General features: G+C 41.5%; 4 protein-coding genes across 9 annotated transcripts in view; 3 read left to right on the top strand and 1 right to left on the bottom strand.

Annotated features, from left to right (window-relative positions):
- LOC112221938 (calcium-independent phospholipase A2-gamma) overlaps nt 1-8,519 on the top strand; it is a 12,147-nt gene extending 3,628 nt beyond the window's left edge. Inside the window, exons 2-9 of one of the 2 annotated variants that reach the window (XM_024384398.2) lie at nt 715-2,387; nt 2,605-2,754; nt 5,543-5,700; nt 5,827-5,921; nt 6,042-6,213; nt 6,343-6,400; nt 6,497-6,691; nt 6,978-8,519. In XM_024384398.2, the coding sequence (XP_024240166.1) occupies nt 816-2,387; nt 2,605-2,754; nt 5,543-5,700; nt 5,827-5,921; nt 6,042-6,213; nt 6,343-6,400; nt 6,497-6,691; nt 6,978-7,436 (2,859 nt within the window). In that variant the 5' untranslated portion in view covers nt 715-815 and the 3' untranslated portion in view covers nt 7,437-8,519. The remainder of the gene's footprint in view (nt 1-714; nt 2,388-2,604; nt 2,755-5,542; nt 5,701-5,826; nt 5,922-6,041; nt 6,214-6,342; nt 6,401-6,496; nt 6,692-6,977) is intronic. The other variant, XM_024384399.2, reaches the window with a different exon arrangement.
- A 3,126-nt stretch (nt 8,520-11,645) lies between these two features.
- LOC112221937 (neurofascin) lies at nt 11,646-34,891 on the top strand. Of its 4 annotated transcripts, XM_024384392.2 has the most exons (27): nt 11,649-12,014; nt 12,536-12,670; nt 15,055-15,160; nt 15,280-15,470; nt 15,759-15,881; nt 16,422-16,640; nt 17,163-17,274; nt 18,036-18,220; nt 19,001-19,132; nt 19,344-19,487; nt 19,617-19,728; nt 19,815-19,978; nt 20,081-20,228; nt 20,442-20,566; nt 21,828-21,929; nt 22,094-22,291; nt 22,445-22,515; nt 22,762-22,984; nt 23,119-23,234; nt 23,448-23,658; nt 29,841-29,963; nt 30,072-30,245; nt 30,359-30,490; nt 30,719-30,788; nt 34,110-34,121; nt 34,404-34,442; nt 34,543-34,891. In XM_024384392.2, the coding sequence occupies exons 2-27, from the start codon at nt 12,595-12,597 to the stop codon at nt 34,598-34,600; spliced, it is 3,366 nt and encodes a 1,121-aa protein (XP_024240160.1). In that variant the 5' UTR covers nt 11,649-12,014; nt 12,536-12,594; the 3' UTR covers nt 34,601-34,891. The 4 variants fall into 4 exon arrangements, with proteins under 4 accessions (XP_024240165.1, XP_024240163.1, XP_024240160.1 ...); XM_024384394.2 differs by lacking the exon at nt 16,422-16,640; XM_024384395.2 differs by lacking the exons at nt 30,359-30,490; nt 30,719-30,788; nt 34,110-34,121; nt 34,404-34,442; nt 34,543-34,891 and having other exon boundaries at nt 11,647-12,014; nt 29,857-29,963; nt 30,072-30,210.
- Nucleotides 34,892-42,937: 8,046 nt separating this feature from the next.
- On the top strand, nt 42,938-47,046 carry LOC112221935 (acidic mammalian chitinase). 2 transcript variants are annotated; one of them, XM_024384391.2, is made up of 12 exons: nt 42,938-42,978; nt 43,191-43,263; nt 43,894-43,923; nt 44,172-44,376; nt 44,519-44,575; nt 44,732-44,897; nt 45,091-45,215; nt 45,360-45,489; nt 45,618-45,800; nt 46,057-46,173; nt 46,354-46,486; nt 46,598-47,046. In XM_024384391.2, the coding sequence occupies exons 2-12, from the start codon at nt 43,239-43,241 to the stop codon at nt 46,891-46,893; spliced, it is 1,467 nt and encodes a 488-aa protein (XP_024240159.2). In that variant the 5' UTR covers nt 42,938-42,978; nt 43,191-43,238; the 3' UTR covers nt 46,894-47,046. The 2 variants fall into 2 exon arrangements, with proteins under 2 accessions (XP_024240159.2, XP_024240158.2); XM_024384390.2 differs by lacking the exons at nt 42,938-42,978; nt 43,191-43,263 and having other exon boundaries at nt 43,851-43,923.
- Nucleotides 47,047-52,188: 5,142 nt separating this feature from the next.
- Nucleotides 52,189-67,259, bottom strand: LOC112221933 (N-fatty-acyl-amino acid synthase/hydrolase PM20D1.2-like). Its single transcript, XM_024384389.2, has 13 exons — nt 66,944-67,259; nt 66,740-66,826; nt 56,792-57,027; nt 56,017-56,103; nt 55,802-55,935; nt 55,498-55,617; nt 54,939-55,014; nt 54,722-54,783; nt 54,520-54,598; nt 54,173-54,244; nt 53,787-53,952; nt 53,519-53,618; nt 52,189-53,158 (listed from the first exon to the last, which is right to left on the bottom strand). The coding sequence occupies exons 1-13, from the start codon at nt 67,161-67,163 to the stop codon at nt 53,029-53,031; spliced, it is 1,569 nt and encodes a 522-aa protein (XP_024240157.1). The 5' UTR covers nt 67,164-67,259; the 3' UTR covers nt 52,189-53,028.
- Between the last annotated feature and the right edge of the window lie 4,009 nt (nt 67,260-71,268).

Raw genomic sequence — 71,268 nt, 5'->3', positions numbered from 1 at the left:
GTACAAATGATACATTTGTGACATCAATATTTTTTAAATACAAAAATGAATCAATGCAGTAATGTGAGATTGTATGTAAAATATTTACATTGACATTTTAGTGATTTAGCAGATGCTCTTATCAAGAGCAAGTTAGTCAGTGCATTAATCTTAAAATAGTTAGGTGAGACAATCACATATCAAAAGGAAATTTACATGATACAAACATTTTGCAACAACACTCATTTTAATACATCTAAAATCTATAAATTAAGAATCTTTAAGAATCTGAGAACAGTAATATTTTACACACACACAAAAATACTGAAATATAGATTTGTGTAACGAAACTCTTCAAATATATCTGTCAGATTGGAATAGTATAGAATATTGTGTCCTCTATTCATTATATTTCTATCTTCAACATGCAGTTCCACATTCAGCCCTGCCATTAGTTGAAGGCAAACAATCCAACAGTTTCAGAAAAGCAATCACTTCCTGAGATCTGTATTCAAATCATTTTTTTAAAAGTAGTTGCTTTCTGAGATCTGTATTCAAATAGTTTACAGAAGTAGTACTTTTTGGGGATCTGTTATTCAAATAGTTGTAGTTACCTCAAAAGTAATTATTTGTTCCCCTGGGAAAATAGTTTCTTTCCAGAAAGCATAGTTAAAACTAGAGTTATCCCAGTTTTGGTGGAAGCACCTGCTTACCTCTCCCTCTTGTATTTTACAGGGACCAAATGATTCTGATATCTAGGCCTAAGCCAATACAGGCCCAGCTCCTAGCCCACTGTTGGTTGTCTTTGTCCCCAGCCAACTACATCCAAGCTAAAGATGGGTCGGTTCCTCAACATAAACCTGTGTGTGAATCACCTGGGAGGGAGGACATTAAGACTGTTCTGCAAGCTCAGGTACCTCATAACTATCCTTAGAACCTTCCCTCACCTGGCCAAGACACCCCTAGCCTTGGACTTCCGTAGCTGCTCCTTGCCTTCCTCTCCCCTGCCTCCCAGCTTTGCCAGGAAAGGAGCCCCCAAGAGCTTGAGGTTGAAACACATGAGCTTGACCGCTGAGTACCTCCTTGAGGGTGGTACCAGAGGGGTGAGATACTCCCAGGTGGCCCGTGTCTACTCAACCTCTAGTAGGGATGTGTTGAAGGCTGAGGCCCCCATCGGAGTCCTTCATGAGGACAGCCTTCAGGAGGACAGCCAGACATCCTTTCAGTTGAGCATGCTTTGTCTGGGTGATTCTTTTAATCGCCTCTCCAGACACATCAATATTTACTTCAAGAGAAAGGATGTGACCCAGCTGTCCTCTGTTGCTGGGAATGTGGGGTTTGTTGTCACAACTCAGGAGAGTCTGGGAAGCAGGCCACAGAGGCGTAGTCAAAGTAACAGGGCAGCCAGGGAGGACAGTGAGACAACAACACAGCAGCCTTTTGAAAATGAAAACGATCTTGAGACGTCAGACAGCCAGACAGAGACAAGCTCCGCCCCCCAGCGATATGGTGGACTGCAGTTATTTCACATCAGTTCCATTGCCTCCAGGTTTGGGGAAAGTTACAGTTATGTTGCTCATCACATAAACTCATCACATGAACACCTAAAGTCAGTGTTCACCAAAAGTTCGGCACAGGACGTCCTAGGTTCGACTCTGGAGGATCTGGCTTCAAGCAGAGTGTCGACCGGGAGGATGAGGAGGAGGAAAACACAAAAAATCAGTTACATTGAAAGTGTAAAGGAAACTGAAACGGCTCATTTAAAGACTAGTGCAGCTGTAGCTCAGACCACAGCCATTCAGAAACCAGCCATTGAACGTGCTGATATCTCCAACAACTGGGAGGGAGAGGCAGAGGGCTACCTTCACTTTGCCCAGCACGTCAACAGATACTTTGGAGCCAAAACCGTTACAGACGAAACTGAACTACCACCACCTCAAACAGAACATCTGGTTGCGGACCACATGCCAAACAGCAGGACGTATCAACAGCAGTGTTCTAAATCTTCTTCCTCCAGACATGAACAATCAGCCACAGAGCTAAAGCAGGAAGATCCACCCATCCGTCCCAAATCTCTTTTCCACATCAGTAACATCACAACCAGTTTTGGTGAGAACTATGCATACATGGCTAATTACGTCAACAGCTATTTCAAGGGCAGCTATGATGCCGTGGAGGAGGAGGAGTTAGAAAGAGGTCCCATTGAGGAATGCAGGGGAGAATGGGAGATGGAGTATGGATCCGTTAGGGTCCCGAAACCACAGCCTGCTGTATCCTTCATGGAGTGCCTTCTCAATCCCAGTAGTGCCATCCCCAGCCTCCTGGGGGGGTATCTGGGGGGCTCCTGGGCTCAGAGCAACCAGGCCCATCCTGCCTCTATGCTCAGTGAGGCCACACTTAGAAGATTGGTGAGTCACCTTCAACACAACCAGGAAATGCTAATTATCTGTGTGCTTGCTTCTGCTTTTAGATGAATTTACATCAACCAGGTTAACATGAACATGTTTTTTCTATTGTAGAACCAGATACTGAAATATTGATATTACCACATTTTACCTGATTGAATTTAAAACTAACAGAGAGCATATCCTCCTTTAGCTCTCAATGTGATCATTCCTTCCTCAGGTGATGGGCAGGAGACAGGCAGAGGAGATGACCCGTGCTTTGGTGTCCAGTCTACAACAGGCCTTCTCTCCTGAGGCCATCACCGAAGTTGTCGATGAGCTCAACACACACCTTATCCGACACCCAGGATGCAAAGCAGTGGTCTGGCAGGTTTGTACCTCATTTAATGTCTTTACAAGACTAGGTACATTAAGAGTTTGCTGATCATTAGGCTGATCATTAGGCTGTGGAGAAGCTGATCATTAGGCTGTGGAGAGGCTGATCATTAGGCTGTGGAGAGGCTGATCATTAGGCTGCGGAGAGAATGATCGTTAGGCCGTGGAGAGGCTGATCGTTAGACCGTGGAGAGGCTGATCGTTAGGCCGTGGAGAGACTGATCGTTAGGTCGTGGAGAGACTGATCGTTAGGCCGTGGAGAGGCTGATCGTTAGGCCGTGGAGAGACTGATCGTTAGACCGTGGAGAGGCTGATCGTTAGGCCGTGGAGAGACTGATCGTTAGGCCGTGGAGAGACTGATCGTTAGGCCGTGGAGAGACTGATCGTTAGACCGTGGAGAGGCTGATCGTTAGGCCGTGGAGAGACTGATCGTTAGGCTGTGGAGAGACTGATCGTTAGACCGTGGAGAGGCTGATCGTTAGGCCGTGGAGAGGCTGATCGTTAGGCCGTGGAGAGACTGATCATTAGGCGGTGGAGAGGCTGATCATTAGGCTGTGGAGAGGCTGATCATTAGGCTGTGGAGAGACTGATCATTAGGCTGTGGAGAGACTGATCATTAGGCTGTGGAGAGACTGATCATTAGGCTGTGGAGAGGCTGATCATTAGGCTGTGGAGAGGCTGATCATTAGGCGGTGGAGAGGCTGATCATTAGGCTGTGGAGAGACTGATCATTAGGCTGTGGAGAGGCTGATCATTAGGCTGTGGAGAGGCTGATCATTAGGCTGTGGAGAGGCTGATCATTAGGCTGTGGAGAGACTGATCATTAGGCTGTGGAGAGGCTGATCATTAGGCTGTGGAGAGGCTGATCATTAGGCTGTGGAGAGGCTGATCATTAGGCTGTGGAGAGGCTGATCATTAGGCTGTGGAGAGGCTGATCATTAGGCTGTGGAGAGGCTGATCATTAGGCTGTGGAGAGGCTGATCATTAGGCTGTGGATATGCTGATCATTAGGCTGTGGAGAGGCTGATCATTAGGCTGTGGAGAGGCTGATCATTAGGCTGTGGAGAGGCTGATCATTAGGCTGTGGAGAGGCTGATCATTAGGCTGTGGATATGCTGATCATTAGGCTGTGGAGAGGCTGATCATTAGGCTGTGGAGAGGCTGATCATTAGGCTGTGGAGAGGCTGATCATTAGGCTATGGACAGACTGATCTTTAGGCTATGGACAGACTGATCTTTAGGCTACGGACAGACTGATCTTTAGGCTACGGACAGACTGATCTTAAGGCTGTGGACAGACTGATCTTTAGGCTATGGACAGACTGATCTTTAGGCTGTAGACAGACTGATCTTTAGGCTACGGACAGACTGATCTTTAGGCTACGGACAGACTGATCTTTAGGCTACGGACAGACTGATCTTAAGGCTGTGGACAGACTGATCTTTAGGCTGTGGACAGACTGATCTTTAGGCTATGGACAGACTGATCTTTAGGCTATGGACAGACTGATCTTTAGGCTGTGGACAGACTGATCTTTAGGCTGTGGACAGACTGATCTTTAGGCTATGGACAGACTGATCTTTAGGCTACGGACAGACTGATCTTTAGGCTGTGGACAGACTGATCTTTAGGCTATGGACAGACTGATCTTTAGGCTGTGGACAGACTGATCTTTAGGCTGTGGACAGACTGATCTTTAGGCTATGGACAGACTGATCTTTAGGCTATGGACAGACTGATCTTTAGGCTACGGACAGACTGATCTTAAGACATTAGGGCCGGCTATGAAGAGGTTGCCTGCATGTTCTTCTATTTTCTAATGGTTGTCAATTTCATCTTCATATCCTGTATCACAACTGCCTCTATCTCCCCTTTAAAACTTTCCTCGCCAATTTATGTTATAGACTACATTGACTAAGCATCATCCTATAATGTAGACAATTTTTTTTAAATCCTACAGAACGGATATTTAATACTTTTAAAAAAACGTTTTTGGGAAAGGACTATTGTTATTTGCTTATGTGTCTGATTGAGATGCTGTCCGTTGATTGATGGATTCTTTTAGGTCGGTGGGTTGGTGTGCGTGTATGAGTTCACAAATTCTTTATGTCCATTCAGAAATGTTCCTAAAATAGGCCTTCATCTCTTTAATCAGGAAAAAAACCTGTCTTGTTGCAGTGGTGACATTTGTGCGAAGAATAACAGCAGGTGGCAGTTTTGCGTTTCCTTTCTTATTAAATGTTGTGCAACTGAATGGAACGTAGCCAAGCTCCTTTCATGATTCATCGAACTGTATCGGATGCATAGCCTATATCTTAATATTTTCAATAGCATATTATTTTTCCAGTAGTATATGATTTTCCGCTCATTACTGTGTCCTCTCTAGCCACTTTGAACAACATTTTGCCACAGAGAATGACCGCAGCAGCATTGGTGACGTTATACGAATTGTTCGGAGAAGTGGATGGAAAAAGGCATCAAGACTTGGTGTGAATGGCTTAGTGGCTTTAGTGCGTCAAAATCGGAATCTGGATTTTCTTTCTCAGAATTCCTCTCCAATCTGACATTGTATACGAGACGAATATTTAGACCTAATAATAACTTGAAAACGAATAATGAAATGCTACTGATAATAACATAGTGTAATGGTAATAGTGAAGTTGCAGAGACAAGCCACGTGACAAGTCAAGAAGATTATAGATGATGATGTCTATGTTGTGATTTTTATCAGTCATGTACTACTTTAATCATCTCTAATCAAATAATATGCCTTTCATTCCAGGAGAAAGCTGCTGTTCAGCTCTTAAGACAGCGGCGTAGCCATAGAGAAGACCAGGAACTTCAGTGTGTCATTAGGGAAACCTTGGCTCTGATTGGCTATGTGGATCCAGTCAAAGGTCGTGGAATCCGAGTGCTCTCAATCGATGGTGGTGGCACAAGGTACTGATCCTTCTCCTCATGGTTAACCTACTGAAGTATTACAATGAACTGTAACTGTTATAAAGGCGTACAAGCACATTTTTCTCTTGAATCACCTTTTCTGTTTTCTCCCCTGTCTCTTTTCAGAGGGGTGGTGCCACTGCAGGTCCTCAAGCAGCTGGAAGCGGAAACAGGCAAGCAGGTTCACCAGCTGTTTGACTACATCTGTGGAGTGAGCACAGGTAAGACAAACCCTGACTCACCTACACATTGAGGACTCAACACCTGAGCTTGAATCATTTAACCGTTGTCATGCAACTCATTTGTCCTTTCCTTTCATTTGTCCTTCTTTTGTGTGTCAGGGGCAGTGTTGGCCTTCATGCTTGGCCTGGCCCGTTTCTCTCTAGAGGAGTGTGCAGATATGTACCGTCGTTTTGGCTCGGATGTGTTCCGTCAGAACCCCTTGGTGGGGACAGTGAAGATGGGCTGGAGTCACTCTTACTACAGCACCGAGACCTGGGAGATGATACTGAGGTATGCCAGTTTTTACTGTTCAGTCAACCGTGCTTGAATCATAATGAAGAATTCCTGAATTCTTAAAATGTCAAACCATGGTTCTGCTCTCATCTGTGTACTGTTTGTATTTCATTGGACCTTCTACAGAGAGAAGATGGGCGACCAAGTTCTGATTAAAACAGCCAGGGATGAGTTGAGCCCCAAGGTAATGTCACTATTCACTCTGCCCTTTTTTGTGTTACCTATTCTTACATTTATATGGTGAAAATTGACCATGGTGTTTTTCTAAATGGTTGTTCAGGTGTCAGCGGTGAGCGCCGTGGTGAACTGGGGGACGAGTCCCAAGGCCTTTATCTTCAGGAACTACAACCACAGCCCAGGCCGTCTCAGCCGCTACGCAGGGGGGTCTGGGTACCAGATGTGGCAGGCGGTGAGAGCGTCGTCCGCTGCCCCGGGATACTTCCAGGAATTCCCCTTACACAGTGACATCCATCAGGTAAGACTTTATTGGCTTCTTCTCTCTGTTTCTGATAACCTATGCTGACTGAGACTGTGGTTCTATAGAGGTGAAATCAGCTATAAAAGCACTGCACAGATCAAGCTAATGCCCATACACTTTCTGTTGTTTGAGAGGGGTGTGGAATTCAGGACCCTTGATAGGAAAGATATGTGCAAAACTGTAATGTTTTTTCATTCAGAGTGAGATGCCCCATGTACAATGAAATTCACTGCATACCATGCATACCAACAAATCCTGACTCAAAATGCATGTCCCTTTGAAGGATGGTGGCCTCATTCTAAACAACCCTTGTGCCCTCGCCGTCCACGAGAGCCGTCTCCTGTGGCCCAACCAGCCTTACCAGTGTGTCCTGTCGCTCGGCACCGGTCGCTATGACAATGCTAAGCGGAGCCCGGGCACCTCCACCAGCCTGCGTGCCAAGATCAACCACCTGATCTGCAGTGCCACCGACACCGAGGGGGTCCACACCCTCCTGGACGACTTGTTGGCCCCAAACGTCTACTTCAGGTTCAACCCCATGCTGAGTGCCGAGGTATCCCTGGATGAGAGCAGCGTCAGGGCCATGGAGCAGCTGCAGGCTGACACCCAGGTCTACCTGGACAGGAACAAGCCCAAGATGGCCAGGCTGTGTAAGGTGCTGGGGCAGGAGCGCACTGCGCTGAGCCACACCAAGGACTGGGTCAGTGAGAGAGCCTGGGAGATGCAGCAGAGCTGGGTTTGAGGGTCCTAGGTCACAGGTCACAGGTCACAGGTCACAGGTTAGGTTTTATTACTCAGTGCCTGTAGTTTTACCCTGTTTTTATTTTTAAAACGTTTTAGCAAACTGAGGATGCACTCCTTTATGGAATATTGTTAAGTGTATTTGCACTTCCAGACCTGGGTTCTAATACTATTTAGGGTATTTCAATTACTTTTAAAGACATGTGGAAGTAAGTATTTCATTTTTTGTAAAAACAAATTTAAGACAAGTAGTTGAATATTGGAATTTATTTGGAAATACACTTGGAAAGTATTTGAAAATACTCAAATACACTCCCATTCATTTAACTGAGGTATTTGAAAATACTTTCAAGCAGAAGGCTATTTATATGGAATAATTTGAAAAATAATTCCAATAGAAGTAGTTGATTCCGGCCACGTTATTTGAAAATACTCAAATACACAGAAAATAAGTATTTAAATCACATGTATTTGAACCCAGGTCTAGCACTGACCGTATATTGAAGATGTTTGCACTGAGGGAATTCGTGTAGCTGCTAGTGATATGTGTTATCTCATATTATTACAACATTTTTGTTCATGTTAAACCTATTTATATATTTTTAAAAACACATTATTATTGTAAAATGTTATGCTGTGTTTTGTAAGATGCTTCAGCCTCTTAAAAGCTCTGAAGTGTACAGCAAACTTGTCCCTCACATAATTGTGAAATATCTCATGATGTGCTCAGCTGAGGCCTTTACATTCAAGTAGTAACATATCTATCTTCTCAGACCCAGTAATTCCCCACCCAGATTTGGATTGGTGATGTAACAATTGAGCAATTAAAAAGCAGCTTGTGGTATTGACTTTGTACTGCTGGAGTTTGAGGGGTTAATGGCAGCCTGCCTGCGTCTAGAGGCTGTACCCACCCTGGTCAGTCACTATAAATGACACACTTTGTTTGGGACAGAAATGCTTTGTTAAGAGAGAGAATGAGTGTGCATGTGCCAGCCAGAGAGAAGACACAAGTTCAGTAACCCCCAGCCTTTCACTCAACAAAAGCACAGATAACAAAATAAATTAAATTACTTTAGACATCAAATCATCTTCGATCTATGCCATATGATAGTCCTCTTCCCCATTTGACTCATTGTTGTATGAAGAAATGACATGTTATGAAGACATTTTGCCTCTTTTTCAGCTGATGGTGACAGCTGATCTGTCACAATGGATGGAGATGACGTTATGTTTGTTGTATCCACATTACACAAAGTACATCAGATGGTGCCCATTTGACAAGTTGTGGGACCAGAACAGAGTTTGACCTGATTTTAACCTCTGAAGTCCTCATGAAATATTGACACGTGTCCTGCATGTAGTTGGAAAGAATGCCCGTTTTTCCTGATAACACACATTAGACCATAGAAGATCAGAGTCCACTGAGAAACCGATGGAGGAAAAGGGCTGTTCAATGTAAGAATTAAATCTGTCAAAAAGGAAAGAGAGATGACAGGAAATACCGCAGGTAACTTTGTTTTATTTCCTTGAATTTCATCTGATTCTTTTGAATGCAGAGAAATCTTGATGAAACCTGTCAAATGTTCTGCTGCTCATTGGTAACTAACTAATGTAATATCCCATTTTGAAGAATGTGGACCATGCCTTAACGAGCTCAGTACAACACTATTGTTTAGGTTTCTGTTGTTCTTTGTAAAGAAATCATTTATAGCTTGAAGAAAAAGTCATGTTTCTCTCGTGGAATGTCTTTACTTGACCAGTAGATACATGAAAGGCTATTGACATCTGCACATGAGTCCTACATGGACATTATGTAAAGATCTTATTCTCTGATGAACACACCATGACAACTGTTTGTATCTGACTGAGACCTCCTATAGTCATAGGCAGGGTCAAGCTTTAAATGACCTCATCCACTTTGGAGAAGAGGGTGGGTCCATCTTCCACTGAAACAGCACGTTTGTATCAGACAAACGGAGTGAATATTTAGCATAGTTCCCACGATTCTCCGTGTAGGTCTAAGCTGTTGGCGTGCTGTCAGAATGTTGCCAATGGTCTTTTTCTCAAGGGAGCTGTACTCCTCATTTGCAGAGATATTTTCTTTTGATTTGAAGATTTGTACTTCAAATGGAAACATTACCTGCTCTTTATAATTTATACTTAAACCGATTTGCATGGCACATGGAATGGTCCAATACTCGGCAGAACTAAACCTCCAGTTATGTAAATGTGCAGTAATGAGAGTCATTGATACTGGCAGTTAAAAGCAGTAATTGATTATGTATTTAATATGGCAATGAAGAGATACAGTAATTTGTAATATAACATAAGTTCTTGATTTCTACGCACTGTTACAGAGTCCAAATGAGAATGATGAGAAGAATAGAGCGGTCCCTCTTAAGTGGAATTCCTCTCCTCCCAACCCCTACTTCCTGCTGACGACGCTGTGTATTGAGTGATGGGTTGCCTCTGTCTCCATTCCTGAACAGGCAGCTTGTGTAGAGATGGTGAAATCCTCCCACATGCCATCTGCTCCTAGCCAAGCCCTGGCCACACATGCCAAAGGGGACCCACGGGACATAGAGACCTTGTTGTCCTCACGGAGCTGTGCGTCTCTCGAGCCCTTCACACCGTGCAGTCTGGTGCATGGCACTGGTCAGACTGAAACCCTGCTCAAGTCAAATACATGGGAAGAAGAAAGCCAAGTAGCTGAACATTTTTCGCTTTTCTTTCCTTTTTGAGGGGCCTCAACTTCTGTTCAATCACAATGATGTGGTGGCAAAGACGAGGCTGAGCCACACTCAAGTTCTGTTCTCATCCCTGTGACATTGTTATATCTCTGTCACTGCGAAAACCTCAATGGTTTATGTCAAGGTCATCGTCAGAGCTGATTGTGACCTGTGACTCCAAGCCCCCTTAGCAAAAGATCCTTTAAAACCCTTTAGCGTCTTTTGCACAAACCTGCAGATATAATTGATTGGTTTTCATGTCACCCTTGCCATTTGTCATGGTCCATTCTAGCATAGAGTGCAGTATGCTGTATATTCATGCTTTAGTGCTGTGTCTGGATTCCTTGGCACCTACACAGATCAGAACTATGTGGAGAGGCTTGAGATGGCTTTTGTTTCCCACAAAGAGAGAGGCCTCTTCAAGGGTCCTGTGCTGTTTCTAGAAAAGAAAGCATTTAGTTTGCCTGAAGGGTCCTCGGCTGAATGGCTTTGACCTTTCCCCTTTTTGAAGATGTCAGTCTGAATTTTTTATCTTGCTTGGGTGTACTGTATCAGAGTGGTCCAGAATGGGAATAGAAAATGCTGATTAGCTACATATTGGAAGGAGAAAATAGTGGGAAGATGGCCGTAGTGCAAACAAGTGTTTATCGCACAAAAGGAAGTTTGTTTGTCTGCATGTTTAGATACCATAAAATCACATTCAACACAGTTCCAAATCAGACAAAACAGACACAAGCTTGTTACAAATACGCCTCTGATTTGGCTGTAAATCAATATTGTTCATCCCCTGTAACAGCCTTTGTGATGAGGTCATATCGTTTTTTTCTTTCATGTAAAATAGCTTTCAGCAGCCAACAGTAGGGCCCACATCACTGACGTCATCAAAAACTAGAAGCATGCAAACTATGTGCATACTATGGGCTGGCTGGTGAGTTACAGAGTATTTTGGTGTAAATACTAATAAGCCCATAAGAAGCGTGTGGAACTGCAATGGAGATAAAGCATTGTTGTTTACACAGCTTTGAGTTGAATACAAAATATGATGTCTGGCTTCCCTCATAATTTCCTCCACATAGTCATCATCATATTGAGTCAGTATACAAGGTTGTGACCACAGACCATAGACGGGTTAGCTGGCAACGTCACGAAAACTATGACGTGCTTCAGTGGGGCAGAAATGTGTGTGCTGTGATTCTAGATGGCCAGATAGCAGGCAACAATGACAAGAAGTAAGTGACTTGTTTCAGCTAGTTTTATTTTTGTTCTTGATACCATGCCATGTTTTGACTGATGTCATGTCTATGCTAATACATGAGAGAGAGAGAGAGGCAGAGAGAGAAGCAGAGAGAGAAGCAGAGAGAGAGAAGCAGAGAGAGAGAGGCAGAGAGAGAGAGAGAGAAAGAGAGAGAGAGAGAGAAGCAGAGAGAGAGAAGCAGAGAGAGAAGCAGAGAGAGAGCGAGAGGCAGAGAGAGAAGCAGAGAGAGAGAAGCAGAGAGAGAGAAGCAGAGAGAGAGAGGCAGAGAGAGAGAGAGAGAAAGAGAGAGAGAGAGAGGCAGGGACAGAGATGTGGTTGGTGAGGGAGGTGTAGGGAGCTCGTTCATGAGATGGGTGGGCAGAATGGCCATGGCACAGACAGAAGTCTGTCCACTATGCTCTGTCTCTCCAGAATCCTGCTGTTCGATTGACCAAGAAAATAGAATTGACTGATTGTGCGCCAAGGATTTTATCCGTTTACTGCACTAACTGGACACTGGAATTGTGGAGAAACTCAATGCATTAGAAAGTCTTGTAGACGATGGGGAAGAGGGAACCCTGATGCGATTTCACTTGAAGGATTGTACTTATGAAAGGTAACACAGATGTAATGAGCTAACGAGAGGAGGAAAAGTTTTGATAAGGGTTGTTGATGAGTTGATCAATGAATCTGATCAATGATCTGTTTTGCCGCGCTTTATGTTGTGTATATTTTTTAGAAATGAACAGTAAAATAGTAGTGACATTACATGATAACAACGTGTGTATTTCTTTGGGATTCAAATAAATCTATACAGCAACTAACAAGAGCTTTATAATGTAGTCCTGTGGAGGCTGGTTTTTCAGAATGGCTTGAGACTGGAGTTGAGTCCTGGCCATGTGTTAGTAGGTGGATCTATTGTGCGACAAAGAGACTCTGTCAGAGAATGTGCCAGTGCTGACTGTTGAGTGGGACAGAAATGAAATATTGCTGTTTGGAAACTAAATATTATTTCATTTTATTTGGTTGTTTTGTGCTGGAAAATATCGTCTTAGAAAACAATTGGTCGTATAAATGTCACAATATTTAATTGAATTTGAATTCAATAAATTGCTTAATCGGTCACTTATAAAACAGTTTATAGATAAGGGCATCTAGCAGTTCAACAGGATCTCTGGAGGCCATTCACTGTAGAGATGAGGGCGCTGGTCAGATCAACTCTATTACTGCTGTTATGGCAACGGCTGACTGCCATCGATGTCCCACTGGAAAGTAAGTCAACACAACCTATTGTGGCCCTGCTAGATGGTGATATACTGTAACAGTGTACAGTGCTGTATATTTAAGCAATAAGGCACGAGGGGGTGTGGTATATGGCTAATGTCAATTAGAAACTTGGTGATTTGAGCCCGAATGATGATTGGCTGAAAGCCGTGGTACTGTATATCAGACCGTATACCACGGGTATGACAAAAAATATATTTTTACTGTTTTAATTATGTTGGTATCTAGTTTATAATAGTAATAAGGCACCTCTGGGGTTTGTGGTATGTGGCCAAAATACCACAGCTAAGGGCTGTGTCCAGGCACAGCCCTTAGAAGTGGTTTGTTGTCCATATACAATGCATTCGGAAAGTCTTCAGACCCCTTGAGTTTTTCCACATTTTATTACGTTACAGCCTTATTCTAAAATGTATTACATAAAACAAATTCCTCATCAATCTACACACAATACCAAAATGACAAAGCGAAAATAGGTTTTTAGATTTTTTTTTTGCAAATGTATAAACAATTTAAAAAAAACAGAAACACCTTATTTGCATAAATATTCAGACTTGAAATTGAGCTCAGATGCATCCTGTTTCCATTGACCATCGTTGAGATTGTCGTGGAAATTCTACACAGGGACACTCAAAGTCAATCTTAAATGAATCATTGTTTATTAACAGCATGCTGGAGAGGTCAGAGTCAAACTTAGATGCATTAAGTACCGGTCTGAAGTGAGCTCCACCGGGGTAGTCCCGTTAGTTCTCTTATACTGTATACTGTTTACATAGACAAGTTATATTTGCATGATTTAGCTTCTTCATCATTCATAAATAATTCATCATTAAAATGTGGTTCATGCATGTGACAGACCTCATGAGGCTTCTTCTCTCCAAGCCGAGACCTTGAAATTGAGAGATCTTTTCGTTCTCAAAACAAGGTTCTATGCATTCTGCCAAATTGCTCACTGATAGTGAGGATTCCTCCCAGGTATGCTCAATCAGTCACTTGCATGAACACAGAAATTGGTTATTAGAAAAGCACAAACAGAATGTTCCTACAACTTGAATGGAGTCCACCTGTGGTAAATTCAATTGATTGGACATGATTTGGAAAGGCACATACCTGTCTATATAAGGTCCCATAGTTGACAGTGCATGTCAGAGCAAAAACAAAGCCACGAGGTCGAAGGAATTGTCCTTAGAGCTCGAAGACAGGATTGTGTCAAGGCACAGATCTGTGGAAGGGTACCAAACATTTATGCAGCATTGGAGGTCCCCAAGAAAACAGTGGCCTCCATCATTCTTAAATTAAAGAAATTTGGAACCACCAAGACCCTTCTTAGAGGTGGCCGCCTGGCCAAACTGAGCAAACGGGAAAGAAGGGCCTTGGTCAGGGAGGTGACCAAGAACCCGATGGTCACTCTGACAGAATTCCAGAGTTCCTTTATGGAGATGGGAGTACCTTCCAGATGGGCAACCATCTCTGCAGCACTCCACCAATCAGGCCTTTATGATAGAGTGGACAGACGGAAGCCACTCCTCAGTAAAATGCACATGACAGCCCGCATGGAATTTGCCAAAGGCACCTAAAGGACTCTCAGACCATGAGAAACAAGATTCTCTGGTCGGATAAAACCAAGATTGAACTCTTTGGCCTGTTTGCCAAGGGTCATGTCTGGAGGAAACCTGGCGCCATCCCTACGGTGAAGCATGGTGGTGGCAACATCATGCCGAGGGAATGTTTTTCAGCAGCAGGGACAGGGAGAATAGTCAGGATCGAGGGAAAGATGAACAGAGCAAAGTACAGAGAGATTCTTGATGAAAATCTGCTCCAGAGCGCTCAGGAACTCAGACTGGTGCGAAGGTTCACCTTCTAACAGGACAACGACTTTAAGCAGACAGCCAAGACAACGCATGAATGGCTTCGGGACAAGTCTCTGAATGTCCCCACATCTCTGGAGAGACCTGAAAATAGCTGTGCAGCGACACTCCCCATCCAACCTGACAGAGTTTGATAAGATCTGCAGAGAATAATGGGAGAAACAAAAACAGGTGTGTCACGCTTGTAGCATCATACCCAAGAAGACTCAAGGCTGTAATCATTGCCAATCATTGCCATACTATTGTAAATGTGAAATTTCCACTTTTTTTATGAATTTGCAAATATTTCTAAAAACCTGTTTTTACTTTGTCATTATTGGGTATTGTGTGAAAAATTGAATTGAATCCATTTTAAAATAAGGCTGTAACGTAACAAAATCAAAAAAAGTCAAGGGGGTCTGAATACTTTCCGATTGCACTGTACCAAATCCCCTCATGCCTTATTGCTTAAATACAGTATCTCAATTAAGGTACAATCCTAATCAGGTCTTTAATTTTGACCTACAGTCAGACAGCCCCCCACCATTATAAAACAGTCATCGAAGGAACATGTCGTGGATCCTAGAAACAACATGGTCGTGGAGTGTGAAGCCAAAGGCACCCCCCACCCAATGTAAGAACTGACACATCCAAAACACTTTCTTTATAGGTCAAAACCATGTACAATTTGTGAGCAGCTGTAGTAGAACACTTGTATTTACCTGATCCAAAAGACTTGCCTTTATCCCTAAGTTTCTCATGGATGCGTAATGGGAAGTACTTCAACGTGGCAAAGGACCCTCAGGCCTCAATGAGGAGACGTTCGGGGACGCTGGACATCTATGCCTGGACTGACCCAGGGGCCTATGAGGGGGAGTACCAGTGTGTTGCCACCAACGAGTATGGCACTGCATACTCAAACAAGATCAACCTACACATCTCTAGTAAGCTGCCCTCCATTCAGGCTTTTGATTGTCCATTGTCACAGAGTACATTAGAAATGCCAGTGCCTCAAACCGTGATAATGCTTAAACGTTTGTGGTAGAAACAAGCAAAGCCTAAAGGGACAAATCACTCAAGTCCAATTCTGTCAGCCGTTTTCAGACCTCAAAAATAGTTCTAACGTTAAGATAAGTCCATGTCCCAGCAAGATTCTGCTCCCTGTGTTAAATGTATGTTACATCATCCTCTTAACCCAATATAAAAAAATGACCCCTATGTGTCCATGTCAGAGGCCACTCTGTGGCCCAGAGAGGTGTTGGAGCCTGTAACAGTAAGTGTTGGTCTCCCTCTGGTCCTGGACTGCAGCCCTCCTCCAGGCCCTCCCAAACCTGAGATCTACTGGATGAGCAAGTGTGAGTAGGCCTATCTCCTTTTCTCAAATCAGTAGTACATTGTGTCTAGGATTTTTGTTTGTTTAACCAGGCAAGTCAGTTAATAACAAATTCTTATTTACAATAACAGCCTAGGAACAGTGGGTTAACTGCCTTGTTCAGAGGCAGAACAACACATTTTTAACCTTGTCAGCTCAGGGATTCAATCTTGCAACCTTTCGGTTACTGGCCCAACACTCTAACCACTAGGCTACCTGCAGCCTCTACACTCTAACCACTAGGCTACCTGCAGCCTCTACACTCTAACCACTAGGCTACCTGCAGCCTCTACACTCTAACCACTAGGCTACCTGCAGCTTCTACACTCTAACCACTAGGCTACCTGCCACCCCAGGAATTAAATGTTATATTTTATAACTAATGACAACCACCTGTCTCTCTTTCTGAACTGATGAGCTTCTTTCTTTAAACTTATTTTTGCATTCTGATACTTATCCCAAACATATTGACTCAAGATGACCTTACCAGGAAATGCATACATAACTTAATATTCAATTTCAGGTTCATCTGGTAGACCTTTCAACTGGCCTCACCAGCCCCACCCCCCAGTCATGCTGCCTATCAAACAGGACCGTAGAGTGTCTATGGGGGTGAATGGAGATCTCTACTTCTCTCATGTCTATGTCAATGACTCTGCCACCGACTACTGCTGCAATGCACGCTTCCCCTACAAAAACATTATCCAGCAGAAGATGCCTATTACCGTCAGAGTCCTTACAAGTTAGTATTGGTTATTGCATAACATGCATCAACAGTATGTGACACAAGGGTCCCACCATTTTATTTACTACCATGTACTAACTTACCTACCTCATTAAAGGTAGGTAAGCTTGGCTCACCGCTTGGCTCACTGCTGTACGATTTAAGTTGTATTGTGCCGCATACTTACAGATTCCACATGGTTTATTTCAGACTATCACCTAAAATGATTTACCGTTCTCCTCTGATCTAACTGCTCTGCTTTTTGCTGTTAATTTATTTATTTATATATATACAATCAGAAATGAACAATCTCCTCATCTTAACACGATATAACATTCTAGAGCATTCTTCTATAACATTGACATGTCTTGAAATAGAGATCAGACAGTGTTGTTGTGGAGTGAAAATATAAAAAACATTGCATTTGCTCCCAGTGTGGTCCCAATAGTCAATCCACAGCCATAGTCCCTGCTGTCATGATGTTTGACAGTGGGAAAAATCTTCAGTCCTGGATAATTAAATAATGTGTTCCCCCCTCAGCGCGCATGGTGTCTGAGGCCGCCCCCACCTTCTTGTCTCCAGCCGGAAGGTCCAGCTCCCAAACTGTCCTGCAGGGGGAGGAGCTGCTCCTCGAGTGCATCGCTGCTGGAGTGTGAGTGATCCTCTCAATCACAAACATGTTCATCGAGTGTTTCTCAAATGTTACCATTGGGGTTGGTCATTGTATTACTATTACCCTGTGTACTGTATGTGAATGTAGTGTCAGGCTTCAAATGAAACTAGATGGTCATTTTACATGAAGTAAAATTGTGTTTCTTGCTTTGGCTCTTTAAAAGTATTTTTGTGGTAGTGGAAAAAGTGTTCTGATTTCAGATTTAAATAGCAGAGAAGTAGACACAGATTTCCTACTCTTTAACTTTTTGACTAAACGGTTTGGAAAGTGGTCAAAGTAGCTGATTTTGTGTCAGAAAGTTACCTTGTTTACAGTGAATAGAATAGAATGTTGGAAGTCATGATTACAATGAGCCCTTTAGAATGTTGAGGAAATCCCATTAAAGTGTATGGAGGACAAAAAAAAAGACAAGTTTTATAGTTTAAAAATTATAAAAGATATCAAAAAGTTGTATGGAAGCAAACTATTCCAGACCTGTCTACACATTTTAAAGTGAATGGTGTTTCTAGCTTAAATGGTTTAAGAGGAGTAGCATTCCAAAGAATAATAATAAAAAGTCTGAAATAATTTGGACAATATTTAGTGTGTCTGCTTTCACAAGCCACAGTAATAAATCGCTTCATGAAATTTGTAACCTCGCCACTATGTATGTTTTTTTTGCTCAGGCTGTTAACTTTTATAAGAACCCTCAAAAATCACCCTGAATTGACCTATTTCTTTTTTACCATATTTGGCCATAGTCCAACCCCTGTCATCACATGGACCAAAGATGGAGATGAACTGGACACAACCAACATTAAGGTGAAGAACTACAACAAGTTGTTGCAGATCCCCAAGGCCTCGTTTGAGGACGCTGGTGAATACACCTGCACAGCTACTAACACGATTGGATACCTGGAACACACCATCGCTGTCCAGATCAAAGGTCAGACAACATCTTCATACCTACAGTGCCCTCCACTATTGGCACTCTTGGTATGAGCAAAATTGGCTGTGAAAAAAACGTCTTTGTTGTTTATCCTCTTGGATAATGTTCACAAAAATCTAAATTTTAATTGAAGTACAATGATTTCAAAAAATAAATATGAAATAAATATTTTTCTCAGAATCATGTGTGCCAGAATTATTGGCACCCTAGAAATTCTTATGAGTAAAATTGGACAAAAGTATATTCCCATTCATATTTTACGTTTTTATGTTCACCTGAGTGATTAGGAATACTTAAGTGGTAAGCCATGACTTCCTGTTTCACTGGGGTATAAATATGTGGTGACCAGTGGTAATTTTAGCATGTAAATCTTGGTGGGGCAAAATAAATAATAAAGTAGGATGTTAACTCCTCCTCCACTTTTACTGGATTGGTTGAATAGTGCAGAGGAGAACCTCTGCCGACAGTTATTTATTCTTCTTGTCAAGACCAGTATGTAAGGGATGTAGTTTCAGGCATTTCTTGTGTGCCTGCTACGTTAGGTTAGTTAAATGGAAACGCAGGCAATTGACACATCTATTTTCTATGCAAACTTCCTAAATATTGACCAAAAAATCACTGGACAAGTTATTGGAAACATAGCTACTGTTTGATTTACAATGGGAGGAAATAGCTCATTCGGTAACACTTTCTATGAACCACTCATATAGCAAATATTCACTGATGTAGCTTAGAGTATTTTTTCTAAAATGCTGACCTGAGCCGTGTATTTAACAGTGGCTCCATTCTGGTTGGAGAAACCCTGTAACCTGGTTCTGGCCCCAGAGGAGAATGCACGTTTAGTGTGCCGCTCTGACGGTATCCCTCGGCCCAGTATCCGCTGGTTTATCAACGGAGATTCAATCGAATGTAAGTACAGCCACCTAACCTAAGAATCCAAGTGCACTTTTGCAAATGACTGCAGGAGGTGACACTCAAATTGCTCAATTACCTGTGTTATGTATAAAATCCACTGTTTTTGTCACTTAACTGAAAAGATTTTATAGTAAAGTAACAAACTGTTCCATAACTGCAAGGAGACAGTATTTTACTTACTTACTGTACTATATGCTTTTTCCAGATGCCACTCTGGTTCCAAACAGGCAGGTGTCAGGTGATACAATTACCTTCCATTCAGTCACTGTGGCGAACACGGGTGTTTACCAATGCAATGCTTCCAACCAGTATGGCTACCTGTTTGCCAATGCTTACATCAGTGTACTGAGTAAGATACCATATTCATTTGCAGAAAATAACCATAATCCTCTCTGTTTATTGAAATACGTGTAAACGTTAACAGAAATTACAGATCATCATGGAAGCATTGGTACAGTCATATGTTCTGTTTCTGTAGATGCAACACCGCGTATCCTCAGGCCCAAGACTGCCCTGGTGAAGGTCATTGAGGGCAGCTGCGCCTGGCTAGACTGCCTCTATTTTGGCTCGCCCGTGCCCGATCTGCGCTGGTGAGAACATGTTTATGATGCTCTTCTCTCAGGTGTGTGTGTGTGTGTGCATGCATGTGTCTAACTGCCTACCTCTTTTTGTACAGGTCTAAGTATGGACTTGGAAATCTAGAGGGAAATCGCTTTAAAGTACACAGCAACGGGACCCTGCAGATCAGAGGCACCTGTATGGACGACCAGGGGACATACCTGTGTATTGTCAGCAACGCCGCCGGACAAGACGAAAACCGGGTCAAATTAGAGGTCAAAGGTGAATACCCAATAATAGCTTAACTGTAACACTTCTTCATGTGGTTCAATATACACTGTACATTGTAGGTGTTCTCATGATCCGTATCCTCTGTTTCTCCAGAGTCCACCAAAATCCTCAAATGGCCAGACAATATGAGAGTCCTCCGAGGGACTGATGTCCGGTTGGAGTGTAAGGCCGAACATGACCCCACAGTCACCGTCACCTCAACCTGGATGAAGAACAAACAGTTCCTCATCATAGGCTGGAGGTGGGCCTGACTATGACTACTCGTCCTTGTAACCATTGAAACCATAGGGTTTCTGTTGCCACCCTAACGTCCTAGTTATGGTTATAGCTAACTTCAAACTAACAGAGTTATAGTCTATATGAGTATAACTAAAAGCTAAATGGCGAATTGTTCAACTGAATTTGTCAAGATGACTTCCTAATGTCATCAGCATGTCCTGTTAATTATCTACAGGCTGTCACTGGATGATTCAACGCTGGTCATTACAAACGTCAACAGACGAGACGAAGGCAACTACACCTGCATCATCAAGACTGAGATAGACAAGACCACTATCTCCACCCGCCTGGTGGTGATGGGTAGGACTCTAACGTGACGCTTAGTAAACATACACACAGTGCTTTCAGAAAGTATTCACATCCCTTGACTTATTCCACATTTTGTTTTACAGCCTGATTTCAAAATGTATTAAATAAAATACAAATCTCACCCATATACACACAATGCCCCATAATGGCAAAGTGAAAACATGTTTTTAGAAATGTTTGCGAATGTATTGAAAATGAAATGGAGAAATATGTCATTTACATACTGTAAGTATTCACACCTCTGAGTTTTTTAGAATCACCATTGGCAGCGATTAAAGCTGTGAGTCTGTCTGGGTAAGTCTCTAAGAGCTTTGCACACCTGGTTTGAGCAAAATTCTTCAAGCTCTGTCAAGTTGTTTGTTGATCATTGCAAGACCGCCATCTTGCCATAGATTTTCAAGACGATTTTAAGTCAAAACTGTAAGTATGTCACTCAGGAACATTCAATGTCATCTTGGTAAGCAACTCCAGTGTAGATTTGGCCTTGTGTTTTAGGTTATTGTCCTGCTGAAAGGTGAATACATCTCCCAGTGTCTGGTGGAAAGCAGGCTGAACTAGGTTTGCCTCTAGGATTTTGAGTATGCCTAGCTCCATTCTGTAAACGTTTTTTTATCCTGAAACTCCCCAGTCTTTATTGATTAAAAGCATTCCAATAACCTGATGCAGCTGCCATTATGCTCAAAAATATGGAAAGTTGATACTCAGTCATTTGTTGTATTGGATTTGACTCAAACCTTACACTTTGCGGTATTCATTTGTGACTTGCTGTAAACAAGATGCATGTTTTGGAACATTTTTATTCTGTAAAGGCTTCCTCCTTTTCACTCCGTCAATTAGGTTAGTATTGTGGAGTAAGTACAATGTTGTTGATCCATCCTCAGTTTCCTCCTATCACAGCCATTCAACTCTGCAACTGTTTTAAAGTCACCGTTCGCCTGAAAGGTTTCCTTCCTCTCAAAATCAAGTCCAATTTTATCGGTCACATACACGTGTTTAGCAGATGTTATTGCGGGTATAGCGAAAGGCTTGTGTTTCTAGTTCCGACAGTGCAGCGAGTAATATCTAACAATTTCACAACATATACACACAAATCTAAGTAAAGGACTGGAATTAAGAATATATCAATATTACATGTTATGGAATGTTAATTAATGTTAATTACATTGTATTGTGTGATAGGAGTAGATAGACAGCATGTGGATGCTGTATATATTTGGAATTTGCCACACCAGTTTCCTTCCCTTCCTCCCAGATCGTCCAGACCCTCCTACAAACTTGAAGTTGTCGGACTCTTTTGAGCGCAGTGTCAGGCTTTCCTGGACCCCTGGAGATAGCAATCACAGCCCTATCAAAGGTAACAACTCTGCCTTACACTCTCCACCTCAGGAGCAGAACACCCAGAGTAAACATAGTCCTGATGGCATGCCACATGTGCACCAGACTTTCTTTGAAATGGTCAGAGTTTTACTTCAGTTGATTTTGGTTATCAGTGTTTTTTTCTCTGGGCTTTACCTCCAGAATACCTGGTGCAGTATGATGATGACGACTGGTTACCTTACAACTGGAGAAACCTTTCCACATACCCTGGAAACCTCAACTCTGTCATTCTGCAACTGTCACCATTCATTATCTATGAGTTTAGGGTCATTGCTATCAATGATATTGGAATGAGTAAACCCAGTCGCTCGTCCGCCAACTTCCAGACTGGTGGAGCGCGTGAGTATTTCATGCTTGATGCGTGTGATGTGTTATGAATAAGGGATATCTATTGTATTGAACAGGAATACAGCTGACAACAATAATCGTTCATATTCAAACCATTGGACAAAGAGCTTTCAAAATCATTTGTATACTTGCTATGATTCTCAGCCCCAGACACCATCCCTAAAAATATCAAAGGAGTGAGCACATGGAGAAACAACATGGAGATCAGCTGGGAGGTGATGCGTTCAAATATACACTACCGTGCAAAAGTTTGAGGTCACTTAGAAATGTCCTTGTTTTTGAAAGAAAATAATTTTTAAAAATTGTCCATTAAAATAACATCAAATTGATCAGAAATACAGTGTGGACATTGTTAATGTTGTAATGTATATATGAAAAAAATTGAAATTAACGTTTATTCAATGAAGAATAACAACTTTTATTCTGTACAATTAAACTTCCTTGTCTGGTATGGGGAAAAGGCACTGAACAACAGAGAGTGGAATGGGCCCCACCTAAAGTACTTGGTGTGGTGGAAACGGAGGGATTCCAGGGAGGAGTGGAAGAATGCTACCACTTGGTGGTGTAAATACTACATTTACGATGCAGACACCTTCACACCATACGAGATAAAGGTCCAAGCTGTCAATGACTTTGGGCTGGGCCCAGAGTCCCCTGTCATCATAGGCTACTCTGGAGAAGACCGTGAGTATCACCACACAATCCCTTCCTGCAGATACACAGAGACCCCTTTACGGGTAAATATAGACCATCCCTACTTGACACCTGGCAGTCAGCCACACCATAATGAATTGCAACTTCCTCTTGGTGTCTCCCAGGTCCCACTGCTGCCCCTGTCAAACTGCGTGTGTCCAGGATAGAGGCCACCAAGGTCACCGTTCACTGGGACCCTGTGGCTCGCAGCAGCATCATGGGTGAACTGAAGGAGTACAAGGTCAGACTACTGGGAATAAGTGACTTGTTTAGTTTCTGGTTTTCAATTCCAAGTGTAACAAACTGTTATGAGATCCAGGCTACATTTAGTATGCATTAGGAAAGCAGTGGATGGAAACACATCGGCTGAATGAATGAACAAATGAAGGACTGAGGAACTGAACGAGGGAACAAACATACAAATGAACGCATGTGCTGTGTCCCCCTATCCCAGGTGTACTTCTGGCGAGACAGTAGCCAGCTGAGGTGGCTGAGTGTGAGCAGGGCCATGAAGTCTAAAGCCTTTCCAGCCAGCGGGCCGCGTCTCTCTGGTGTCCTGCCGGGACTCATCCCTTACAGCAACTACAAGATGTACATAGTGGTGGCCAACAACCGATACGAGGGACACCCCAGTAACACCATAGAGTTCTCCACTCCAGAGGGAAGTAAGGAAAAACATTGTGATGCTGTATTAGATGTGCCAGTTTTTCTGTCAGCTCTTTTCTTAATCATGTATTTTCCTTTGTTTATTCTCAGACTTGACCTTTGATCTATGTCACTCGCCTGTTCCCTTCCATACTGCAGTGATAGAATGGCGCCAGAGGAAATAGTGGTTGTTTTACGGGCTCCTGCCCAATTGTGTTATTTTGAGTATCATTTTGACTGAAACGCACAGCTATCACTAACCTTAATTTGGACTTCAATGAGTCGGAGGCCAAATATATATTGATTATCTTGGACCAAGCCCAAAACCCGGACAATCGAAGGGCGCTTATAAGAAATCCTACTATGCCCTCCGACAAACTATCAAACAGGCAAACCATCTATACTGGACCAAGATTGAAACCTACAACACCGGCTCTGATGCTCGTCGGATGTGGCAAGGCTTGCAAACTATCATGGATTACAAAGGGAAACACAGTCGTGAGCTGTCCAGTGACACAAGCCTACCAGATGAGCTAAATACCTTCTATGCTCGCTTTGAGACTAGCAACACTGAACCATGCATGAGAGCACCAGCTGTTCCTGACGACTGTGTGATCATGCTCTCGGTAGCCGATGTGAGGGTCATTTAAACAGGTTAACATTCACAAGGCTGCAGGGCCAGACGGATTGCCAGGACAGGTACTCTGAGCATGGGCTGACACCTGGCAAGTGTCTTCACCGAAATGTTCGACCTCTTCCTGACCCAGTCTGTAATACCTACATGTTTCAAGCAGACCACCATAGTCTCTGTGCCCAAGAACACCAAGGTAACCTGTAGCCATGAAAGGCTGGTCATGGCTTACATCAACACTGTCATCCCAGACACTCTGGATCTACTCCAATTCACATACCGCCCCAACAGATCCACAGACGACACAATCTCTTTTGCACTCCACACTGCCCTTTCCCACATGGACAAAAGGAACACATTTGTGAGAATGCTGTTCATTGACTACAGCTCAGCGTCCAACACAATTGTGCCCTCCAAGCTCATCACTAAGCTAAGGACCCTGCAATTAAACACCTCCTTCTGCAACTGGATCCTAGACTTGCTGACGGGCCACCCCTAGGTGGTGAGGGTAGGCAACAACACATTCACCACACTGACCCTCAATAAGAGGGCCCTTAATGGGTGAGTGCTTAGTCCCCTCCTGTACTCCCTGTTCACCCATGACTGCCACACATGACTCCAACACCATCATTAAATTTGCAGACAACACAACGAGTAGGCCTGATCATGGACGACGATGAGACAGCCTACAGGGAGGAGGTCAGAGACCTGGCAGTGTAGTGCAAGGACAATAACCTCTCCCTCAATGTCAGCAAGACAAAGGAGCTGATAGTGGACTACAGGAAACGGAGGGCCTGAGCACGCCCCCATACACATCGACAAGGCTGTAGTGGAGCAGATTGAAAGCTTCATGTTTCTGTGTCCACATCACTAAGGATTGATCATGATCCACAGACACCAACACATTCTTGAAGAGAGAATGACAATACCTCTTGCCCCTCAGGAGGCTGAAAAGATTCGGCATGGGCCCTCAGATCCTCAAAGTTCTACAGCTGCACCATTGAGAGCATCTTGACTGGCTGCATCCGACGCAAGGCGCTACAGAGGGCAGTGTGTACGGCCCAGTACATCACTTGGGCCGAGCTCCCTACTACCCAGGACCTCTATACCAGGCGGTGTCAGAGGAAGGCCCTAAAGTTGTCAAAGACTTCAGCCACTCAAGTCATAGACTCTTCTCTGCTACCGCAAGACAAAAGGTACAGATGTACCAAGTTTTGAACCAACAGAACCCTAAACAGCTTCCACCCCCAAGCTATGAGACTGATTAACACTGGAACCATCATAGGGCAACGGCCACTGATGTCTGATTTTGTCCATTTAAAAAAATCGGCAAAAAAAAAGCTCTGTCCTACTCCTTCCCTGACTTTTCCTAAATGTTTGTAATTTACACTACTCATTTGTCAGCGTTCTGAAATCACAAACAGGAAAGTATTGAGCCTTTTTACCTGATTTTTCGCACCTATTCCCAACGTAACCCTCCAAGACAATGTGCTGTAGGACATTGGTACCCAGCCAGGTGCTAATGCGTCTCTCTCGCCTCTCTGAATGAATGACAAATGGGTGAATGGACGATAATTGTGCACCGTACTTTACAATTGAACCTAAATAAGGATGATGATGGTGAAAAGGATGATTTAATTTAGAAAGGCAATAGTGTAATTATGAGTTTGTTATGCCTGTTTATCAGCAGCACATTTGGCCACGTGTCTTGCGGTTTGATACCGTTCTCTTTTTACATTTTACTTTGTTAAAAGAAGCTGTTAACGGAATGTTTTATTTACTGTAGCTCTATTACTAACCTCATTTATTCTAAGGGAAATGAAAACATGCTACGTGTTTATTTAAATATTATGTTGTCAATGGATGAAGGACCAATAGAAACCTGATACAAACTGATAATGCTGCATGCTGACTTCAATGAACTGAATGATGAGGAGGGTGATTGAATTTGAATGATCTGAATTACGAGGGTGAATAGGATGATTGAATTTAGAACAATAATGTAATGATATTGAAGAATTGTGGGCATTGTGGGTGGTCTAATTATTTTATTATGAAAGACTGGAAAATGTCATAATTTCTACTCAGATAGTCAAATCAGACACTAAGTACAACATACAATGTTTGAAGTTCACAATGGCAAGCCGAACCAAAAGAATGGACGCATGCACTGACAGCATTGCAAATGCTGCAGAATTTACTGTAAGTGAGTTGGAGTCAGATGCGGGATCAGATATTCAGCTTGAAATCGACGTTGCTAATGAAGTCTTCATCTGATTCTAATGTTGACCTCGAGCCTCTGTCTCTGATGCCTGAGCCTCCCCCAGAAAAACCAGAACAGAGCCAACTGAGACGGTGATCCCAACTGCCACCCTGAGACAGGAGGAGTTTGGGAGGGATGGCATGGTTTGAGTAGAAAAGAGTGATGAGTTTATGTGACATACAGATGTTGCAGCACATCAGAGATTGTACTGTTGCGCATGCACACAGAAAAATAAACAGTACGTGGTGTGGGACATGTCTATGGATGAACTCAAAGCATGTATTGCACACTTTATTGCATATGGCGGCAAGACCATGGATGTGGAGTCATTTTTGGTCTGATAGGTAGGGAGTGGACTTTTTCCGAGAGACCATGCCATGCAACCGCTTCAGAAAGATTATACAACACCTGTGGCAGGTGCACACGAAACAAGGCCCATGAAAACTGTGTGCAATGCAACCTTTTCGTTTGTGGTGCTTGCTCACACAAAGCCCCGAAAGCTGTGTGCTGACTGTGGACCCGAAGCATAAAGAGAAGAAGAGATTAATTCATGCGTAAAGGCACAGGTATAAGGGCACAATACAGTGTACGATACAATCAACAAATGACTGTTTTTATTTCTTGCTTTTGTTTAAGAATATGGTAAATGATTTCACCTGTGACCTGGCTGGTTATGTTAATTTTAGCTTTTTCGTTTCAACTTTGTCAAAAGAATCTGTAACTGTACTTTATTAAATACTTATAACTATATTACTAAACAAATCTACAAATAAAGTTGATCAACTGGAGTACTTTAATGTTTTTATCATAAGGGAAACAAAAATAGGATATAGTCCTATGTTTTTTCTAGGACTTTGGTAGAATTATACAAAAAATATCCTTAACTCTTATCTAAACAAATAACTTATTTTATTTTTATGTATATATTTCTTCATGCAATTAATCCTTTACAATCGTTTAGGTACTATTTGTCAAGCGTTGGTGCTTATGTTTGCACACCTTGATATGCATATGCTTAAGAGACGCCCGGGAACGTTCTCTAGAGGGTACTTATAGGCTGAAAGGACAGGTGGTGATAGTGTTAATATTTAGTCCGGGTAGCTATTGGTAAACTCTTTATCTATCTGCATTGACCCTTTTTACACTAAATCTGTTGACACATCACATACACTGCTGTTACTGTTTATTATCTATCCTGTTCCCTAGTCACTTTATCCCTACCTATACAGTGCATTCAGGAAGTATTCAGACCTCATCCCTTTTTCCACATGTTGTTATGTCACAGCCTTATTCTAAAATGGATTAAATACACATTTTTTCTGATCCATCTATACACAATACCCCATAATGACAAAACGAAAACAGGTTTTTAGATTTTTTTTTGCAAATGTATAAAAAAAATAAAACAGAAATACCTTCTTTACATAAGTATTCAGATCCTTTGCTATGAGTTTTGAAATTGAGCTCAGGTGCATCCTGTTTCCATTGATCATCCTTGAGTTGTTTCTACAACTTGATTGGAGTCCACCTGTTGTAGATTCAATTGATTGGATATGATTTGGTAACGTGCACACCTGTCTATATAAGGTCCAACAGTTGACAGTGCATGTTTATTTTACCTTTATTTAACTGGCCCAACGCTCTAACCACTAGGCACCTACCGCCCCAAGAGCAAAAAAGAACCATGAGGTCGAAGGAATTGTAAAGCTCTGAGGCACAGGTATCGAGGCACAGATATGAGGAAGGGTACCAAAAACTGTATGCAGCAAATCAAATCAAATCAAAATGTATTTGTCACATACACATGGTTAGCAGATGTTAATGCGAGTGTAGCGAAATGCTTGAGCTTCTAGTTCCGACAATGCAGTAATAACCAACGAGTAATCTAGCTAACAATTCCAAAACTACTACCTTATGCACATAAGCATTGGAGGTTCCCAAGAAGACAGTGGCCATCATTCTGAAATGGAAGAAGTTTGGACCACCAAGATTCTTCCTAGAGATGGCCGCCCGGCCAAACTGATCAATCGGGGGAGAAGGGTCTTGGTTAGGGAGGTGACCAAGAATCCAATGGCCACTCAAACAGTGCTCCAGAGTTCCTCTGTGGAGATGGGTGGACCTTCCAGAAGGACAACCATCTCTGCAGCACTCCACCAATCAGGCCTTTATGGTAGAGTGGCCAGACGGAAGCCAATCCTCAGTAAAAGGCAAATGACAGCCCAAAGGACTCTCAGACCATGAGAAACAAGATTCTCTGGTCTGATGAAACCAAGATTGAACTATTTGGCCTGAATGCCAAGCATCACATCTGGAGGAAACCTGGCACCATCCCTCCGGTGAAGCACGGTGGTGGAAGCATCATGCTGTGGGGATGTTTTTCAGCAGCAGGGACTGTGAGAAGTCAGGATCGAGGGAAAGATGAACGGAGCAAAGTACAGAGAGTTCCTTGATGAAAACCTGCTCCAGAGCGCTCAGGACCTCAGACTGGGGCAAAGGTTACCTTCCAACAGGACAATGATCCTAAGCACACAGTCAAGACAATGCATGAGTGTCTTCAGGACCAGTCTCTGAATGTCCTTGAGTGGCCCAGCCAGAGCCCGGACTTGAACCCGATCGAACATCTCTGGAGAGACCTGAAAATGGCTGTGCAGCGACGCTCCCCATCCAATCCAGACAGAGCTTGAGAGGATCTGCAGAGAAGAATGGGAGAAACTCCCCAAATACAGGTGTGCCAAGCTTGTAGCGTCATACCCAAGAAGACTCGAGGCTGTAAACACTGCCAAAGGTGCTTCAACAAAGTACTGAGTAAAGGATCGGAATACTTGAGTAAATTATATTTCAGTTTTTTATATATTTTTAAATTTCCCTAAATTCTAAAAACCTGTTTTTGCTCTGTCAATATGGGGTATTGTGTGTAGAATGATGACGGGGGGGAAAAAACAATGTAATCAATTTTAGAATAAGGCTGTAACATAACAAAATGTGGAGAAAGTCAAGGGGTCTGAATACTTTCTGAATACACTGTATGAACACACAGTATCTTCCTCAATTACCCTGTACCCCTGCAAATTGACTATACCCCTGCAAATTGACTCTGTACCCCTGCAAATTGACTCTGTACTGTTACCCTTTGTGTATTTTGCAAAGTTGTTACTCATTGTGTATTTCTTCCTTGTGTAATGTTTTTTATTATTTCTCTTTTTTTCTCTCTGCATTGTTATGAAGGGCCCTTAAGTAAGCATTTCACTGTTAGTCTACACCTGTTTAGAAAGCATGTGACAAATAAAATGAAATGTAATTGTCTCTAGCACCCTCTGCTCCAAGATTCTTCAGAATCCAGCAGAGACATTTGGACACTATCTGGGTGGACTGGGACACTCCTGCAGAGCCTAATGGCATCATCACCGGATACATACTGAAATATCAGACAGGTAGGAGGACTTACTCATCGTCACTCAGGTGAACAAAGTGGGTACAGTAGGTAAAACGGGTCTCTAAATCAAGTTCTCTTGGCTCCCTGGTGTGCTCTCCCTCCACAGTGAACACAACCCGGGAGGAGGAACTGCGTGTTGAGGAATTTCCCGCAAAAACCACCAGTTTTACGGTGCGCCGATATGATCGCTACACCCACTATAGATTCACCATAGCAGCACAGACTAGAATTGGGTTAGGAGAGTGGTACACAGAGGAATCACCCCATTATACAACTGAAGGTAAAACACCACAGGTCAACCACAACACACAATTACAAGCCATTAAATATCCACACACCTACAGATTTTATCATGACAATTAAACGTGTGTGTGTGTGTGTGTTTACATACAGCTAATGCACGGGAGCAGGTGGACCTCTCCACTCAGGGCTGGGTCATTGGTGTGATGTGTGCTGCGGCCCTCTTCGTGCTCATCCTGCTGGTCGTCTGCTTTATCAAGAGGAGCCGAGGGGGGAAATACCCAGGTACTGTAGCAATACTGTAGCCCACAAGACTTCTCCATTAGAGGACGAACATTCTTAGATGGAGCGACAGATCCAACAGACCTAATACTATAGTTCATTCACTAGCATAAAGCTTCTAATCCCACGATTGTGCTAAATTAGCTAATGGATAGGATATATATTACCCTAAGTATGCAGTGCTTATATTATATTTGGTCAGAGTAACAAGACAGAGCTTTTTATTTTCAGTACGGGACAAGAAAGAAGTGACATTGGAGCCAGTGGATGATAACGATCAGGAGGGATCATTTGACTATCGGTAGGCAATATAAAAGAACTGGCTGAAAATCAACTGAGAACCTTGAGTTGAGATAAGTATCAATATTTGTGTAGGTCAAAGTCAATCACGTACATCATGTATAATCATTTTGTGAGGTAATGCTGATCGTGTCAGTTTCCCTTCAAGCCAACTATGGTATCTAAAACCTTCCACATGAACAGCAATCTACAGTCATATGAAAATATATTCGGGTCTTTCTATAAATAAATGGTCCAATGTGTGGCATTAAGGTCAACATTTCAAAATAGTTTGATATACATTTAAATGTGATTTTCTTACACTTTCACATGTATAATTACAGGAATAAGAGTCTAGATGGGCACAATGAGACCATAACTCCTAGCAACAATAAAACATCTACATGTCATTCAAAATGTCACATGAAACATGGACACTGCATGTTTCTTTGTCATGCCTAGTAGCCAGGTCTGTTTGTGCTTTAGTCAGGTCTGTTTGTGCTTTAGTCAACTTCTCTATCATTTAAAGCCATGCTAAACATTCCAGAAAATTAAAAAGATAAACAGCATTTCTATATTTTTTTTAACAATAATGTAATATGTGTTTTGTCAGCAAAATCATTGACAATAATAATAACCAATAATCATAAAAAGTATTGGTGAAATCATTACAAGTTTTAAGCTGTGTGTGTGTGTGTGTGTGTGTGTGTGTGTGTGTGTGTGTGTGTGTGTATATATATATATATATATACACACAAATTTGACCTCGTTAGTCCCCAAGAGGTCAAATGCAATTTCTATGGGGTTTAGTGTCAGGGTTAGAATTACGTAAAGGGTTAGGAGCTAGGGTTAGGTTTTTGGATTAAGGTTAGGGTTAGGTTCAGGGTTAGGTTTTTGGGATAAGGTTGGGGTTAGGGAATATTGTGTCCCTCCACAAGGTTAGCTGTACAAGACAGTGGGTCTGGGTGAAAACTAGACATCACATTCTTGCTTCCTCTGCCCTTGTTTCCTCCACTCCTTGCCTCTCCTTGAAAGTACATTGGAGGAAACGGGGAGAATCTCGATTGCATTTCCTTCATTCCTCATGTCCTCTGTCCCCGCCTCCTTAAAAGCCATTAGATAAGAAGGTGAGAGAGGAGGGAACTCTGACGTTCTTGTCCAATGGGTTTTGAGAAGAAGATGAGGAGAGAGGATGCAACAAATCAAGGAAATGTAATTGAGATTCTCCCAATGATAGAGGAAGCAAGCATTTGACAGTTATTACATTTTTTGATAGTGCCAGACTGACTGAGCTACCATAATACCCATGGCCTGTCCAGAAATAACCCCTAGCCCCTACTGCCCAGAGTCTAGACACATGTGGAGATCTGAGAGGGATGGATGGAGACATGGTGAGAGCGCCACCTTACCCTCTGATAGGCTTGGAGGAATTTTGACGGTATTGGGTACACCTGTCCAATCCTCTCAGATCTCCACAAGTGTCTAGGGCTAGAGGCTAGGGGTAGTTTCTGGACAGGACGCCACAACCCTTTGGGTGAGTGGTGGATCTACAGCACGACACTTGGGGCATTGGTTGGATGTTTAATTCCATTGCTATACACACAGGCTGGACACACCCACAGCACCCTATCAGGCTGATCAGACAGGTCTGGGTAGCTAGAGACCTGCTGTAAACAGTGAAAGAATATATTTGCATGCCTACTATTCACACACTCGCTTCATTTCAGCTAGTTAGATGTGCAACCATTGACTAACTATAGCTAGGGCATATCTCTAGTCTAGCAATAGGTACTGTTTTGGTTGTTTTGCATCATTTAAGATTACCAATGGTTAGCTAGGTAGCTAGGATATATCAGTCAGCTAACCATTTACAGTAACAGCAGTTCATAAGTCAATACACACTAAATCTTATGCAGAAATCAAGAAATCTTACTTTATCTTGGCACTGTGGCACGGTATGGGCAGCTATTAATAAATGAATAGAATGGAGTTAGAAGGGTGACCTCTTCGGACATGAAGTGTTGGCTCTGCACTTGATCCAGCATTTCATATTTAACCCTACACACATTTGAACATCAAAATATCACTTTTTTTTTGTTTTACATGCAATTGTATCCATTTTCTCTGTATTACCTAGGAAAATAAACTTTTTAAACATACATGGACCGTAATCTTACCTCAGGAATCTTGATTTAATGTTGTCCACGAAGTAGGCTAACAACATAGACATCAAATGTTCTGTCAACCCTACAGTTAATTCCCGCACTGTGGCTGTTGTTAAGTCACGTGCAGTTTCACACAAGCTCTTATCATTTGACAGTCATTCAGAAAATTCATGAATCAGCTGATGTTGCGTGATAATGTCCCCATGTAACTAAACAGCTAGACATCAAACGGACATCAAACTAAGATGAGTACTTATTGAAGAACCTTAATGACAGTATAAATGTTTGTTCATCATATTAAAGTTTGTATTTGTAGTTATTATGGATCCCCATTAGCTGCTGCCAAGGCAGCAGCTACTATTCCTGGGGTCCAGCAGAATTAAGGCCGTTTATACAATACAGTCACAGATTTCACAACACACTGTGTGCCCTCAGGCCCCTACTCCACCACTACCACATATCTACAGTACTAAATCCATGTTTGTGTATAGTGCGTATGTTATTGACCCCTTTCTGTATGAAACATTGGATTTTGCAATCACATACATTATTTTGAATATGTGCTGATGAAAACTGTTTTCACACTATAACATATATGAATATATGAAATGTTAAGAGGTTACAGTACACTTCTGAGATCTCCATACAAAAAAAATAAACAATGTCCAGGAATTTCACAGGATCAAGGTCAATGTGTAATGCAATTGTTAAATGCTTAGTATATGATACAAACCGTATCATAAATGTAAGGAAAGAAAGGTATTATGTCACACGATTTTTGCCAAATCTGTGAAGACTCCAAACACAAAAAAAGGGTTTAAACATAGGTTTTGATTCAAATCATGAATTATATAGAATGCATCTATGTTCCCCCTTATATCTTCATTTATCCACATGAAAATAAGTGATGAATTTCTCTGTAACAGCTCCAAACAGTTGTACACTGCAGGAATTGCACACTGGTACCCTAGTTTATAGAAAGACCCATCCATACTATAATATGGTGTGGTAATACTCAACAGTGAAACAAATCATTCAATTTCCCAACAATATTGTACCATCCAGTGTTGTCATTATTTCAGAACAATGTATTTTTCCTGATAACTCCCCCATCCTTAGCATTGATCTCTTTATTCTGACTACTAATGTTTTCACATTTTTCCTTTGGACTACTGAAGGTCTCTGGAAAGGTATGATAATATGAACACTAACACAAGTCTACACCATGTACACCATTTTCTACTGTGTTATTTTACTTATATATTGACTGTATTTTGTATTTATAACCAATAAATTGGAACTAAAATAAATGTTTAGGTAGTCTGCATTTCAACATGCTATCGCTGTTGAAACAAGTTAATGGTTTAAGTGACTTGATTAAAATATCCTAAAATCATTGACAATTCATAGAAATGTTCTTCAAAAATGTAGCTCTCAACACAAATTATAAACAATATTTTTGAACATTTCAGGATAAGCTGTGTCACCACCATTCCCTACTCTGCCCAACGGTAAGTATTACAACCAGACAGTCTGTTTTTAATGTCTAGAACTGTATGGTGAAAGCTGGGAGCCATAACACAGCCTCTAATATTTTCACTTTTCTTCCAGGGAGGATGAGAGTAAAGTTAGGAGGGGTCAGACGACAGTCGACACCATGATGAAATGAACAGAGTGACGACAGTCTGGTGGAGTACGGTGATGGACGGGAGATTGAGTTCAACGAGGACGGCTCCTTCATTGGCCAGTACACTGGACACAAGGAGAGGGATGACAGAGACCCAGAATTTAGGGAGAGTAGGAGCCAGGAGGCCCTCTCCCCCATGAGCAACATCTACTCATTTGCATAAGGAAACAGGACTTACAATGTGTGCTGTGGTGACCTGTCATTCAGGGCAGGTGGAGCAGAGCCTGTTTTGCATGTTATTTTGGCATTAATACGTGTCACATTAGTTTGCAAACCAAGTCAAATAAAAAAATGTAGTTAATAAAGCTGCATACAAACATGGTCTCTTTTTTGCTATCTTGAGTAAGGCAGCTCCAAAATGCAGGTGTTTCAGTCTAGCTCAGTGCTTTCTGTGGTGGTGGGGCATCCAGCAGAAAATACGAAGCTTAGGGGTTGATAATGTTCTCTAGTTGCGCCATGATTGGCTCAGTATTCTGTCACTCATGGGGACACAACGTCACAGCAAAATCTACAGGGAGAGCTCGAAAATTCAAGCCCCCTGGGTGCTGCCATAGAGTTACATTAGAAGTGGCCATCCAAGAAGACTCAAGGTCATTGGCCACAGTTAAAATGACATCAATTCATGTTATATCTACAGTAGCCTTGATTGGACTGATCATGTCAAAATCATACTTTCAAAATCTTAGCTAGCAAGCTAGTAGTCATCATCATCAATTAAGTCTACAATCTACTGGCAAATGTTCAATCCTTGCATTATGAAGCAAAATTATAGATAAAAGGGATCAGTGCTCATCGGCCATTGGACATAAACATTACACAACAAGTTGGAAATCACAAATTAAACAATGGTTTGGAAGAAATCAGTGGCTAACTGCAAGCATTGCAAATCCATCACTAACCTGCTATTCAGTGGAGTGGATGTGTGGTCTAAGTCTGGGTTTAAGGGTCTCTTTTCCAAGCTTAAAAGGATAAACATTCAGCATTGGTCATGCAGTCAATCCAGCATGACTTCTGCCGCTTTAAAAACAACTGGAAACTCGCAACTGGGAAATCTCAGACTTTAGTGAGTTCAAGACAACTGGAAACTCTGATAAAAAAATAACTCAGACTGGGAAAATGTGTTTTCAACGATCATGCAACTCGGATTTCGAAGTCCGGAACTCGGGCCTCTTTCTAGAGCTCCAACCTAAAGATCAGTAACATCATCATTCGACCTTGTTGTCATCATTCGACCAGTTGTCTTGAAATCACCATAAATTCAGAGAATGCCAGATTTTGCTGACAAAATTTGCCCACGAAGGACCCCACCACACCACCTTCCTGTTCAAGTGACCACAGCACAACAAGGTGAGTCCAGAAATGTATTGTATGTTGCTGCATACATTATGTAATATGCCAGAAAGATATGTACAATGCATTCAGAAAGTATTCAGACCCCTTGACTTTTTCCACATTTTGTTACATTCCAGTCTCATTCTAAAATGTATTAAATATATTTTTCCCTCATCAATCTACACATAATACCCCATAAATAAAAAGCAAGAAACCGTTGAAAGACTATTGCAAATGTATATTAAAAAATATATATATATATATACATCACATTTACATAAGTATTCAACCCTTTACTCAGTACTTTGTTGAAGCACCTTGGCAGCGATTACAGCCTCGAGTGTTCTTGGGTATGACGCTACAAGCTTGGCGTACCTGTACTTGAGGGGTTTCTCCCAAGCGTCGCTGCACAGCTATTTTCAGGTCTCTCCAGAGATGTTCGATCGGGTTCAAGTCCAGGCTCTGGCTGGGCCACTCAAGGACATTCAGAGACTTGTCCCGAAACCACTCCTGAGTTGTCTTGGCTGTGTGCTTAGGGTCATTGTCCTGTTGGAAGGTGAACCTTCGGCCCAGTCTGAGGTACTAAGCACTATGGAGCAGGTTTACATCAAGGATCTCTTTATACTTTGCTCCATTCATCTTTACCTTGATCCTGACTAGTCTACCAGTCCCTGCCACTGAAAAACAACTCCACAGCATGATGCTGCCACCACCATGCTTCAGCATAGGGATGGTGCCAGTTTTCCTCGACATGATGCTTGGCATTCAGGCCATAGAGTTCAATCTTGGTTTCATCAGACCAGAGAATCTTGTTTCTCATGGTCTGAGAGTCTTTTGGTGCCTTTTGGCAAACTCCAAGCGAGCTGTCATGTGCCTTTTACTGAGGAGTGGCTTCCGTCTGGCCACTATACCATAAAGACCTGATTGGTGGAGTGCTGCAGAGATGGTTGTGGAAGGTCTCCCATCTCCACAGAGGAACTCTGGAGCTCTGTCAGATTGACCATCAGGTTCTTGATCACTTAACTGACCAAGGCCCTTCTCCCCCGATTGCTTCGTTTGGCCAGGCAGCAAGCTCTAGGAAAAGTCTTGGTGGTTCCAAACTTGATGGAGGCAACTGTGTTCTTGGGGACCTTCAATGAGGCAGAAATGTTTTGCATACCCTTCCCCCAGATCTGTGCCTGATACAATCCTGTCTTGGAGCTCTATGGAAAATTCTTTCAACCTCAAGGCTTAGTTTTTGCTCTTATGTAGACAGGTGTGTGCCCTTTCAAATCATGTCGAATCAATTTAATTTACCACAGGTGGAAATAAATCAAGTTGTAGAAACATCTCAAAGATGATCAATGGAAACAGGATGCCCTGAGCTCAATTTCGAGTCTCACAGCAAAGGGTCTGTATACTTGGGTAAATAAGGTATTTCTGTAATTTTCTTATTTTTATAAATTAGCTACAATTTCAAAAAGCAGTTTTCACTTTGTCATTATGGGGTATTGTGTATAGATTAATGAGGATTTTATTTTATTCAATCCACTTTATAATAAGGCTGTAATGTCACAAAATGTGGAAAAAGTCCCCAAATGAAAACTTCCCAAATGCACTGTATACTGTAGCTACGAAAGCAATACTAAGTGTATGTTGTGTAGTAAGGTGTTAGTAGCCCATGTGCCTCATCCTAATAATTTAGTCGCATTTCCCCTCATAATTTAGCCTACTGTTCTGATTTGTTGGTGCACATGTAGCCTGTTTTAGAGAAGTGTAAGAGCTTCCATTGTCTGCCTATATGCCCCCTTCATTTATCCCATGGTTCTGACTTGATGTACAGGGAGAATACTGTAAGGACAGTCCATGTTCTGAATTCTGTCGCTGTACATTTCAAAAGTGCTGAACAAATTGTTATATTGACTATGTCCGTCCTAGCTCGCTCATTAATGTCTTAATTACGGATGACCTCTTATACGCTCGTCGTCCCTTTATGCTATATTTTGTACATCTCAATTGTCAATAGAAACCACGTTTGTTTAAGCAAGTCAGCCATGTCAGCTATGTTTTTAAAGGCAGTAAATGAGCCTGAATAAACTGTTTCACTGCCAAACAAGGCTCCCCTGATAGCCAGGTTTAACAGTGGTAAGTTGTTGGGACTGCTGTTGGGACACTGCTGTTGGGACAGATTTATGTAGGCCCTAACAGTTTGTGGGCACCGTTATAGTCCAATTAATGTATTGTTTAGTGTTGTGTTGTGGCTTTGCTGGCATGCATCTAAAAAAATAATTGGGGGAGTTTGCCCCACCAAGATTTACATACTAAAATTTCCACTGAATGGGTGCAATACTCAACTAGCGCCTCTATAAACAGTTGAACATGAGACTGACTGAGTCCGGAATGCCAACTAACTGGGGGACACAGGTGTTCCCAAGCAAATCCACCACCTTTTCTTAATTCCAGGCACACAAGAGATGATGTGGTTGGAGCCTGATAGTGTTCCTCTATTCTCATGCTCTGCATTGACACTGGGTTGGTACAGCATTTTAACAAGAAAATGAAGGTTACAGCCTGTGGTATTTATGACGTGGTGAAAAGTATATAATTTTCAAGTGGGTGTGGAAGTGTGTGCGTACGTGCATACATGTTGATGTGGGTGTGTAATATTTCTACTAAGGGAGAGATATTGACTGGATGGAGGAATACACTGATACGTTTATCATGTTGATAAAAGCAGTGACACCTGGTAGAGGAACTATTTATATGATGACAAGGGTAGAAAAACCTTAATGAATGATTCTTTGCTAAATCACTGGTTTAGGCCTGGTAGGATTGCTAAATAGATTTGAGCTCTTTATCTCTACCTGATGGCAGTAAATCATAGTACCATCTTCAGGGCACTGTGCCCTTGACTTGTTTGTCTGTTGCTTTGTCTCAACATTCATCTGTGAATCTTAGCTGATGTAATTGGCATTGTATACATACCTTTCAGGACTGTGGGCTGATTCAACGTTCTTCAGAGATCATTTCAGATCAGCAGATTTCATCTTTAGCCTTTAAAATGTCTAAAACACAGACCTAAACAACCCCCTAATCCATGTCTCTGGGACCATACTGTACCTACCTTATTTCCCCTTGTGCACCTTTATTGTATAATTGTTATATGTTGATCTATGGTTTATAGAATATGGGTTTTAAATTCTATGAAGAAGGCTAATGTTTGCACTTTGTACACTAGCATGACAAGCAAAATAAGAACGATGTTTTGCTTACTAGAACTACAATGTGCATTCTTATGGCATCCAGTCATTTCTGTCTCTTTTGCTAATCATTAATGTACCTTGTGATTTTTGACAATATTAACCGATAGAGATGTACTTTGTACTTACGGGCCTCTAATGGATTGACTCTAGTCTCCAGACATACTCATGTTACTCACAACATTACAACTCAATAATCCCTGACTGGGAGGTTCATTACAGTATGCTGTGTGCACCATGTAATTGAGAAAATTATGATACTGTACTTTACACACTTAACTATGATGGACATATGCTGCTGACTTTAAGCATCACCTGTCATTACAGTAACTTTCATGGTCGGAATATTATTATGATTATGACAGTGTGATATCATTATGGGACAACAATTTAAAAAATCTTATGTTTAAAAATGTCCTTTCTAATTAAGCTCCTAGGTGTAGTTAATGTGAAATGTTTAAATCCTGACAGCCTGATAACAGAGCACATTAGAACAGTGTTTTAATCCAGGGAGGGAGAGAATACTGTAGGTTCGGAGTAGTTTGTTAATGGGAGCAAGAGCTCAAGCTGCCCGGTGATTCAGGGCTGTAACAGAAGCCTTATCTCAGCCATAAAGAATAGAGTTTTCACTGGGTTTTCATTCCCTTTAATATCCCGGCTCTTGTAAATTTCTCTACTCTTACTGTCTATGGAGTCTTTGTGTGTGACTGTTTGCTGACCTTTAGAGACAGGAAGCTGACTGACATTCAAGATCACTCACAATCATTCACACATGATCAAACTGGATGGTCAGTCCGCTTCATGTATGGCAAACATGTATGGCAAATTTGCTACTATACTGAACAAAAATATAAATCATCATGCAACAACTTCAACGGTTTTACTGAGTAATATGTTCATATAAGGAAATCAGTCAATTGAAATAAATACAGTGCCTTGCGAAAGTATTCGGCCCCCTTGATCTTTGCGACCTTTTGCCACATTTCAGGCTTCAAACATAAAGATATAAAACTGTATTTTTTTGTGAAGAATCAACAACAAGTGGGACACAATCATGAAGTGGAACGACATTTATTGGATATTTCAAACTTTTTTAACAAATCAAAAACTGAAAAATGGGGCGTGAAAAATTATTCAGCCCCCTTAAGTTAATACTTTGTAGCGCCACCTTTTGCTGCGATTACAGCTGTAAGTCGCTTGGGGTATGTCTCTATCAGTTTTACACATCGAGAGACTGAAATTTTTTCCCATTCCTCCTTGCAAAACAGCTCGAGCTCAGTGAGGTTGGATGGAGAGCATTTGTGAACAGCAGTTTTCAGTTCTTTCCACAGATTCTCGATTGGATTCAGGTCTGGACTTTGACTTGGCCATTCTAACACCTGGATATGTTTATTTTTGAACCATTCCATTGTAGATTTTGCTTTATGTTTTGGATCATTGTCTTGTTGGAAGACAAATCTCCGTCCCAGTCTCAGGTCTTTTGCAGACTCCATCAGGTTTTCTTCCAGAATGGTCCTGTATTTGGCTCCATCCATCTTCCCATCAATTTTAACCATCTTCCCTGTCCCTGCTGAAGAAAAGCAGGCCCAAACCATGATGCTGCCACCACCATGTTTGACAGTGGGGATGGTGTGTTCAGGGTGATGAGCTGTGTTGCTTTTACGCCAAACATAACGTTTTGCATTGTTGCCAAAAAGTTCAATTTTGGTTTCATCTGACCAGAGCACCTTCTTCCACATGTTTGGTGTGTCTCCCAGGTGGCTTGTGGCAAACTTTAAACGACAACTTTTAAGGATATCTTTAGGAAATGGCTTTCTTCTTGCCGCTCTTCCATAAAGGCCAGATTTGTGCAATATACGACTGATTGTTGTCCTATGGACAGAGTCTCCCACCTCAGCTGTAGATCTCTGCAGTTCATCCAGAGTGATCATGGGCCTCTTGGCTGCATCTCTGATCAGTCTTCTCCTTGTATGAGCTGAAAGTTTAGAGGGACGGCCAGGTCTTGGTAGATTTGCAGTGGTCTGATACTCCTTCCATTTCAATATTATCGCTTGCACAGTGCTCCTTGGGATGTTTAAAGCTTGGGAAATCTTTTTGTATCCAAATCCGGCTTTAAACTTCTTCACAACAGTATCTCGGACCTGCCTGGTGTGTTCCTTGTTCTTCATGATGCTCTCTGTGCTTTTAACGGACCTCTGAGACTATCACAGTGCAGGTGCATTTATACGGAGACTTGATTACACACAGGTGGATTGTATTTATCATCATTAGTCATTTAGGTCAACATTGGATCATTCAGAGATCCTCACTGAACTTCTGGAGAGAGTTTGCTGCACTGAAAGTAAAGGGGCTGAATAATTGTGCACGCCCCATTTTTCAGTTTTTGCTTTGTTAAAGAAGTTTGAAATATCCAATAAATGTCGTTCCACTTCATGATTGTGTCCCACTTGTTGTTGATTCTTCACAAAAAAATACAGTTTTATATCTTTATGTTTGAAGCCTGAAATGTGGCAAAAGGTCGCAAAGTTCAAGGGGGCCGAATACTTTCGCAAGGCACTGTAAATTAGGCCCTAATCTATGGTTTTCACATGACTGGGCAGGGGTACCAGGCCCACCCACTGGGGAGCCAGGCCCCCACAACATTTTAGAGAAGTAAGCTTTTTGTACATATGGAAACATTTTGGGATCTTTTATTTCAGCACATGAAACATGGGACCAACACTTTACATGTTGCGTTTTTCAGTATAGACTTGAATAAATAAAATGTAAGCAATGTCTTTTCTAATCTCCGGAGTGATTGGGCTATATTAAATAGACTACAAGCACTTTATTCATGTAGCAACACTTATGATGCCATGACAACATAATCAGACCTCTATGAACTAAATAAACAAATTGTTACATAAAGATTAGAGAAATTTACAAGAGCCGGGATATTAAAGGGAATGAAAACCCAGTGAAAACTCTATTCTTTATGGCTGAGATAAGGCTTCTGTTACAGCCCTGAATCACCGGGCAGCTTGAGCTCTTGCTCCCATTAACAAACTACTCCGAACCTACAGTATTCTCTCCCTCCCTATGTTTATTGCATTGGCTGTATTGTTCTGTGTTATGTGACCTCAATTAGTAAACCAAGGACCAACCTCCCCAGTTTCAACAAAAGAAGCAAAGGTAATCTTATCTTAAAACCAATCAATACTAGCATTTTTATGACAGTTTATCTTGTCGTGTCTCTCGTGCTATGGCATGGAGCTTGCATAATGTTTGTTCCAAGATTTTGAGCCTTTTCTGTACATTTATGTTTTCTTTGTTTATGGCGTGAACTTCACATCAAAGATATCCAAGAGAAAGGCCTACAGGAAGCTATTATGTGTGAATGAAAGATAACTACTACAATAGGTCCAGTTCATGGAATATTCATATTCAAACTAAAACCTCTTAACTAGTTAAAGAAGATTGAAATGTATATGCTGACTGAATGTTCCAATTCCACATTGCTAATGCAGAGGATAGAGATGGTTTATTTCACCCTCAATATCAATCATCCATGGTTGTTTATCTGACCATAAAGATAGGTCTATCTCTCATACAATTCAGACAGGTTATATCCTTAAATGAAACTAACATAAACGATGACACTGATTAATCCCGATCAAGAGCAAACAATCTCCCCCAGGTTGCCACTTCCTGATACAGGTATGTAGCCTTTGGCCCAGGCGTATCAGAAGGGTATAAAAGGTGAGCTGTATTCTCTTTCAGACACCGATCCAGTGTCTCACTGAGGACCAGGTAGGACTTGGGCTATATGTTTTTATTAACATTATTATTGCATTATAGTTTTACTATCACCCGACCATCAGTTACAAACTTTTAGGTACAATAATTGCAACACATTAAACTTGAAGCTGGACAGTGCAGACGCACTCGGGCAACCTTAGCCACACACAACATTCTAACCACCATGGTTTGTTCTATTAAATGAAAATGCTTATTTTTTCCAGGTGCCTCTTCGGTTTTGTAAGGAGAGGCCGTGTAACTAGAAACTCATCATGGCCCAACTAACACTTCTCGTTGGTAAGTCAAATTCTGGCAATGGAATATTTTTATACTTTTTCAGTTGTGTAAAGTAAAAATACTTTAAAGCACTATTTAAGTCGTTTTATGGGTTATCTGTACTTAACTATTTATATTTTTGACAACTTTTACTTTTACTTCACAACATTCCTGAAGAAAATCATGTACTTTCTACTCCATACATTTTCACTGACACCAAAAAGTACTTGTTACAAAGCGAGGTCCATACAGAAATGGTTTGTTGAGATCGGTGTGGAAGACCTTGACTGGCCTGCACAGAAGCCTGATCTCAACCCCATCAAACACCTTTGGGATGAATTGTAAAGCCGACTGTGAGCCAGGCCTAATCGCACAACATTATTGCCCGACCTCACTAATGCTCTTTTGGCTGAATGGAAGCAAGTCCACGCAGCAATGTCCCAACATTTAGTGGAAAGCCTTCCCAGAAGAGTGGAGGCTGTTATAGCAGAAAAGTGGGGAATAACTTCATATTAATGCCCATGATTTTGGAATGAGATGTTCGTCAAGCATGTGTCCACATACTTTTGGTCATGTAGGGTACTTTGTTAACTGCAAGCAAATAAGCTTGTTTGACTAGTCTAATGAACAAATGTTTCATTTCTGTTTCAGGACTGTCCGTTTTGATGTGTCTTCAAATGGGTACGTTTTGTAGTTCTTACAGCATTACTCTTGATGTCTATCCAAACTTAATTGTACTGTAGCTACCACAAATAGGATATCGTTAAGTAACATTCATAGGGAGAAAATAAATAACTTACTGTTGAATAACATTGCTCAGTACATAGCATACAACATTGATACAATCCTAGACAAAGTCACTGTCAATGTCTCTGTCTATCACTTTGTTCTGTTGGGAGCCTGATACTAGTATTTTAAATCCTCAACAGTGTCATCAACCAAACTGGTGTGCTACTTCACCAACTGGTCCCAGTACAGACCAGGCACTGGGAAATATCTGCCGGCCAATGTGGACCCCAACCTCTGCACTCATCTGATCTATGCCTTCTCAATGATCAACCACAACAACGAGCTAGTCACCTACGAGTGGAACGATGATGTTCTCTACCAGTCCTTCAATGGGCTGAAGAAGCAGTGAGGTTTAGCTGCTGAGCTATATGATGTCTTATGTTCTCCATCAGCACTTTGTGCATTTACAATCATTATTCCATATTCACATTTCTCTTTAAATGCATTGAAATTGGATGTGTTGTTGAATCTTTCTTGTCTTGGAAAGAAATCCTGCACTGAAGACCCTGTTGGCAGTTGGTGGATGGAACTTCGGGTCCAGCCAGTGAGTATTGTTGTCATATAGCCATGATTAAGTTGCACATGTTTCAATGTATTTGACTGAAATAAATAAACATGTTCTTAAGTATCTATTGGTCATTATGCTTTTCCAATGAATAATAACAAGTATTATAATTACTGACACTGAATAACTTTTCAGGTTCACCATCATGGTGTCAACAGCTGCCAATCGCCAGAAGTTCATCCAGTCATCCATCAGTTTCCTGAGAATGTACGGCTTTGATGGCCTGGACCTGGACTGGGAGTACCCTGGAGCACGAGGGAGCCCCCCAGAGGACAAGAAAAGGTTTACACTGCTGTGCAGGGTCAGTTTGACATTCACAGCCACAGTAGTAATAATCAAACATCTGGAAAGCATGATATTTGGATCCTGAGTAACAGTTTTAATGGGGCACCATAATAATTATGTTAAACTTTAACTGATCCAGCACAATGTCGTCATAATATTATTTCATACCATTAATAAAATACACTGTCTCATTTGGTTCTGGGGTCCAGGAGTTGCTCAAAGCATTTGAGAAGGAAGCCGCTGACACCAGCAGACCAAGGCTGCTGGTCACAGCTGCAGTGGCTGCTGGGAAGGGAAACATTGATAACGGTTATGAAATTGCAGAGGTTGCAAAGTGAGTTCAAAGGTTAAAACAGAGGGCCTTCATTCACCATAGGTGATTGGTATAGTAATAATTCTTGTGAAGGTTCATCATTTACCAGTTGGTGTTTTCCATGTTACATTTGGTGACCTTTGGCCTTGTGTGACTGTGTAACAGGTACTTGGACTTCATCAATGTGATGTCCTATGACATGGGTGGAGCCTGGGACCCATTCACACGCCACAACAGTCCCCTTTACCGCGGTGCTTCAGATGCAGAGGAAGGAGAGCACAAGTATTTCAACGTTGTGAGTAAAAAATATTTACTTTACAATATTTAAAAAAATATTTTGAAACCATAAATAATTTAGAAACCATTTTAGAAACCGTTAACTATTTGTCAAACAGTTGTTGAATGTTTACTCCTTTTCCAAAGGACTTTGCCATGAAGTACTGGAGGGACCAGGGCACCCCTGTTGAGAAGCTGATGATGGGTTTCGCCACCTATGGGCGCACATTCCGCACTGTCTCTGGAGACAATGGTGTCGGAGCCAGAACGAGTGGACCAGCCTCTGCTGGACCCTATACCCGCGAGGCCGGCTTCTGGTCCTATTATGAGGTCAGGGAGAGAGATCAAAGTTCAAAACTACAAATACAGTTGTCTCTAGTGGAGCAATCTCCCAACTCTACCAATGTGGAGTTAATTAACATGATATGTTTTGGAACCAGGAGATTGTGAAACACTTGTAGGATGTAAAAAATAGATTAACACAAAACATCAATGCACACTTTCAGTATACTGTACTCAGGGCCAATTCAAAACAAAGGTATTCTTCATGTAAAGAATACTCATGTTTATTTATCTTTTCCACCAGATCTGTACTTTCCTGAATGGAGCAACTGTTCAGTTGATTGAGGATCAGATGGTTCCCTTTGCCACCAAAGGAAATGAGTGGGTGGGATATGACAATCGGGAAAGCTTTGAAATAAAGGTACGGTATCGTATTACTTAATACACTGCCAAAAGGAATCTCCTTTCAGTTGATTGCTGTAAATTCTAGCAGTCGAATGTCTATTGCTCATTTCAACCCTAATATCTTTGTTATTGATGACATGGTGATTGGTAGAAGGCTATATGGTTTCAGGAAATAAAATATTTGGTCATTTTATAGGCACGCTATCTACAAGACAACAAGTTTGGAGGGGCCATGATCTGGGCTCTGGATCTGGATGACTTTGCTGGACAATTCTGTGGGCAGGGCAACTATCCCCTGATCAGCCATCTGCGTTATCTTCTGGCCTCAGGTACGCAGCCATTACTAGAGCACTGAGGTGTATGTCTCATAAGAGGTTTGGTTGGTATAACAATGACATTGTATCATTCCATGCTTGACAATAACATACTGTGTTTTATAGATTTGCCACCCCTTCCTTCCACAACACGTCCGCCACCCCTTCCTTCCACAACACGTCCACCACCCCTGCCAGGAACTACCACCAGCAGTGTGCCCGCCACCACCTCCACTCCTCTGCCCGGCAGTGGCTTCTGTGGGGGGAAAGCTGACGGCCTGTACTGTAACAAGGAAGACCTTAATGCCTTCTACCAGTGCGCCAGTGGACATACCTACCTCCAGAAGTGCGCCGCTAACCTTATCTTCAATGAGAAATGCAAGTGCTGTGACTGGAATTTGTATAACACGAGCCCGGCATAGGTGTTTTCTGTTAATGTACACATTGTAGCCTGAGTAACTGATATACTGTATACCTCAGTTTCATGGTACCAAGGCTAGTTTAGACTTAAATTATAAAATATCCACTCCAATTACAATGGAATAATACAAAAAATAAAGTATTTGTAATGGTTATTGATGCTGCTTATTGTGACTCGATTCCCAGAGATTGTAATCTCTTCCTTTCATTTGAAATGTTTGAAACCTTTGTTTGTTGTTACACCGTTAACCCAACAGTAAAGTACTTCCAAGTAGTTAGTATAAGTCACTCGTCAAACCTCATTCCACAGGGTGTCTTCAGGTTATCGCTCCTCCCTTGTACTTGATTGATGAATTCAATCAATCAAATGTATTTATAAAGCCCTTTTTATATCAGCTGATGTCACAGTGCTGTACAGAAACCAAGCCTAAAACCCCAAACAGCAAGCAATGCAGGTGTAGAAGCACGGTGGCTAGGAAAAACTCCCTAAAAAGAAACCTAGAGAGGAACCAGGCTACGAGGGGTGGCCAGTCCTCTTCTGGCTGTGCCGGTTGGAGATTATAACAGAACATGGCCAAGATGTTCAAATGTTCATAGGTGACCAGCAAGGTCAAATAATAATAATCACAATTTGTAGGGGGTGGAACAGGTCAGCATCTCAGGAGTAAATGTCAGTTGGCTTTTTATTTATTTATTTATTTTTATTTTACCCCCTTTTCGTGGTTTCCAATTGTTAGTAGTTACTATCTTGTCTCATCACTACAACTCCCGTACGGGCTCGGGAGAGACGAAGGTCGAAAGCCATGCGTCCTCCGAAACACAACCCAACCAAGCCGCACTGCTTCTTAGCACAGCGCGCATCCAACCCGGAAGCCAGCCGCACCAATGTGTCGGAGGAAACACAGCGACCTGGTTAGCGTGCACTGTGTCCGGCCCGCCACAGGAGTCGCTAGTGCACGATGAGACAAGGATATCCCTACCGGCCAAACCCTCCCTAACCTGGACAATGCTAGGCCAATTGTGCGTCGCTCCATGGACCTCCTGGTTGCGGCCGGCTGCGATAGAGCCTGGGCTCGAACCCAGAGTCTCTGGTGGCACAGCTAGCACTGTGATGCAGTGCCCTAGACCACTGCGCCACCTGGGAGGCCGTCAGTTGGCTTGTTATAGCGGATCATTCAGAGTATCTCTCCTGGGCCAGACTACACTCAATCATAGGACCTACTGAAGAGATGAGTCTTCAATGAAGACTTAAAGGTCACGACAGAGTCTGCGTCTCTCACATGGATAGGCAGACCATTCCATAAAAATGTAGCTTTATCGGAGAAAGCCCTGCCTCCAGCTGTTTGCTTAGAAATTCTAGAGAGAGTAAGGAGGCCTGCGTCTTGTGACCGTAGCGTACGTGTAGGTATGTATTGCAGGACCAAATCGGAAAGATAGGTAGGAGCAAGCCCATGTAATATTCTGTAAGTTAGCAGTAAAACCTTGAAATCAGCCCTAGCCTTAACAGAAAGCCAGTGTAGAGAGGCTAGCACTGGAGTAATATGATCACATTTTTTGGTTCTAGTCAAGATTCTAGCAGCCGTGTTTAGCACTAACTGATGTTTATTTAGTGCTTTATCTGGATAACTGGAAAGTAGAGCATTGCAATAGTCTAACCTAGAAGTGAAAAAAGCATGGATACATTTTTCTGCATCATTTTTGGACAGAAAGTTAGATTTTTGCAATGTTACGTAGATGGAACAAAGCTGTCCTTGAAACAGTCTTGATATGTTCGTCAAAAGAGAGATCAGGGTCCAGAGTAACGCCAAGGTCCTTCACAGTTTTATTTGAGACGACTGTACAACCATCAAGATTCGTTGTCAGATTTAACAGTAGATCTCGTTTCTTGGGACGTAGAACTAGCATCTCTGTTTTATCCGAGTTTAAGAATAAAACATTTGCCGCCATCCACTTTCTTTTATCTGAAACACAGGCTTCCAGGGAGGGCAATTTTGGGACTTCACCATGTTTCATCAAAATGCACAGCTGTGTGTCATCCGATAGCAGTGAACATTAACATTACGTTTCCGAATGACATCACCAAGAGGTAAAATATATAGCGAAAACAATAGTGGTCCTAAAACAGAGCCTTGAGGAACACCGAAATTTACAGTTGATTTGTCAGAGGACAAACCATCTACAGAGACAGACTGATATCTTTCCGACAGATAAGATCTAAACCAGGCCAGAACTTGTCCGTGTAGAACAATTTGGGTTTCCAATCTCGCCAAAAGAATGTGGTGATCAATGGTATCAAAATCAGCAGTAAGGTCTAGGAGCACGAGGCAAGATGCAGAGCCTCGGTCTGACGCCATTAAAAGGTCATTTACCACCTTCACAAGTGCAGTCTCAGTGCTATGATGGGGTCTAAAACCAGACTGAAGCGTTTCGTATATTGTTTGTCTTCAGGAAGGCAGTGAGTTGCTGCGCAACAGCTTTTCAATTTTTTTTGAGAGGAATGGGAGATTTGATATAGGCCGATAGTTTTTTATATATTCTGGGTCAAGGTTCTGCTTTTTCAAGAGAGGCTTTATTACTGCCACTTTTAGTGAGTTTGGTACACATCCGGTGGATAGGGAGCCATTAATTTCAACATAGGAAATAGGAGTTCAACATAGGAGGGCCAAGCACAGGAAGCAGCTCTTTCAGTAGTTTAGTTGGAATAGGGTCCAGTATGCAGCTTGAAGGTTTAGAGATCATGACAATTTTCATCAATGTGTCAAGAGATATAGTATTAAAAAACTTGAGTGTCTCTTGATCCTAGGTCCTGGCAGTGTTGTACAGACTCAGGACAACTGAGCTTTGGAGAAATACACAGATTTAAAGAGGAATCTGTATGATCTAATGATCATGATCTTTTCTTCAAAGAAGTTAATGAATTTATCACTGCTGAAGTGAAAGCCATCCTCTCTTGGGGAATGCTTCTTTTTAGTTAGCTTTGCAATTTTCTGGAAGCTTGCTTCAGGGCTTAGGTATTTTCTGTATACCAGGGAGCTAGTTTCTTATGACAAATATTTTTTGTTTTTAGGGGTGCGACTGCATCTAGGGTATTACGCAAAATGAGAGCATCCCTACAGCTAGGATGGAGCCCGTCACTCCTCAGCAGGCCAGGCTTGGTCCTGTTAATCTACAAATTCTATATTTTGCGAGGTGCAGAAAACAGTTTTCAACCAGCGATTGAGTTGTGAGACTCTGCTGTAGAGCTCATCACTCCCCCTATCTGGAAGGGGGCCAGAGGCAATTACTCGATGCCGACATCTTTCTAGCTGATTTACACGCTGAAGCTATGTTGCGCTTGGTGACTGATTCATCCTAACATTTTTGGTGCCGACGTGGATAACAATATCCCTATACTTTACACTCGCCAGTTTCAGCCTTAGCCTGCACCATCTTCAGATTAGCTTTAACGTTGGTAGCCCTCCCCTGGAAACCAGTGTATGATCGCTGGATAATTCATTTAAAAGTCTAATACTGCGGGTAATGGAGTTGCCAATGACTAGGGTTTTCAATTGGTCAGAACTAATGGTGGGAGGCTTCAGCGTCTCAGACCCAGTAACGGGAGGAGAGACCAGAGAGACACGGACTCTAACTCGCTGCTTAATGGAGAGAACAGGTTGAAAGTTTCTGTCGGTTGAATAAGCGATACCGGTTGAGCATTCCTACAGCATTTCTTTCCAGACACCATGAGAAAATTGTCCGGCAGTGGGGACTGTGCGAGGGGATTTATACTAACTACATATTGGTGGCACAGACGCGGTTTCACCCTTTCCTACACCTAAATTACCCTTGCCTAACGATTTTGTCTTAAGCTGGGCTTGCTGCAGGGCTATCCTCGCCATAAGGCGATTGTTCTCCTGTATATTATGAGTACAACGACTGCAATTAGAAGGCATAATGTTAATGTTTACTACTTTGCGTCGGCTGGTGGATGTCCTGACAAATCACGTCCAGATAAAGCGTCCGGGATGAAAAAGTTGAATGAAAAAAGTTGAGCAAGGGAAAAAATAAAAATATAAAACGGTAATTAAAAAGTAAAAACCGTAAAGTTGGCAGGTAGCAAAGTAAGGTTAGCAACAAACCGCACACAGCAGCACGTAAACAAGTCTACAAGTTGTGACCGGAAATTATGCGAAAAAGGTCACTAATTAGTAAAGAACTCCCCTCACCCAGTGTTGCCAACTACTCAGTAAGGAAAGTAAGCTATTGGCTGTCCTAAAAGTCGCTAGAAGTCACTAAATGACGTCATTGCCTAATTTGCATAATTGGCCATGTGCGATGTAATTGTGATGGACGCTGTAGAAGAGAGGAATAACGTTGTGGGAGAGACAAAAAGTGAGTAACAAAACACCCTAAATATGTTTAGAACTACAAATGAACTTCTGTTGATTCTTGTTTTTTTTTGTCAGAATTCCAAACCTCCTCCTTTATCTGGGTTTGGGACCGGCAAAAGTGACCCAAAAGAGACACTGGCGGAGTTACTTATTTTTAATTTACATTTTTTTTCTTCTTAATTTGGTTTGGTTTTTAACCTTATGGTCCACTTAGGAGCCTACAACAAGTCACAGTTAAACATGAACATTTTTAACCATAATTGTTTTTGTATAAATATCTACATTAACAATCTAAATGGGCCAAAAAGAGACAATAGAAAGAACTGTCAATGGCAATGTGAGAAAATTATGGTGACTAGTCTGGCCCTAATTCAGGTTAATTGTTTGTTTTTTCCAGACCCCCCTCCACACCTAGAGTAAAATGTGTTAACCATAAATGGCAGCTTGCTTTGGGTGGAACTCTTACAAGGCTTTGCCTTTTGAGTATGTTTTTGAGATGTCATGTTTTTTTTTTTTTACATTAAGTTTGGTGTAGAAATCAGCCTTACAATGCCCGTGTATCATCTCCAATAAACGACTTCAACCAACCTTTGAATTCAGGGTTTGATGCTTTCACATCAGTCTTCAAAAGTCTCCAACACCAGAAATAGTCGATTTTTTAAAAATGTGTCGCTAGAGGGGTCTGAATACTCGCTAAATAAAGCAATAAAGTCGCTAATTTGTCAACACTGCCCTCAACTGGTTGTCTAGGTCTTAATTGAAAGGAAAAACCCAAGGAACAAACACTTTGACAACCTTGGTATAGCTGAAAAAAACTATTGTAAAGCTCCTTGTTAATGGTTTGGAATGACATTAGACCTACTGTCTGAACACTTCTAAAATAATGTCTGACTGTACATATCAACTGGAAACAAAGATGGCCATCACCACAGTGCATCATGTTTATTAACCATTATGTTCACCACATCAATGATATCTTCAGCTTTATTGGCCCAGTACCTCACACACCGGGCAGCAGTATTTCAAGACATTTTTTAGAATTTCAGTTCTCAAACAGATAAATCAAGTATTGCACCTCAATTAACCTGTATTAAATATTCACACAAAAAAACCTAAAGTAACTCATAGAAATCAGCAAGTAAGATATCACGCTTAGTCAAAATATTTCAAGTTTCATACCATTAATGTGCATTGAAAATAAATGATTTATATCATATCTTTATATTTGTTTAGAAACCATTCCATAGGGAGGACATTTGTCCAGTAGCTCTCACAGCACACTGCATACACTTCACCCACCACAATGATTTCCAATTCAAGTTTCACGTCAATGACCAATAACAAAATAGTAACATATTACATTGATTTTTTTATACCCATTAAAAACTTTATGGCCATAATAAAAATCTAACTCCATCTCTCTTATGCAATACCGTCACCAGTGTTTTGTTTTTTTACAACACAGAGATCAAAATCTCCATGTTTACATGTCTGTTCCTCGTGAGAGCCTGCCCCCTTTTGATGTCTGAGTAACATTGAATTGATGTACTCACTGATAATACAATCAGACTGTCTTCATTCAAACTATAGCATTGGTAGTTTGTTGTTGTTTATTATTATTAATATATATATTAGCATCACCAAGATATGTCTGTACTTCATCCAAAATAAAGGAGGGACCCAACCTGAAGGGGTAAATAGAATCTAACAACAAACTCATTTTTATCTAGATTATGAATGTAAGTGGCCCCCAAATACCCTACTGCTTTAGAGCTCATGGCCAGCACTGTGGGGAGAAGGGAGCTCCTTGATGTCACAGTTCTGGATCAGATTGAAATAAAAGACCACCAGTTCCTCATAGTTCTTCTTAGAAATCCTCTCGTTAATACCATGGAACCTGGAAATATAGAGAATGCATAAACAGTGGAACGATAGCAAGCAAACTACAGTGTTAGTAAGGTGAGACTTTATCTTGTTTGTTCAATGCAAACAGAGGGCATTGTTAAACCTTCCTTGTCAAGACGCTGTGCATGTAGGGCTGACATACATTTATTTTATGGTTCAACAGTGTCACATGGTTAGATCATAAGACTTGAGTTTTAGTCTCCTGGTCAACAAAAGGGCAGTGTTAGAACAATCTCCTCAACAGGCTATTGAAAGATACAGTACTATCCAGTTACTATGACTACATTCAACACCTGATAAAGAGAGCTCTTCTCTACAGAATATCCAGTGCCCCAGCTACAATGAGTCGTACCTCTGGGTGTCCCCTGGTCTGATCCAGGTAGGTGCAAAGCGATAGATGTCCTTGGCCAGGTCAGTGTAGTGGCGGCTGTCTGTGTTCCCGATGCAGACACCTGCACGTTGGAATATGATAGATTTGTATGCTGAATACTATGTCATAAAAATGTGAACATGTTACCTAAAAAAAAAAAAATCATACCAAAAACAGGATCCCCCCTTTCCCCAACATCACAGTGGGCAAATCAAACAAATACCACTCCCTCTTCTATTCCGTTTCTTACCAGGCGCAACAGTAACTTGTGGGAACTGGTCCAGCAGGGTCTTCTTGATGGTCTGGAACCCAAAGGATGTTTCATCATACGAGCTGACAGGCAGTGGGTCAAAACCATTCACCAGCTCCATCTTCACTCTCTCATCTCCCACTGTGGATTGGATGAACTCTAGAACCTGACAGGAAGACACAAACACTATACATTTTGAAAACTGGGGAGAGTTTCCTTGAACTGTACTTCAAAGTTGCCAGCATGACTAAATAGTTTATAAATTCAGTGTCTCGGTTTTGTGAGATGGACCTATGATTTTAGCTTTACAGTATAATAGAACATGAATTTTGAATATAACATGCTGTTGAACCATATATGTAGATGTATAAAATGCTAATCCCCACCTCTTCTACGGTCTGTGCTGGATGTATCCGCAGATTCACATAGGCCTCAGCAAGGGAGGGAAGAACATTCACCTATGAAGAACAGAAACATCCAAGTATTGTATTTGCATAATAGATGCAGCCCAAGACTATATAACATAAAACAATTGGAATTCTGAACATATACAACATTCTTTCAAAGAACATATCACACAAAATGTATGACGTATTACAACAATTTCAAAGACACCGTATTGAAAGTGCTCTCGAGACAAACAACTGCTGAAACTATAGAAAACCTCAGGAGAATCACTTTAACAAAACACCTTCATGCACTATAACTCATTTATTATAACAAGATATTGTACCTTAACACCAGAGTTGAACATGGTGACTGCAGTTGTGGTTCTCAAAAAAGCATTTGTGTCAGGACTTCTTTCCATTACTCTGTAACATAAATACATGTTATTTAGGTTTTATAACTCAATCAAGTATAATCTGCAATTATTTCCAATGTAATTGAAATAATCAAGGTGGAACAAACCAGAGAAATTCAGTGAGGGAAATTACCTGCCAATAAGTGGAGAGAACAGCCACATATTTGACATGACAAACTTAATTGGGAGTCCAAACTGTAAGACAAAGACATTTCAAAGTGATTTAAAAAGCTGTGTACTTATTTTAAAATGATGTTAAGACTAGTACTAAACACTACACTCTATATCGCAGAACATCCCATAGGATAATTGAAGCCAATGTAGGACAGAGGTTAGAAACACAGCATTACCCTGTGAGCTAAGTGTTCAAAGGTCCTGCGCTCAGGGCCTTCACCAAACAATATGGGCATAGGGTTGTCCTCCAACCTGACAAAACAGATCACGTGGGCTTAGAGAATGTGGGCTTAGGGTTCACAACATGACATGACAATATACTCTGATGCAGACCTAAAACAATGTATAACTAGCCGATTACGAAATGTCCTCGCTTTAAGGAGTTCACTCATACTCAACTGAGAGGTGTATACAACTTTCTTACTTTCTCGTGTTCTTCTTATTTCTATTTCTTTTGTGTTTTTGTACTACTTTACATTATAGTACTATGGATATTGATTATTGCATTGTTGGGATAGCGCTTGCAAGCAAGGCATTTCACTCCACTTATGTGCGTGACAATAAAAACTGAACCTTGGGCCTTATAAAATATTTGTCTCAGGCTCTATAATGTTCATGGCTGACCAAGCAAGAAAAGTGGAATTCCCCTTCATTGAACTGTAGGTGTTAAGCAATGGCTATACATAGAAGACCCATCTAGTCCGTGATGAGTGTGATTCCCAAATCCCCTTTCACCTTTTGACAGCTCCAGCCAGGATGCCGATGCTGCTCTCTCTGGGAGGCATGGAGGAGTGACCCGGGGCCTTGAAGACACTCAGTTTCACCGTGGCTTGTCCCTTCTCACTGATCCCAATCCTGACACATATACACACAGGCAGGCCCACACACGTTTAATAAACAGTGAGTGCAACCTATGACGTAAACCTTATAAGTAGCACTTAATAAAATGCATTTATAAAGGGCTTTTTACATCAGCAGAGTGTCACAAAGTGCTATAGAGCCTAACATATGAGACAAGAGTTAATGAATGAATGCTTACAGAGCAGCAGGCCCCTGCAGACCACTGATGACTCCATCCAGCACAGCCAGACCCTCATCCAGTATGAACGCCAGCTGCACCCCTTTCCTCTTCAGCACCTTCACTATGTTCATGGCCCCCTGCAAGCCACCCACCTACAGTACAAAGAGAAGATCATGCTTCTAAATTCTGTCCCTTTCGGTTTCTGAAATAAAATACCTCTACTAACTTCAAACCTCTTCATCATGACCCAGACCAATGAAGAATCCCCTTTGCGGAGAATAACCTCTTATCAACAGGTACTCCAGCGCCTGGAGGACTCCCTACAGTGAAAAAAAATAGTCTGTTTAAATTCTGACAATATGAAATCGTATCACAGTAAACACATTGTTAAATCAGGCCCTTGGCTTAAATCAGGGATGGGTGTCCCCGCTCGTCAGCACAGAGAATTTTTACTTTTTAGAGTTCATTTCAGTGAATTCTTCACATTTTGCCACAGGGTGTAGAGAAAATGTTGCAGTTTTAAGCAAGTTTGCTCCAATTACAGATTTTGCAATTTTATAACTAATTTCATGCAATTCTACTCATTTTTCCATGGGTTGGATTTTGTTGTTGTTGTTGCTGTTTACAGCTCATTTCATGCATTTCTACCCATTTTGCCATAGAGTGGAGAAATGTTTGCAGTTTAATATATCTGAGTGAGACTGACTAACAAAATCAATTGCAGGGCCCCCCCCAGCAGGTAATTTGACCATGACAACAAGTTTAGATTGCTAAATTAGTTTTGCAGCCAGCTATCTAAAACAATGTAGCTGACATGGGCTAATTGACTGACTATCAGTGACTCACGTAAAAAGAGAAACTGATGATGCACAACAATTTTTAAATTGCACCTTGTGTATTCTACTACTTCTAACTCGCAACAGTAAATTGAGACCCCAACTGAGTTCCCAAAATTGACCAGAGCGCCTTGGGAAGTCCCATAAACCTCTACCTACGGTCAACACTCACCATGACGGACTGCTTGTTATCGATGGTCCCTCTACCATAGATGAATCCATCTATCTCCTTTGCAGAGAATGGTGGGACCTCCCATCCATCATTCTCATCAGCAGGCACCACATCTATGTGGGCCAGCAGCATGTAGGGGACCAGGGCCAGGTCAGAGCCAGGCACCCAGAACAGGTGGCTGTAGTTGGCCACAACCTCATGCTGGACCAGGTGGGAAGAGAAAACTGTAGGGAAAACTGGAAGAGGGAAAACATGTGTTTAGTGTAGGGCAGTGGTTCCCAAACTCTTTTGGCCCACGACCCCAACCATGTGAAAATAAAAATTCTGTAATTAACAGCCAATGGTAACTTTTTTATTTGGAGCTATGGCAGTCTTCTCAACTCACCATTGCTTACTTTTAATGTGGGGCTATGAAGTTCAACCTGGATCAACATTTGGGTTAATGCAGACGAGAGCACTGAATCCAACTTCACAGTTATGAGCTGGCGATGAGCACCATGAGTTTTATGGTGCTTTCAAGACAACGAGGTCAAATCATGACATCAATGATCTTCAGGTCAGAGCTCAAGAAAGAAGCTGTGCCTGGTTCGCTTTTAAAATATATATTTTTTTAGTTTAACACTTTTTTTGGTTACTATATGATTCCATGTGTCATTTCATAGTTTTGATATTTTAGATCCTTCAAAGTAGCCACCCTTTCCTTGACAACAGCTTTGCACACTCTTGGCATTCTCTCAACCAGCTTCAACTGGAATGCATTTCAATTAACAGGTGTGCCTTGTTAAAAGTTAATTTGTGGAATTTCTTTTCCTTCTTAATGCATTTGAGCCAATCAGTTGTGTTGTGACAAGGTAGGGGTGGTATACAGAAAATAACCCTATTTGATAAAAGACCAAGTCCATTTTATGGCAAGAACAACTCAAGAAAGCAAAGAGAAACGACAGTACATCATTACTTTAAGACATGAAGGTCAATCAATCCAGAAAACGTCAAAGACTTTAAAAGTCCTCAAGTGCAGTCACAAAAACCATCAAGGGCTATGATGAAACTGGATCTCCACACCAGACTCAGAAAGTGCAGCCAAAATAAATGCTTCACAGAGTTCAAGAAACATCAACAGTTCAGAGGAGACTGTGAATCAGGCCTTCATGGTCAAATTGCTGCAAAAAAAATCACTACTAAAAGGACACCAATAAGAAGAAGAGACTTGCTTGGGCCAAGAAACAAGAGCCATGTTCATTAGACCAGTGGAAATATGTCCTTTGGTCTGGAGTAAAATGAACATTGCTTTTAGAGCTGAAATGATACAACATAATCCCAGAAGCACAGCACACTTGGTTTTAATGTCTGTAAGCCTTACCATTGCTGAGATATTCCAATTTGTGCCTAAATTGTGGGTCAAAAAGGTCACAGGAGATAATGCACAGGTCAATGGCAAAGCCTTTGCCAAAAATTGCACCAAAATGTTACAAATTAGCTGTTGAAATATGTGCATAAATTGTTGTTCACAATAAATCTGATAAACTAGCATTTTCCCAACTGAGTTATTTATTTTAACCGACTAATGCATTTAATCACATGCTACTGAACTAACCAGAAGTAATACTTTTAGGGTTTTAGTGTGCTTATAAAAACAGCAATACTTACAGTGGGCAGAACAAGTATTTGATACACTGCCGATTTTGCAGGTTTGCCTACTTACACAGCATGTAGAGGTCTGTAATTTTTTATCATAGGTACAATTCAAATTAATTACTTAAAAATCATACAATGTGATTTTCTGGATTTTGTTTTAGATTCCATCTCTCACTGTTGAAGTGTACCTATGATAAAAAATTAGACCTCCACATGCTTTGTAAGTAGGAAAACCTGCCAAATCGGCAGTGTTTCAAATACTTGTTCTCCCCACTGTATGTAATTCGACTAGACACTAATTTTTTTTCTGCACACTCCGCTCTAAAACCTGAGCTAGAGAAACTGATCTAACAAACTGCTTCAGATTAGATTACCTGAGAAAATATGTGTGTTTGGTGGCAGCTAACCTTCCTGAGCTACTAAATGTGTGCACAACAAACCATTTTCCAAACAGATTATTGGCCAATGTATTAGCAGCAAAGAAAATATTCCATACAGGCAGATGTCATTACACTAGGTGCATATCTTAAATTCGTTAGTTCATAGTGAACATGCAAAAAAAAGGTCAACCAATAAACTGTGTGCACGAAAGAAAGACAAACAGAACAAAAAAGAAATAAAAAGAAAAAAATATTACATTTGATGGTTAAAATGTAGACTGTCATGAGAGTTTAAGCTCTGAGCATAATGATCATGGGCTCACACATTACCTTGACATCTGTCCAGGGTTTCCTTTATGAAAATGAGGCTCTGGACATTTGACCTTAAGACATTTGAGAAATGTTGCAGACAAATATGCATTTGGTGCATAATCTGATTAGAGAGTTCATCCACAATGCTGAGAATGAAATAAATCACATTTAGATTATGGTAATTAGTCTTAGCAGAAAATGCAAGCCAAGGATGCATTGACGCGTATCGACGTTGTCGTCTAAACTGGAGGAGGAAATTGTCCAAAAACAAACTTAAGTTGCACGGACCCAACAATGATAAAGTGAATATCACCGGGGATATGGCCGATGCTCTCCGCTGGTGCCAATAAGATAGGCCTATAGCCTATGGTTGTTAGCTTAATTAAGTTGTGGATTTATACAACTAAAAGACTGATTTGAGTCTTTGTCTTCTCTTTACAGCAATACCATTTGCTTTCCAAACTACGTTTTCACGCAATTATATTTCGTAATATTGTGATATGCCTGGCTGGGCCCCCTCTACTATCCACAGACAGTAGCAACTTAGTAATCATCTACGGTGTTTGCTGCGCACGCTGCCCAAATTGCACGCACTGCCTTTGCTTCCAACTGTAGGCTATGCCATTTAAAACAACCCACAACTTGTTTTTTCTTTTAAGGCTTGGGGAATTTAAATGTTCCTCTGTGGCCAAATCATGCTTTAGTAACCTATTTTGAATTATTTTATTTATTTCTGTATAAACTGGAGTAGGCTAATTATGCTATATAATTTTAGCAATTCATTTAAATGTACTTAGTCTTATGGGCGGACCACCTACGAGCATATGTCAATCCACTATGCACCAAAGTAGAAAAGTTGACCTATTCTATTGGTCAGCTTGTCAAGAAAGAAATAGCCAAAAAGGACTCTGGGACAGGTATAGGACAATAGATCCTAAATTCATTATTTATCCGTTATTTTACCAGGTAAATTGACTGAGAGCACGTTCTCATTTGCAGCAACGACCTGGGGAATAGTTACAGTGGAGAGGGTGATGAATGTGCCAATTGAAAACTGGGGATTATTAGGTGACCGTGATGGTATGAGGGCCAGATTGGGAATTTAGCCAGGGGGTTAACACCCCTACTCTTACAATAAGTGCCATGGGATCTTAAATGACCTCAGAGTCAGGACACCCGTTTAACGTCCTATCCGAAAGACGGCACCCTACACAGGGCAGTGTCCCCAATCACTGCCCTGGGGCATTGGGATATTATTATTTATTTTTTTAGATCAGAGGAAAGAGTGCCCCCTACTGGCCCTCCAACACCACCTTCAGCAGCATCTGGTCTCCCATCCAGGAACTGACCAGGTCCAACCCTGATTAGCTTCAGAAGCAAGCCAGCAGTGGTATGCAGGGTGGTATGCTTCTGAATTGATCCCAAATTCATACAACCATCTGTCCGACAGCGCCAATTAAATTTCACTAAATTACCCCATAGACCAATAAGCATTAAGCATGACTGGTCAAATGGATTTAGATCAACTGTTAGTTCCATCAATGAATAGGCTAAAACTCATTATTTCTCAATGGGAATTTTTCACCTTTTCCAAATTGTATTTATCTCTATTCATTTATTTACGGCCAAAAGCCGGCTATTGGAAACCTTGCATCTGTCCCACCTTTTACCCCACCCTCACAGACTGTGTGTACTTACATTATTCAAACTAATTGGTCAGAAGAGGTCATCCTGACGAGAAATATATCTGTTAAACATGGGACGAATACAGGCCTATTAATATCAAATAAACCAAAACAGAATGAGCATCTTAAATTTCATACAAATACAGTGCCTTGCGAAAGTTTTCGGCCCCCTTGAACTTTGCGACCTTTTGCCACATTTCAGGCTTCAAACATAAAGATATAAAACTGTATTTTTTTGTGAAGAATCAACAACAAGTGGGACACAATCATGAAGTGGAACGACATTTATTGGACATCTCAAACTTCTTTAACAAATCAAAAACTAAAAAATTGGGCGTGCACAATTATTCAGCCCCTTTACTTTCAGTGCAGCAAACTCTCTCCAGAAGTTCAGTGAGGATCTCTGAATGATCCAATGTTGACCTAAATGACTAATGATGATAAATACAATCCACCTGTGTGTAATCAAGTCTCTGTATAAATGCACCTGCACTGTGATAGTCTCAGAGGTCCGTTAAAAGCGCAGAGAGCATCATGAAGAACAAGGAACACACCAGGCAGGTCCGAGATACTGTTGTGAAGAAGTTTAAAGCCGGATTTGGATACAAAAAGACTTCCCAAGCTTTAAACATCCCAAGGAGCACTGTGCAAGCGATAATATTGAAATGGAAGGAGTATCAGACCACTGCAAATCTACCAAGACCTGGCCGTCCCTCTAAACTTTCAGCTCATACAAGGAGAAGACTGATCAGAGATGCAGCCAAGAGGCCCATGATCACTCTGGATGAACTGCAGAGATCTACAGCTGAGGTGGGAGACTCTGTCCATAGGACAACAATCAGTCGTATATTGCACAAATCTGGCCTTTATGGAAGAGTGGCAAGAAGAAAGCCATTTCTTAAAGATATCCATAAAAAGTGTTGTTTAAAGTTTGCCACAAGCCACCTGGGAGACACACCAAACATGTGGAAGAAGGTGCTCTGGTCAGATGAAACCAAAATTGAACTTTTTGGCAACAATGCAAAACGTTATGTTTGGCGTAAAAGCAACACAGCTCATCACCCTGAACACATCATCCCCACTGTCAAACATGGTGGTGGCAGCATCATGGTTTGGGCCTGCTTTTCTTCAGCAGGGACAGGGAAGATGGTTAAAATTGATGGGAAGATGGATGGAGCCAAATACAGGACCATTCTGGAAGAAAACATGGAGTCTGCAAAAGACCTGAGACTGGGACGGAGATTTGTCTTCCAACAAGACAATGATCCAAAACATAAAGCAAAATCTACAATGGAATGGTTCAAAAATAAACATATCCAGGTGTTAGAATGGCCAAGTCAAAGTCCAGACCTGAATCCAATCGAGAATCTGTGGAAAGAACTGAAAACTGCTGTTCACAAATGCTCTCCATCCAACCTCACTGAGCTCGAGCTGTTTTGCAAGGAGGAATGGGAAAGAATTTCAGTCTCTCGATGTGTAAAACTGATAGAGACATATCCCAAGCGACTTACACCTGTAATCGCAGCAAAAGGTGGCGCTACAAAGTATTAACTTAAGGGGGCTGAATAATTTTGCACGCCCAATTTTTCAGTTTTTGATTTGTTAAAAAAGTTTGAAATATCCAATAAATGTCGTTCCACTTCATGATTGTGTCCCACTTGTTGTTGATTCTTCACAAAAAAATACAGTTTTATATCTTTATGTTTGAAGCCTGAAATGTGGCAAAAGGTCGCAAAGTTCAAGGGGGCCGAATACTTTCGCAAGGCACTATGTAGTTGACTGGCAGTCCTTGCGGAGGGCCTCTCTCCCTCGACAGGTGACAAGCAACGTTCCTCTCTCTAACTAATAGCAGACTTGCTAAAAACAGAAATTGTCACCTCCGTGGTCTCACTTGCTGCATATCAAATTGTTACTAAGAATTAGAGTTCGACCATTTAATCGGAATGGCCGATTAATTAGGGCCGATTTCAAGTTTTCATAACAATCGGAAATCTGTATTTTTGGACACTGGTTTGGTCGATTTTTTTTATTTATTATTTATTTTACACCTTTATTTAACTAGGCAAGTCAGTGAAGAACACATTCTTATTTTCAATGACGGCCTAGGAACGGTGGGTTAACTGCCTTGTTCAGGGGCAGAACAACAGATTTTTACCTTGTCAGCTCGGGGATTCATTTTTGCAACCTTCCGGTTACTAGTCCAACACTCTAACCACCTGCCTTACATTGCACTCCATGAGGAGCCTGCGTGGCAGGCTGACTACCTGTTATGTGAGGGCAGCAAGAAGCCAAGGTAAGTGGCTAGCTAGCATTAAACTTATAAAAAACAATCAATCTTCACATAATCACTAGTTAACTACACATGGTTGATGATATTACTTACTAGTTTATCTAGTGTGTCCTGTGTTGCATATAATCAATGTGGTGCCTGTTGATTTCTCATCGAATCACAGCCTACTGGGCCAAACGGGTGATGATTTAGCACTGTCATTGCACCAAACCTAACCATAAATATCAATGCCTTTCTTTAAAATCAATACACAAGTATATATTTTTAAACCTGCATATTTAGTTAATATTGCCTGCTAACATGAATTTCTTATAATTAGAAAAATTGTGTCACTTCTCTTGAGTCCCATGCATGCAGTCAGGGTATATGCAGCAGTTTGGGCCACCTGGATCGTTGCGAACTGTGTGAAGTCCATTTATTCCTAACAAAGACCGTAATTAATTTGCCAGAATTGTACATAATTATGACATAACATTGAAGGTTGTACAATGTAACAGCAATGTTTTGACTTAGGGATGCCACCCGTTAGATAAAATACAGAACGGTCCCGTATTTCACTGAAAGAATAAACGCTTTGTTTTCGAAATGCCTGCAGCAGCAGGCTCGTACGCATTCATTCAAGCGCACTTGCGTGCGTTTTGCCAGCAGCTCTTCGCAATGCTTCAAGCATTGGGCTGTTTATGACTTCAAACCTATCAACTCCCGGGATTAAGCTGGTGTAACCGATGTCAAATGGCTAGCTAGCGGGGTGAGCACTAATTGCGTTTCAATCGGTGACGTCACTCACTCTGAGACTTGGAGTAGTTGTTCCCCTTGCTCTGCAAGGGCCGCAGCTTTTGTGGAGCGAAGGGTAACGATGCTTCGAGAGTGGCGGTTGTCGATGTGTTCCTGGTTCGAGCCCAGGTAGTGGCGAGGAGAGGGACGGAAGCTATACTGTTACACTGGCAATACTAAAGTGCCTATAAGAACATCCAATAGTCAAAGGTATATGAAATACAAATGGTAGAGAGAGATAGTCCTATAATAACTACAACCTAAAACTTCTCACCTGGGAATATTGAAGACTCATTAAAAAGGAACCACCAGCTTTCATAGGTTCTCATGTTCTGAGCAAGGAACTTAAACGTTAGCTTTTTTACATGGCACATATTGCACTTTTACTTTCTTCTCCGACACTTTGTTCTTGCATTATTTAAGCCAAATTGAACATGTTTCATTATTTATTTGAGGCTAAATGGATTTTATTGATGTATTATATTCAGTTAAAATAAGTGTTCAGGCCCTTAACCGGGTGACACAGTGGTTAAGGGCGCTGTACTGCAGCGCCAGCTGTGCCACCAGAGACTCTGGGTTCACGCCCAGGCTGTTGTAACCGGCCGCGACCGGGAGGTCCGTGGGTCGCCGCACAATTGGCATAGCGTCGTACTGGTTAGGGAGGGCTTGGCCGGTAGGGATATCCTTGTCTCATCACGCACCAGCAACTCCTGTGGCGGGCCGGGCGCAGTGCGCGCTAACCAAGGTTGCCAGGTGCACAGCGTTTCCTCCGACACATTGGTGTGGCTGGCTTCCGGGTTGGATGCGCGCTGTGTTAAAACCTCTTAGAACTACCCATCCCGGATCCGGTATATTTGTCATCAGCAACGCTGAATAGCATAGCGCAACAGTCAAACAATATTACTAGAAAATATTCATATTCATGAAATCACAAGTGAAATATAGTGAAACACAGCTTAGCCTTTTGTTAATCACCCTGTCATCTCAGATGTTTTAATTATGCTTTACAGCAAAAGCAATACAAGCATTTGTGTATGTTTATCGATAGCCTAGCATAGCATTATGTACACTTAGCATCAGGAAGCTTGGTCATGAAAATCAGAAAAGCAATCAAATTAATCGTTTACCTTTGATGAGCTTCGGATGTTTTCACTCACGAGACTCCCAGTTAGACAGCAAATGTTCCTTTTGTTCCATAAAGATATTTTTTAGATCCAAATACCTCGGTTAGTTTGATGCATTATGCCTAGGAATCCACCGGAAATAGCGGTCACAACAACGCAGACAAAAATTCCAAATTAGATCCATAATAGCGACAGAAACATGCCAAACGTTTTTTTATAATCAATCCTTAAGGTGTTTTTCAAATATCTATTCGATAATATATCAACCGGGACAGTTGGCTTTTCACTAGGACCGGGAGGAAAAATGGCTACCTTTCTGTGTTGCGCAAAAATCACACTGAGAGCCAACAACAAACCACTTACGCAATGTGGACATTTACACTCATTCTTCAAAATAAAGGCCTGAAACTACATCTAAAGGCTGTAGACACCTTAGGGAAGCCACAGAAAAAGCAATCTGGTTGATATCCCTTTCAATGGGCAATAGGGATGCATAGAAAGACAGGGGTTTCAAAATAAGAGTCACTTCCTGATTGGATTTTTCTCAGGATTTCACCTGCATTATCAATTCTGTTATCCGCACAGACAATATTTTTACAGTTTTGGAAACTATAGTGTTTTCTATCCTAAGTTGTCAATTATATGCATATTCTAGCATCTGGTCCTGAGAAATAGGCAGTTTACTTTGGGAACGTTATTTTTCCAAAAATAAAAATAGTGCACCCTAGCTTCAAGAGGTTTTAGAAGCAGAAGGCTTGGTTGGGTTGTGTATCCGGAGTTGTAGCGATGAGACAAGATAGTTGCTACAAACAATTGGATACCACGAAATTGGGGAGAAAAAGGGGTAAAATAAAAAATGTAAAAAAGTGTTAATTCAGTATTGTTGTAATTGTCATTATTACAAATAAATAAAAATAATCGGTATCTGCTTTTTTTTGTCCTCCAATAATCGGTATCGGCGTTGAAAAAGGTTGACCTCTACTAAGAATCTGAGGTTTGAATGTATTAAACTATTTGTTTCACCAAATCGAGAGAAACAGGGTGCGAGGGGAGAAAACCTCTAACCATTGCGAGCCAAACAGAACGCCCCACCCTCCCCAACAGTAAGCAAAGACAAATGTTAGCTAGCTAGGTGCTGTAGCTATCTAGCCAAACAGCTTGTCAGCCAACTCCTCGCAGTAAATCTACAATCGCGTCAGCATGAAAGCAACATTATCCCATTAACCGTATCTTTGTAGTGGTACGTAAATGTTGCTTACCTTCTGAGGCGGTTTCTGCGCTTTTTCCCCCCACAAAAATACTTCCAGGCGACAGTCAGCATGTATACTCGGAGTTGAAACACACACCGTTAATGATTGGACAAGATAACAACAGAAATTGACGAATGTGAAGGCAGTATTTTCCGGAGCGTGAAAAGGGGTCAGAAGAGTCAACCGCTCTGGTCCACTGAGTCAGGGTAAGCTTTTAAGGCTTTTATGAACGTTTAAAAACAGACATCGACACACAAAGGAAAATGTCAAAATATTTAACAGTTTATCAAAGTAATTTATAGCACCAGCGCCAAACATCAATTTTTTCACGTGATATCATTTCTAGTGGAGTAAACGGATGCATTTCTGCTTGAGTATCATAAAGCAGTGTCGAAATGCTAATTGGTAACTGTGTGGTCAGTGAAAACATATTTCCTACATTAACCGTCTGCCTATGGAATGGATCATCGTATACTCCCGGGACCAAAACAAAGTTACCTCTCCTCAGGAGGCTGTCGAACTCGCCCAGTGCGGTGATGTTGAGCTGCGTCTTCGCTGTTGACACCGTGGGAATCTGGATAGCCTCTGCATACAAAAAAAGCCGGTGGCGTTGACCAAATTTAGTGTGCATGTTATAGCGATTATTCACACAACATAGGCTGTCAAATTTGCTCAGTTTGATGAAGTTAGGCCGGATCTCACCTCTGAAATTAGCAAGAAGCTCCTTTCGCTGGTGCTGGTTTATGTCAGACGCAATGTTGTTCGTCTTTTCCCAGTGTGCAAGTTGAAGTCCTGAATTCACGTCAAACGTCAGAGTCCTTAAAGTGGCTGCAACGAAACATACTATAACAACGAATAATAAGCTGAGAGACACAATTTTGACTAACTTCATAATATTACATTCTCCACTGCGGTCAGTCATTTTTACTATTTGACAGTACACACACACAGCGTGTTAATGCAGCTGCTCGTGACGTTTTTATATATGATCGTTAGAGCGTCATGTGCTGGGCTTGAAATAGGGTACCCACCCTTTAAGTTAACATTTGAAATGGAAAGAGTTAAAGTTCGAGTATGGTCATCACAAGGATCCAAGATAGCACTGACATGTCACCAGATAACCAGCATACTGACTAACTGTTCAACTAAATATGCACATGCATGCAGTTTGAATCAAAATGTCATACAGCATGTGTTATTCATTTGGGACCATGTCCAAATGAAAAGAATCTCTTTATTCAAAATAACTCAAACACAAAAGCAACTCTTGAAAAAACACTGAATTCCCTAACATTTTTTGTTTAAAGTAGCTATTTCACACCCAAAATAGAAACTGAAAAATTACAGATGGGTTCGAAAAGGTATTCACAAAATATATTTTTTAATATTGCTTATTAGTTTGACTTTTCAGTGCCCAAAAACTGTACTGAATAAAGATACATTTACAAAACCTTTAAAACAAGAGAATACTGTCCCTGATCACATCTTTGATGAACTCTAACACAGACTGGACTTTGATAACCCCAACTGAACCAATGTATAAATTGTTGCTGTAACGCCATTCAGTTCTCCTTGATGCATACTTTTAATTAAATACAACATCTTCCCTTCAGTTACAAATCTCAAAATTGTATTATTTCTCTAAATTAGGCCCAATAACTTTATTTTCTGCACTTCCACCATCACTGTATTTATTTGAACAGTAGTTTCATCTGAACATTTTCCAACCCACAAGGTTATAATGGCGACCTTGCTTGGTTAAGAGTGGCATCATCCAAAATGTAAAGGTGAATTACAGTGACCAAATGAAGTTCCTCACAACAACTGTAAACCAATTTGTGGAGCATCCTTCCTTAACCCCCAAGTGTGCACTACTTCTCATCATGGATTTTAAAGTTTAGGATTGGTATAAGCATTGGCTGGATTAAGTTTTATCCACTATTAAATTCATGCATAAAATGATTTCTCCCTTTAGGAGAAGGGTGGAGAGTCAGTACACAGACCTAGAGCAGGGGAGTTACTCCTCCCTAGAGAGGGTGTACAGATGAGTCCTAAGGGTCATCCTAGAGCGACAGTCCCTCAGTCGCTGTCCCCATACTGAGGTTGTCCAGCAAGGCCACAAAGGGATAGTCCGAGCTGTGCTCCATGGCAGAGTAGATGCGTTCGAGGAGGCAAGTCAAGATGAGGAAGACCAGGATCTGGGCTCACAGAGGCACCAGGCAGCGCTCCAATGCCTGTCTCTGTAGGGTCATGGGACTGGCAGGCAGGTCTGGGTATTTAAACTGGACTGGTTGCCCCGCTGCACCCTTGATAGGCCTCCGACAGGTGGCACTGGAAGAAAGAGTATAATTGACCACATAAAAAAGGTAGACAAATAAGTAGGAGAATATGGAATCTAGGTAGCCTCAGTAAGCAGTAACCATAAAGTCTCTGGGACATAACCTGAGAGATAGCTACCTTACAAATGGTGACTATTCCCTAATTGTCATGGCTTCTGTATGTGTAGTGTTGTTTTATGGAAACTGGACTTACACAATGCCAGTGTGTATAGATTCGGTCTCTAGGAACTCCATCAGGACATCTGTGACCGGCTCCTGAAGAAGAGAAACCAATCAGACTGTCTGACCCAAACAGATGAGAGGAAAGAGAAACAGCCACACTACCAGTGTCCCTCACCATCTTAAATCAGATCGGGTGGAATGGCAAAGAGATAAAAGGTTAGGGGAAAGTCATAAAGCCACTTGTGGTTGTTGTGCAAGATCTTAGGTTCAAAGTCGTGAGGTAAAAGTACAGTGAACCAAGACATTTCCCCCAAACCTTTTCTTAGTAAAACATTATTTTCGGTATGAATGAGCACTTTGATTAATGCACTAGCTTGGTTATATACATGAACAACCCAATCAAAGTCACAGTGATGGTAAAACCATTAACAGGATAATAAAGTATACCGTGTAGACCTGCATATACACCGTAGCTCTAGTGTATGAACTGTTGAAAGAGTGGAAAGATGGGAATGAATCTGAAAGACAACTAAACATGCTAATGTAGGGGGCCTTGATATGCTGTTAGAAAAAGGAGGTCTTTGGGGTGACGCAAGGTGATCGGTTAGCCGGGGTATACTTGTCCACCATCGCCATGTCCTGCTACAAGAAGTGAGAAAAATAATCATTAAAAGTATATTCCACATCCCCTCTACTCACTCTGTTAACCGCAGCCCAGTGAATCACCTTGATGGGTTCTGAATTCTAAAGTTGAAATATAAACAAGGATATTTCATGTTACTGAGGGAGAGAGGGGAATGCAGAACGTTTACATTGTCAGAACATGTTACGGTTAGACATCAGGTATCCTGTGGAAATGAGAAAGGCCACAGTCTGGTACAAGTCAACAGGACAGCCATGAGTTGGGGAGGAGTGAGGAATTTGGGCCAAGGTCAGATCAGATGAAGTGAGAAAGAACAGGAATCACTAAAGTCCTGTCTAGCAACAGAGATGTATTGGCTGTCCATATGTATAAGGAGGAGACTCAGTATAGGGGGAATATTTAAATACCCGTGCTTGTGTGAATATGTCTTTGTCACCATTGGGTAAAACTTGGTTTGAGCTTTTCATAGTTGTCTGTGAGTTTTTTACTCTTGTTTATTTAGAACCTAACAACATCCACTCAGTAACCACCAACAACAGCTTGTCACAGATAAGATTACTGAAATGTTTGTGATTACTACTGACCCGGTGGGGCCTTGGCCAAGGTCCCAGAATATTACTCCCAGTGTGCTTCTGTGTTCTACTACTGGAGAGAGGGCTTTGACTCTCAATCTGTGATTCCAGAGGAAAACTTAAATACAGAATATCACTCATTGGTCATCACTTTAGTGGGGATTAGATATTTAGGTTGATGTGATTGTCAAGATTAGATAAAAACCAGATCAAAACAAACTTCCCTGCTCTACCATCTCAGTAATGCTGAAGCTCTGAGAAAAGGAATAGAAGGAATCATTACAACCGCCACCCAGAGATACAGATGGAGGCTGCACCTGCATGGGTTAAGTTAAGTTGTTTAGAGCCACAGCCCAATAACAGGACATCCAAAAATATGCTCCAACGGCTTGCTTGATCCCTTAAGTTGTCCCTTAAAACCCAAAATATGCACCAGCTTTGGAGTGTGAGAAGAGTGCACAATGTGCAGATTCAAGATGAAAAAAATTGCAAGAAGAGCAGAGATCCCATTCCCTTTGAAGAGTTAATGAGCAAGTTTTTCTAAAATGGTTACTGATCCTGTGGTATGTCCTAGCAGAGAGGATGTTCTGCTCCGCCCAACTCCATGCCCAGGTGTAACAGGCGATGGGGGCAACTGCCCCCCCCTCCCCCTCTGCTGTTGTGGAAGACAGCCACATTCCCATGATTCCCTGCATTCCTCTTGGGATTGAATTCATAGCGCCCCAGAGCTCTCCAAACCCCTACCAGGGTAGCATCATTGTTATCCCCTTACACAAAAGCATTACACTCCAGAAATAATTCCATCACCCATTTTAAAATGATGAATTTGTGAGTAATTCGTAAATAAGGGTACTGGTGGTCTAAGTAGTTGTCAGATTTACCATTCTCGACGATGGCATAAAACACTGATAATGATATTCAGCTTTCTTATTATTCAGAGAGTGCCGTTCCATCTGTTAAAAGTAAGGAGTAACCGAGCTGAGAACCACTGAGACACCACTGAGACATTGAGACAGTTTGCATTAGAACCCAGGCACAGAAATACCTAATTACTGTCACAAGGTGGCACTGCAGGCAAAAAATGTTCCTTACTTGAGGAGAATGACATTGCTGCATAGAACGTTCACTATTCTTTGATCAGGGTCTCAAAATAAGATCCTAGTATGAACCACTCACCTGTTCATTACCATGCTGATATTCTTTCTCTAATGAAAGTCTCAGGTTCAGAACAAGGAAGACCAACAGAATCAGAGGTAAACACATCCTTGTTTGAGGACACCGTTTTGTCATCCATTTTAGCATACAGAATCC

Source organism: Oncorhynchus tshawytscha, linkage group LG22 (assembly GCF_018296145.1).
Source record: "Oncorhynchus tshawytscha isolate Ot180627B linkage group LG22, Otsh_v2.0, whole genome shotgun sequence".
Lineage (NCBI taxonomy): Eukaryota > Metazoa > Chordata > Actinopteri > Salmoniformes > Salmonidae > Oncorhynchus > Oncorhynchus tshawytscha.
Note: the sequence above shows the minus strand (reverse complement) of the source record. Positions and strands in the feature narration are given on the sequence as shown.

Excerpts from the sequence above, each read along its gene's own strand:
- LOC112221937 (XM_024384392.2), top strand. The coding sequence starts at position 12,595 with ATGAGGGCGCTGGTCAGATCAACTCTATTACTGCTGTTATGGCAACGG. Across the intron at positions 15,471-15,758 it reads GATCAACCTACACATCTCTA|AGGCCACTCTGTGGCCCAGA; the intron begins GTAAGCTGCCCT and ends TGTCCATGTCAG. Across the intron at positions 30,246-30,358 it reads ACCCCATTATACAACTGAAG|CTAATGCACGGGAGCAGGTG; the intron begins GTAAAACACCAC and ends GTTTACATACAG.
- LOC112221935 (XM_024384390.2), top strand. The coding sequence starts at position 43,866 with ATGAACAAATGTTTCATTTCTGTTTCAGGACTGTCCGTTTTGATGTGT. Across the intron at positions 45,216-45,359 it reads GAAATTGCAGAGGTTGCAAA|GTACTTGGACTTCATCAATG; the intron begins GTGAGTTCAAAG and ends ACTGTGTAACAG. Across the intron at positions 46,174-46,353 it reads GGGAAAGCTTTGAAATAAAG|GCACGCTATCTACAAGACAA; the intron begins GTACGGTATCGT and ends GTCATTTTATAG.
- LOC112221933 (XM_024384389.2), bottom strand. The coding sequence starts at position 67,163 with ATGACTGACCGCAGTGGAGAATGTAATATTATGAAGTTAGTCAAAATT. Across the intron at positions 54,599-54,721 it reads TTCTCTCCACTTATTGGCAG|AGTAATGGAAAGAAGTCCTG; the intron begins GTAATTTCCCTC and ends TTTATGTTACAG. Across the intron at positions 53,159-53,518 it reads AGACCAGGGGACACCCAGAG|GTTCCATGGTATTAACGAGA; the intron begins GTACGACTCATT and ends CTATATTTCCAG.